The 71,765-nt window shown below is 43.4% G+C and overlaps 2 protein-coding genes across 4 annotated transcripts; one reads left to right on the top strand and one right to left on the bottom strand.

Annotated features, from left to right (window-relative positions):
• Window positions 1–14,969: 14,969 nt before the first annotated feature.
• On the bottom strand, window positions 14,970–26,836 carry POLE3 (DNA polymerase epsilon 3, accessory subunit). Its single transcript, XM_082264495.1, has 4 exons — window positions 26,747–26,836; window positions 23,678–23,763; window positions 19,263–19,381; window positions 14,970–15,370 (listed from the first exon to the last, which is right to left on the bottom strand). The coding sequence occupies exons 1-4, from the start codon at window positions 26,810–26,812 to the stop codon at window positions 15,201–15,203; spliced, it is 441 nt and encodes a 146-aa protein (XP_082120621.1). The 5' UTR covers window positions 26,813–26,836; the 3' UTR covers window positions 14,970–15,200.
• An 8,027-nt stretch (window positions 26,837–34,863) lies between these two features.
• Window positions 34,864–61,239, top strand: LOC309560661 (uncharacterized protein C9orf43 homolog). Of its 3 annotated transcripts, none has more exons than XM_082264285.1 (12): window positions 34,864–35,123; window positions 36,627–36,840; window positions 39,595–39,742; window positions 40,380–40,479; window positions 42,330–42,430; window positions 43,399–43,486; window positions 44,572–44,684; window positions 46,525–46,729; window positions 53,974–54,088; window positions 59,297–59,421; window positions 60,818–60,932; window positions 61,031–61,239. In XM_082264285.1, the coding sequence occupies exons 2-12, from the start codon at window positions 36,690–36,692 to the stop codon at window positions 61,213–61,215; spliced, it is 1,446 nt and encodes a 481-aa protein (XP_082120411.1). In that variant the 5' UTR covers window positions 34,864–35,123; window positions 36,627–36,689; the 3' UTR covers window positions 61,216–61,239. The 3 variants fall into 3 exon arrangements, with proteins under 3 accessions (XP_082120411.1, XP_082120410.1, XP_082120409.1); XM_082264284.1 differs by having other exon boundaries at window positions 42,315–42,430; window positions 59,303–59,421; XM_082264283.1 differs by having other exon boundaries at window positions 42,315–42,430.
• Window positions 61,240–71,765: the final 10,526 nt, after the last annotated feature.

The following is a 71,765-nucleotide window of genomic DNA, read 5'->3' as shown; positions in this document are numbered from 1 at the left end:
TGGACATACTTCATTATAGGTGAGTGATGTGACTAGGGATTTTTTTTTTTTGATTTAACTTCAACTTTATCTTTGGCAAAAATAGATAAAAATAAAGCAGAACAAACATTATTATGGTTTCACCTCTATTGACTTGTAGGAAGAGCTCCATATTCAGCAGGTATGTACCTCGTAGAAGCTTCAAACAACTTTCATGTGGAGATCTCAGTGCAGTTAGTGTTAGTACAGGAAGTGATGGGAAACCACTTTAGTGGGGACGCAGACAAAAACAAAATTTTCAGTAGTGTAACAAAGGATTAGACCGTCTGACAATGTTTTTATTGCTGTCCGTCCCTTCCTGTCCTGGAGATACCCCCACCCCAAATTTTTTGTATGGGCTTCACTGGGACAGAAAGTCAGGGGAAATTTTCCCAACTGGGACAAAGATTGAAGTAAAAGCCTGACAGATATTTTTCATTCTCCATTGTTCCAAAAAAACAAAACAAAAAACAAAAACATATTTGGCCAAAGTTTGGCATAAAAACTCTTTAAAGTATAACTAAAGGCATTTTTTATGTTTTGAAAAGGAGAAGGATTAGAACCCTTATCGGGATTTTATTGCAGTCTCTGTCCCTCATAGGGAGATTCACCCTCTCTGTATACCGGGATCATCATAAGTGAAAGTAAGAGAAAATCCCAAATTTAGGGTTGTCCCCAGAGAAGTAATAGAGAGCAAAGCTTTTAATGGTTACACTAGTTATGATGACATGGGGGGGGGGGGGGGGGGCAAGAGATTTCCTTAATTTGCAGGAATTTCCTCTCACTTCCTGTTTTGGCTAACAGACAGGAAGTGAAGGTAAATATCCCAATGGTACATAAATGGTAAAAGGAGAAGCAAAACAACAACTAAAAGGGGTAATAACCCTTCCTTTCTCTATCCAAGATGAAAACTTTTTTTGCCTATAGTTCTACTTTGAAGACTCGAGTGGCATGATACTCCCATGGCATCTATTCTATGCTGTCCTGGAGTCGCTGCATCCTCTGTAAATTTAATAAGAAACCCAATAAGTGAACAAGGCCCTTCTGCAAAAATTATTGAGCAATAAGAGACCGCTATAGGTGATTCAATCTGAAAAGTCTTATTTAACTTCTTAGACCCTTTAAAGCAAACTCACCCAATCTTACAAGTCACCATGCTTTCTGAGAAATCACTTTGAAAAACACTTGCCTGGCATTTCTGGCCGTGGCCATCTTGACTAAGAGCAGATGATTCATGTAGCATTTACTTTTTGGAATCCATCTGCCATTAGCTCAGGCATGCAGGCAGGAGGCTGATGAAGGAGGTGCGGCTTGCCTCCAAAACGCATCCCTATTGGCTACCATGACTATCGGACTGACAGCTCATCTACACCGGCTGAAGGCACTTTCTCTGGACATCCATCCTGGCTTTGGACACAACCACCCTTCAGGCCAATATTAGGTGCTGATATTCTGTAAATTTAAAGTTTTTTATTTTTAATTTGTTTTTTGATCACTTTTATTGCTGCCACAAGCAATGTAAACATCCCTTTGTGACAGTAATAGGCAGTGACAGGTACTCTTTATGGAGGGACCTGGGGGTCTAAAAGACGCAGAATCCCTCCACTGCCCTTAAAAGCATTCAAAACTCCAAGTTTGGCTGTTTTGAATACTGTCATTTTTTTTAAATCTGGCGCCTTTAAGGCTCCAGTAACCAGAAGTGATGTCATGACATCACTTCCGGGTTACTACATCGGAGAATCGATCAGAGCCGATTCCGGCTTTGTTCAGGTCTTCAGCCAGCTGGTTGCTCGGGCCCCCTGGTGGGATGGGAGACCCGGGCGGAAAGGCGGGAGGGGGGGGGGGGGCTGAGAGCGTCCCCTCCCGCTGCTTGTAATAACAGCTGAGCATCTGTTTAGCCACATCAGTTGATTTTACAAGGAAGCGGACCTCCAGCTCTATAAAACAGTACAGGGGTGATTTCTCTAGCTGCAGGCATCACTCCGGTACAACCCCTTAAAGCAATATCGGTCTTATCGGCAAGTTGGTGGCCGATACCAATACTTCAATAAAGTGAATATTGGCCCCCCAATAATCGGTCGATGCCTAAAGTACTCTATCCTAAAATCACCCAGAGGATGGAATTCTCTAAATTCGTAAACATATTAGGAATGTGCTGACAAGGTCCTGGAATGAAAAACAAATCACATTGAATTTTGTCTGGTTGGTTTGGTGTGAATGCCAAGATTATGGGAGTTGACGTTTAAGCAAAACATAATTCTGCTGTGCCAGGCCACCAAGCTGAGCTGCCACTCCCGATTACACTTCTTTGCTTTGTGTCCCATGCTGTAGAACAGGGATCTCTAAATTACGACCCTCCACATACAGTCAGGTCCATAAATATTGGGACATTGACACAATTCTAATCTTTTTGGCTCTATACACCACCACAATGGATTTGAAATGAAACAAACAAGATGTGCTTTAACTGCAGATTTTCAGCTTTGATTTGAGGGTATTTACATCCAAATCAGGTGAACGGTGTAGGAATTACAACAGTTTGTATATGTGCCTACCACTTTTTGAGGGACCAAAAGTAATGGGACAGATTAACAATCATGAATCAAACTTTCACTTTTTAATACTTGGTTGCAAATCCTTTGCAGTCAATTACAGCCTGAAGCCTGGAACGCATAGACATCACCAGACGCTGGGTTTCATCCCTGGTGATGCTCTGCCAGGCCTCTACTGCAACTGTCTTCAGTTCCTGCTTGTTCTTGGAGCATTTTCCATTCAGTTTTGTCTTCAGCAAGTGAAATGCATGCTCAATCGGATTCAGGTCAGGTGATTGACTTGGCCATTGCATAACATTCCACTTCTTTCCCTTAAAAAACTCTTTGGTTGCTTTCGCAGAATGCTTCGGGTCATTGTCCATCTGCACTGTGAAGCGCCGTCCAATGAGTTCTGAAGCATTTGGCTGAATATGAGCAGATAATATTGCCCGAAACACTTCAGAATTCATCCTGCTGCTTTTGTCAGCTGTCACATCATCAATAAATACAAGAGAACCAGTTCCATTGGCAGCCATATATGCCCACGCCATGACACTACCACCACCATGCTTCACTGATGAGGTGGTATGCTTTGGATCATGAGGAGTTCCTTTCCTTCTCCATACTCTTCTCTTCCCATCACTCTGGTACAAGTTGATCTTGGTCTCATCTGTCCATAGGATGTTGTTCCAGAACTGTGAAGGCTTTTTTAGATGTTGTTTGGCAAACTCTAATCTGGTCTTCCTGTTTTTGAGGCTCACCAATGGTTTACATCTTGTGGTGAACCCTCTGTATTCACTCTGGTGAAGTCTTCTCTTGATTGTTGACTTTGACACACATACACCTACCTCCTGGAGAGTGTTCTTGATCTGGCCAACTGTTGTGAAGGGTGTACTCTTCACCAGGGAAAGAATTCTTTGGTCATCCACCACAGTTGTTTTCCATGGCCTTCCAGGTCTTTTGGTGTTGCTGAGCTCACCGGTGCGTTCTTTCTTTTTAAGGATGTTCCAAATAGTTGATTTGGCCACACCTAATGTGATGGGTTTCTTTTGTTTTTTTTCAGCCTAATGATGGCTTGCTTCACTGATAGTGACATCTCTTTGGATCTCGTATTGAGAGTTGACAGCAACAGATTCCAAATGCAAATAGCACATTTGAAATAAACTCTGGACCTTTTATCTGCTCCTTGTAAATGAAATAATAAGGGAATAACACACACCTGGCCATGGAACAGCTGAACAGCCAATTGTCCCATTACTTTTGGTCCCTTAAAAAGTGGGAGGCACATATACAAACTGTTGTAATTCCTACACCTTTCACCTGATTTGGAAATAAATACCCTCAAATCAAAGCTGAAAGTCTGCAGTTAAAGCACATCTTGTTTGTTTCATTTCAAATCCATTGTGGTGGTGTATAGAGTGAAAAAGATTAGAATTGTGTCGATGTCCCAATATTTATGGACCTGACTGTATCTCATGAGGCATTGTAAAACTCTGACATTTAAACTGGGATGATGGGAATTGTAGTTCCTGAACAAATGGAGGGCCATACTTTGGAAACCCCTGCTGTAGAATGAAATTTTTGTAACTGTAAAAAGAACTGAAACTGTAATGACTGCAAAACCATTCAGCCTTAAACTATTTTACAAGAGCAACCTCCTTTTTTTTTTTTTTTTTAAAAGATCCATATTTGTCCCCTTTAACCACTTAAGCCCCGGAGGATTTGGCTGCTAAAGGACCAGGGGTTTTTTTGCGATTTTTTACTGCGTGACTTTAACGGACAATTGCGCGGTCGTGCGACGCTGTACCTAAACGAATTTGACGTCCTTTTTTTCCCACAAACAGAGCTTTCTTTTGGTGGTATTTGATCACCTGTGCGATTTTTTGATCACGCGCTATAAACAAAAAAAGAGCGTAAATTTTGCAAAAATAACAATATTTTTCACATTTTTTTATATGAAATTCCCCAAAAAAAAAAGTAAAAATCAAAATTTTTTAACATTTTTCGGCCAATTTGTTTTACGCTACCTATGTTTGGTAAAAAAAAATCGCAAAAAGCGTATTTTGATTGGTTTGCGCAAAAGTTATCGCGTTTACTAACAAAGAGAAAGATTTTTGTCATTTTTGGTGTTTTTTTTTTAACGCATAATGGCGGCGATCTGCGATTTTTTTTTCGGTACTGCGACATTGCGGCGGACAGATCGGACCCTTGACTGACATTTTTGACACTTTTGGGGTTACCAGTGACATTACTGCAGTAATCAGTGCTATACATATGCACTGTTACTGCAAAAATGACACTGGCAGGGAAGGGGTTAACTTTATTGGACAGGGAGGGGTTAAGTGTGTCCTAGGGGCGTGCTTTCTACTGTGTAGGGACATGGCTATTGGTGTAAAAGCAAAGATCAACCGTTCTACATAGTAGAACGGTCAGATCTTTACTTTTACACAGGGAGAACTGACAGGCAGCTTGTTTACACAAGCTGCTCTGTCTTTCTCCCTTCACAGGAGCGATCGTAGTGTGGCCGGCGGACATCGAGTCCGCCGGTCACACGCACTGACTTGCCTGTGAACGAGCCGCGGCGGGCGCGCGCCTCGGCGGGCGCGCGCCCGCCCGCGATAGGCTCGCAAGTCAGTGACAGGCGAGTGACGTACCGATACGTCACTCTGCCTGGCCGGGGCTGACCGCCGCAGTATATAGTCGTGCGGCGGTCGGCAACCGGTTAATTTTCACTTTATTTGAGCCCTAAACTTGGATGGAGTGGAAAGGCGTCAGAACACCTGTTTTTATTGCTATCTGTATCCCTGTATGGGAGATTCTTCCTCTCTACTTGTCCTATCATGGGTGTGCCCACGGGGTGTGCCAGGTTTGCCTGGGCACATCCTAATCACTCCCTTGCACTGGGATTTCTTCTGGCAGAACTGCTGGAACTCGTGTCCAGCATCTCTGTCAACTATACAGGAGTGGCTGTGCTGCGAGTGGGAGGTGTTTTTGTGTAAGATCCTGGCAGTGTACGGACTGCGACCGCGACATGGGCAGGCAAACAGGTAGCCAGCCGCATTTTCCCGATGCAGCCTCTAAAGTTCCGGCTGCAGGTCCCTTACAGTAGGCGGCAGCTAGAGCCTAGTCTGAGGTGAGCACTAAGCAGAAAAATGCAAAGAAAAATTAAAATTAAATGTAATAAGAAAAAAAAAAGAGGATACAAATAAATGAACCTTCGGCAAAGAGAAAAATGCTTGGTAGCCTCGGCTCAACTCCAGCCTCCAACATTAGGAGCCACAAGTGATGCTCTGACTGTGCCTAATGGAAGAGTGTGGAGCTCAAAATCCTAGGAGTGCACAATGTAGCCTGTTAGAGTGCATTATCACATGATCCCCGAGCAGGCAAAAGGACGTAATTATACGTGATTTTGATAGCACCTTCCGCAGTATAAGTACTGTGGCTGGTCGGCAAGTGGTTGAAAAATGAAAGTGTTTGTTTACGTTTTTTTTTGTATAAGGTCCCTTTCACACGATCGGGTCCGCCATGTTTCAGGCGGACCCGATCGGGCCACCCATTCTCTTCTATGGGGAGGCGGATGTGCTGGCACCCGCCTGGCATCCGATCCGACAAGATCCGCTGAAAACAGACATATGGGAATACGTTTGCCATACGTCCAGCGGGTCAAATCGGATTGGATGAAAACAGACAGGTTGTCCGTTTTCATCTGATCTCCCCATAAAGGACAAAGGGACTCTGACAGGTCTGTCTGCACCGTGAGTGGAAAGGGACCTGCCATTTGCCTGATCAGCGGGGATCAGAGATGCGTTCCCCACTGAGCAAGCAGAATCCGCCCCATGTGAAAGGGGCCTAAGAAAGTGTGTTTTATATACTGTATATATATATATATCTATATATACACAAACTCACACACGCATATGGGTTTGAGCTATGGTTTGGGGTGCACACCTACAGTGGGTACGGAAAGTATTCAGACCCCCTTAAATTTTTCACTCTTTGTTATATTGCAGCCATTTGCTAAAATCATTTAAGTTCATTCTTCTTCCTCATGAATGTACACATAGCACCCCATACTGACAGAAAAACACAGAATTGTTGACATTGTTGCAGATTTATTAAAAAAGAAAAACTGAAATATCACATGGTCCTAAGTATTCAGACCCTTTGCTCAGTATTTAGTAGAAGCCCCCTTTTGATCTAATACAGCCAGGAGTCTTTTTGGGAAAGATGCAACAAGTCTTTCACACCTGGATTTGGGGATCCTCTGCCATTCCTCCTTGCAGATCCTCTCCAGTTCTGTCAGGTTGGATGGTAAACGTTGGTGGACAGCCATTTTTAGGTCTCTCCAGAGATGCTCAATTGGGTTTAAGTCAGGGCTCTGGCTGGGCCATTCAAGAACAGTCACGGGGTTGTTATGAAGCCACTCCTTCGTTATTTTAGCTGTGTGCTTAGGGTCATTGTCTTGTTGGAAGGTAAACCTTCGGCCCAGTCTGAGGTCCAGAGCACTCTGGAGAAGGTTTTTGTCCAGGCTATCCCTGTACTTGGCCGCATTCATCTTTCCCTTGATTGCAACCAGTCGTCCTGTCCCTGCAGCTGAAAAACACCCCCACAGCATGATGCTGCCACCACCATGCTTCACTGTTGGGACTGTATTGGACAGGTGATGAGCAGTGCCTGGTTTTCTCCACACATACCGCTTAGAATTAAGGCCAAAAAGTTCTATTTTGGTCTCATCAGACCAGAGAATCTTATTTCTCACCATCTTGGAGTCCTTCAGGTGTTTTTTAGCAAACTCCATGCGGGCTTTCATGTGTCTTACACTGAGGAGAGGCTTCCGTCGGGCCACTCTGCCATAAAGCCCCGACTGGTGGAGGGCTGCAGTAATGGTTGACTTTCTACAACTTTCTCCCATCTCCTGACTGCATCTCTGGAGCTCAGCCACAGTGATCTTTGGGTTCTTCTTTACCTCTCTCACCAAGGCTCTTCTCCCCCGATAGCTCAGTTTGGCCGGACGGCCAGCTCTAGGAAGGGTTCTGGTCGTCCCAAACGTCTTCCATTTGAGGATTATGGAGGCCACTGTGCTCTTAGGAACCTTAAGTGCAGCAGAAATCTTTTTGTAACCTTGGCCAGATCTGTGCCTTGCCACAATTCTGTCTCTGAGCTCTTCAGGCAGTTCCTTTGACCTCATGATTCTCATTTGCTCTGACATGCATTGTGATCTCGAAGGTCTTATATAGACAGGTGTGTGGCTTTCCTAATCAAGTCCAATCAGTATAATCAAACACAGCTGGACTCAAATGAAGGTGTAGAACCATCTCAAGGATGATCAGAAGAAATGGAAAGCACCTGAGTTAAATATATGAGTGTCACAGCAAAGGGTCTGAATACTTAGGACCATGTGATATTTCAGTTTTTCTTTTTTAATAAATCTGCAACAATGTCAACAATTCTGTGTTTTTCTGTCAGTATGGGGTGCTATGTGTACATTCATGAGGAAGAAGAATGAACTTAAATGATTTTAGCAAATGGCTGCAATATAACAAAGAGTGAAAAATTTAAGGGGGTCTGAATACTTTCCGTACCCACTGTATGTGTCCTATTTACCATTATTAAGAGTAAAAGTGAAAGAAATCCCAAATTTTGGGTTGTCACCAGAACAGGAATAGATAGGAAATCTTATGGGGACACTAGTTCTGCTGACCCTGGTGTCAACAAGGGATTCCCTCACTTTATAGGAATTTCCTCTCACTTCCCTTTTGGACTATAGGACAGGAAGTGAAGTTAACCACTTAAGCCCCGGAAGATTTTACCCCCATTCCGACCAGGGGGTATTTTGCGATTCGGCACTGCATGACTTTAACGGACAATTGCGCGGTCGTGCGACGCTGTACCTAAACAAATTTGGCGTCCTTTTTTTCCCACAAACAGAGCTTTCTTTTGGTGGTATTTGATCACCTGTGCGATTTTTTGATCACGCGCTATAAACAAAAAATGAGCGTCAATTTTGCAAAAATAGCAATATTTTTCACATTTTTTTTTATATGAAATTCCCCCCCAAAAAAATGTAAAAATCAAAATTTTTTAACATTTTCGGCCAATTTGTTTTATGCTACCTATGTTTGGTAAAAAAAAAATCGCAAAAAGCGTATTTTGATTGGTTTGCGCAAAAGTTATCGCGTTTACTAACAAAGGGAAAGATTTTTGTCATTTTTGTTGTTTTTTTTTTAACGCGTAATGGCGGCGATCTGCAAATTTTTTTGCGGTACTGCGACATTGCGGCGGACAGATCGGACCCTTGACTGACATTTTTGACACTTTTGGGGTTACCAGTGACATTTCTACAGTAATCAGTGCTATACATATGCACTGTTACTGTAAAAATACACTGGTAGTGAAGGGGTTAACTTTATTAGAGAGGGAGGGGCTGTGTGTGTCCCTAGGGGCGTGCTTTCTACTGTGATTGGCTGTGGCTTCAGATGTATGAAGAGTGATCGACGGTTCTACATAGTAGAACCGTATGATCAGCCTTCATACACCGAGGAGAATGACAGGTGGCTTGTTTACACAAGCCGCCTGACTTTCTCCCTCTCCCCCGCCGATCGCCGAGTGACCGGCGGACATCGGGTCCGCTGGTCACACGCGCGGGGGGGGGGGGTCCGTGACCACGCGGGGGCGCGCGCTCGCTCCCTAGACCCTCACAAGCTAGTGACGTAGCCCTACGTCACTTTGCCTGTGAGGGGCTGACTGCTGACGTAGATCGGCGTTAGGCAGTCGGCAAGTGGTTAAATCCCCCCAATGGGTCACAGATGGCAAAATAAATGGAATAGGGTTTCTAACCACCCATTACACTATCCAAAAAAAAAAAGTTTTGTCATTAATTCAACTTTAAAAACGTTGGCAGAGTGCCAGAAGGGAATGGTCACATGAAGTCTGATAGTTGCTGCTGTCTCCTGCCAACTGAATGTGCATAACAGTGTCAGACAAAAAAGCCCTGTGACTGCTGTTATTCCTCCTAACTATGGGCACCTGTTATTTTATAGAAATACATACTCAAAATATCGGACAGTGGGTCTAGGCGGCCATTTTGAAAGCTAATTTTCCCACAACTGGTACTTTTTTCCTCTACTTCCTTTGTGCACTGGTGCACAGTCATGGTGGAACAGGAAGGGGGCCATCCCCAAACTGTTCCCACAAAGTTTGGAGCATGAAATTGGCCAAAATGTTTTGGTATGCTCCCTTCCCTGGAACAAAGGGGCCAAGTCCAACCCGTGAAAAACAACCCCACACCATAATCCCCTCTCCACCCAAAGATTTGGACCAGTGCCAAATCAAGGTCCATAAAGACTTGGATGAGCAAGTTTGGGATAGAGGAACTTGACTGGCCTGCACAGAGTTCTGACCTCAACCTGATAGAACACCTTTGGGATGAATTAGAGCACAGACTGCGAGCCAGGCCTTCTCATCCCCATCAGTGCCTGACCTGACAAATGCACTTCTGGAAGAATGGTAAAGCATTCTCATAGACACACTCCAAAGAAGAGTTGAAGCTGTTATAGCTGCAAAAAGTGGGCCAACTCAATATTGAACCCTACAGACTAAGACTGGGATGCCGTTAAAGTTCATGTAAAGGCAGGTGTCCCAATACTTTTGGTAATATAGTGTGTGTGGGACTGCACCCATAGGATTCATTATGTTGGTGACACCTATTGGCAGGTACCATGCTGTAGGTCTGCTGTGTCACTAATGAACTTATTTATACATTTAATGGAAACACTTTGAAAGTTTGATTCTCAGCTAATTCTCTGACGCTTGGTGACACCTACTGGTGGGTAATAGGATCATACATCTGCCATGTTACAGATGAATGGTGCAATATTGAAATGAAGGAAAGAAAGTGGATAACAAGACATTGTCCTGGATTCGCAGGTTACTCAACCAACAAAGGCAGTTTTTCCCTCCACCTAATATACAACCGAGCCTGGGAATAGGATTCAGCTAAAGTTCATTTGGAAACAATTCTCATGCCACAGTTGATCGATTATCTATCTGGAGACTTTTCGATACTCATTTATCAGTGGGGATATGTATACAACTATAGTTTCCTTCTGAGATGTGCTATGTGTCAAACCCAGCGCTGTCTTAACAATGTGATTTCCTATGCAGGGGTAGTGTGTTACTTCAATCAAATCCTAACCTCCTTGATTAATCCAAAAAACAAAAATCAAATCTTCTAAAGTACAATCTGTGCTCTACATAACGTTCAGATGAGGGCAATCAGGGGTCCTGCTCCCCTCCTCATGTGCCCTCACCCTCCGACTCTCAATATGTATTGTGCCCGTCAGTAGAAGGCAACCCTTAGAATCCTGTGCTGTATCCCCAGCAGTTCTTTGTGCGTCCTGCAAAGACAATCTCTCAGTGTTGGCCTGTAAAAAGAATAATCATAAGATATCCATAGTGTAATCCTGGAAATATAGTATAGTTTCCTTCTGGAGAGGGGTTTTTAGAGTGTGGTTCATTTAACATTTAAAATGTTTTTTTCCCTGTAACTACCCACCTTTATACAAAAAACTACGGGAAGATCTTGCTACTTGGTCTGCTAGCCCCCCGTCATGGTTCGGTAGGTTGAATTCGGTGAAAATGAACATATTGCCTAGATTGTTGTATCTGTTTCGCACTCTACCCATAATGCTTAATATGACTGATCTTAAGGATTTTCAGGGGTCGGTCATCCGGTTTATATGGGGGGACAAGAGGCCCAGAGTCAATAGACGGACTCTTTATACCCCTAAACTCAGAGGGGGACTGGGGGTCCCGGAACTGAGCAAATATTACCATGCCGCTCAGTTGGCCCAACTGGTACGCTTCCACTCCCGGGACCCTCTCCCGATCTGGATGCGCATGGAGGCGGCCCACTTGGGGGTTCCGGTCCACCACGCGCTGTGGTTAAGAGCTAGGGACAGACCGGGGGTGCTCTGTCCTGCCCTCTCCCACTCCCTGGGGGTTTGGGATAGGCTGTCGGGCAGGCACTCCTTTAAGTCCCTCCATGCTCCGCTGGCGCCCCTACTGGGCAACCCTTTGTTTCCGCCGGGTCTGACCCCGGCAATGTTTGACTGGTGGACAAACAGGGGGCTTCTCAGGTTGGAGGATTTATGCGACCACCGAGGACTATTTACCAGATCCGAACTACAGGAGAAGTATTCCCTCCCTGAGGGGGAGTACTTTCGCTACGCCCAGATCTCCCATTTCGCAGCCTCCCTTAGGCGAAAAAGCAATATCACTACCTCCACACCAATGGAGTATCTTTGCCGCACACTAGACAAGCAAAAAAGCTACATATCTACGATTTATAATATACTCCACGGGGATGACAGTAAACTGCCATACATGTTACGCTGGGAGGAGGATCTGGGAGAGTCTCTGGACAGGGCGGAATGGAGTGCTTTAGCACAGTTTAACTCTAGATCCATACTTAATACTTCTTTGATAGAAGCAAACTTTAAGGTGTTTTTGCGTTGGTACATGGTTCCGGTCAGGTTGGCAGCGGCGGTGAGCACTGCATCCCCCAATTGTTTTCGGGGATGTGGCCAGGCGGGCACGGTGCTCCACACGTGGTGGACTTGCCCGAAAGTCCGCCGATTTTGGATCCGAGTCTACAATTTTGTTTACTCCTTGACTCAAGTCAATTTGGCGAAAGACCCCCAAAATGCCCTTCTGGGTAAACCAGTGGAGGGAGCAACTAAGCCCGCTAAGCGCCTCATTGCCTTTGTGTTCACGGCCGCTAAAATAGCCATAGCCTGCTCGTGGCGCACCCCCGTGGTGCCATTTGAGCTCTTGAAAGCCAAACTGACCTGGATCATGTTAAATGAACGGATGGTGGCAATATTGAATGATAGGATGCGCATGTTTGATAAAACTTGGGACCCCTGGATAAGGTACCTGGCGGGCCCCTCCTAGGGGTGTTCGGGTGCCTTGGTAGCATTGGATGAGTTGTTGTGGGGGGGATTTCCCCCGGCGGGGCGGGCGGGGCCTGGGTGTCGACCCTCGGCCTTCTATTTTCTCCATAGCCGCTGATGTCTCTTTCTTCTCTCTCACTCTTCCATTCCTGCTGCCCTCCTCTGCAGTTTCCTCCTTTTCCCCCAGTCTGGTCCCTTTCCCTCTATCTATTTTTTCTTAATTTCTGATATTTTTCTGACGGTGCACGGACGACAGGCTGTGCCCCCCACTAGTGGAGGGCTTGCTATAGGGGTTGGGGTTCGTCCCCTCTGGAAGGGCGCAGTGAGTTCCCGTAGGGGCGCCATTGAGGGGTCGGGCCCGGACCGTCGGTCCTGTAGGGTGTAATAGCGGGGGCGCTGTCTGTCTGGGTGTCGCTATGCTTTCACACTGTTGGTTGGATGCCTAACTTAAGTTTACATTTTAGGTTACAGTCTTATTGACTACCCATTTTGCTTTTGTGTTTTTCTGCATTGGCACTAATGTATGTCTTGTTTTCTGAGATATTTACTGTATACATACGAAGTAATTGAGCCATGTTGGCTCCTAGTGCACTGTTAACGCTTTCTTTCCAAAAAAACTTCAATAAAAACATTGAAACATAAAATGTTTTTTTCCAAATTATTATTTTTTGTACAATAAAACTGATATGTTTAGTGGGAGATTACTTTGGGTAATGATGTGGTTTATGGAGTCCATGAGACAGATTGCAGGAGTTTGGAAATAATATTTAGTACAATAATAGAAATCATAAATCCACTTTAGAATCAGTAGTTAAAGATTATAAACAATGGGGTGCAGCGCCAAAACTAAAAATATAATTTAAAAAAAACTCTAAAAAAGTCTAATAATGGAATGTTCATAAAAGAAACAGAGATGATCCCCACACCAGATGCCGTGACTCTTGAAAGCACACTTCACCACTGTGTCAGGAGGAAAACCGGCTTACCAGAGGAAAATAACCCTCAAGTTATAGAGTGGTCAAAGTGGAAGCCTCTTCGGTTCTTAACCGCATCAAGACCAGATGATAAGGCTAGAAAACTATAAACTCTACTCCAGTACCAGGCTGGCGAACCCCAACAGATGATCAGGTTCACCTCAGAAGTAAAGGAACTCAGATAGTGTAGTACAGCTATGTCTAAGCTATGGCCCTCCAGCTCTTCAGGAACTACAATTCCCATCATGCCTAGTCATGTCTGTGAATGTCAGAGAGTTACAATGCCTCATTGGAATTGTAGTTCCTGAACAGCTGGAGGGCCATAGTAGTTTGCAATCCCTCTGCACGCTGACATAGATATTCCTGTACCTTCAATTTGCTTCTTGTCTTTTCCGTCTTTCCTCCTCGCTTTGTAAACATGCCCCTAGTAGTAAAATATTGCTTGTTCTGGGAATTTAGAGTAATTTAATATATCATTGCTTGGGTAAAGAAACAGCACTGGAAGGGCTAGAATACTTTGAAGGAGTCAATACTCCCTCTTGGTCCCATAGTATCTGGGGAAGAATTCAGATCAGCATCTCTTCCCTTGAGGTCTTATGACCAAACGCTTTGGCTATCGGACGTGCAAGAAACGCTGAAGGGGACCTAGAGCAGCATTTTCTCTAGAAGAGAAGTATTTCATCATGCTGGTAAGTCAAAGAGTTACAAGATTAGCCTCTTTTCTAGAGAATGATGTGATGCTTTTGCTGTGAATTGAAAAGTGCTTAATGTTCCCCTAATTGCATATATGAATCGTGCCTTGTAGGGAAATATCTTTATGTGAGCGCTCCAAATAATGGGCATGCAGCACAAAGGCCCGGACTGTTTGATCCAAAGTATTTCTTTTACCAGGTGGCAATATACAAGAAATAGCCAATCGGTGGTATCACTTAGTGGTTTTGCTGAAACAGCTAAATGGCAATGGTGTCAGGTCAACACCCTGTTAGAGGATAAATTTACCACCTTTCATAACATGTTACAACCATATTCAGGGTGTAACATGTAATGAATGCAGCGGCCCCTGTGCACCCCCCCCCAAATGCGACAGCAAACCAGAGATCTTCTCCCCCTGTCTGCTGCCACAATTCAAAAAAAGATGCAGCCGTACAGGGCTCTGACCACGTCATTTATTTAGTCTTCTGTGAACGGAAAACTACAAAGTCCGGCAGCCTTTGCAGCTGTGGGCTTCTAGTTTTCAATGAACTACCACAGCGCTGTGGTAGTTCATTGAGTCTTCTTGTCAGAATGTATCGGCTTGCTTGTACGAGGTACACTGACATATCTGCATGGCTTGTGCAATGCTTTAAAGGCTCCTGCAACAAAAAAATAAAAAATGTGCATTTATAATTTTTTTTTTTTTTTTTTTAAAGTGAACTTTTTCTTTAAAACAACAGTAAAGACTTAAAAGCTGCTAATTAGAAAAAAAAAAACTTTTCATATTTTTTTTATTAACAAGTCTAAGGAAAAAGAGACACCAATAACAAATGTTCTTCTTTGTGCAACAAATTATCTTACTGCTGTCAGATCACATTGCCAACTATGGATCGACCCTCACAACCAGGTCATTTAACAGTCTTGCAGAAAATGTTTAGGCCGGAGAACCATTGGATAGGCATGAAGACCAAACTCTCCACGCTCACGAAGTGTCACAAAACTGACACCAATGTCCTATTACAAAGGATTGCTCAGTTATCCACTTCCTCATCTTCTATCACCTCGTCCTCTTCCATCTTTTCCTCCTCATCTTCATTGTCATCTGTTCTGCTTTTGTCCTCCTCTCCATCTCCTTTCTTATCTTTGTCCTTCTTCTTCAACTCTGAAGCTTCTTTCTTTCCCTTCTGTTCCTGCCTGTAACCTGCAGAAAAGGTAGACATTGCTCATTTTTAGCTTGATGCAATTAAGGTTGTTGTAAACCCTCTTCTATACCCAGTGAAGTGAACAGCCTCAGAGATAATACACAGAGATTAAACAAATCTTTCTACATAGGTTTGACATGTATATCTGCTCTTTCCCTTTCTCCATTCATTAGAAAGAAAAATATTAGTTACACAATGTGCACGTTCTCATTCAGCAACACGTAGCGGTGGGTGTGGAGTCTTGGCATACACTGCGTGAGAGCTGTATTGGAGAAAAGGCACCCCCCTCCGCAGTGGAACAAAGAAACCTGCAGATCTGCAGTCTGAATAGACAAGCTCTCTGCTTATCTATCTCCAAGTTCCCAGCTGCTTTTATCTCGTGTGTTGGAGAGCTTGTCAGAAGTTATCAAGCTGATAATCGAGGAACGGAGCACCAGAGAGACACGACACTCAGGAACGGAGCACCAGAGAGACACGACACTCAGAGCTTTGGAAAGAGATAGGTAAACACTACAGATATATATGCCCAGGTCAGATTTCATGAATGGGGTTTACAACCACTTTAAAGTGATTGTTAGGTCTGATGTTTTTTTATTTTATTTTTTCAAATAACAAACATGTTTAACACTTACCTGCTCTGTACAGTTGGTTTTGCACAGAGCAGCCCGGATCCTCCTTTTCTCAGGTCCCTCTTTGCTGCTCCTAGCCCCTTCCTCCTGTCGAGTGCCCCCACAGCAAGCAGTGTGATATGGGGGCACCCGAGCTGCAGCTCCGTGTGTCCATTCAGACACAGCGCTGTCATTTGACCCCGCCCCCTCTCTCCCCTGATTGGCTAACTGGCTTGACAGCATCAGGAGCCAATGGCACTGCTGCTGGGTCTCAGCCAATCAGGAGGGAGAGTCCCAGGCAGCCAAGGGACTCTTTGACATCACTGGATAGAGATGAGGTGCAGGTGGGTAATTAGGGGGGCTGAGGGAGGCTGCTACACACAAAAGGCTTTTTATCTTAATGCATAGAAAGCATTAGAGCTGCACGATTCTGGATAAAATGAGAATCACAATTTTTTTGCTAAGAATAAAGATCACGATTCTCAGCGTAACATCATCTTTCACATCATATAAAAAAAACGAGATATATATATATATATATATAATATAGCGAACTTTAATGAATTTTTAAAAAAGATAAACAGTAAAGTATTTTTTCCCCAAAAAATTGCGTTCATAAGACCGTTGCACAAATACAGTGTGACATAAAATATTGCAACAACCGCCATTTTATTATCTGGGGGTCTCTGCTAAAAAAAATAAATATATAATGTTTGGAGGTTTTAAGTAATTATCTAGAAAAAAAAAATGATGATGATTTTTAACTTGTAAGCAACAAGTGTCAAACAAATGCCTGGTCTTTAAGTGGTTAAACTGTCCTCATTTGATTGAAGTTCAACCCTTTGATCTAAAATAACAAAATTATACAAATGTAAAACATGTTTATAGTTATCTCCCAGCACTGAGCAATGTTGATAAACATTTGCTGGAAGCTCTTTTTTTTGACAGCTGTGAGTAAGCAGAGAACGGCTCTGCACTCTACAAATCGTGGAAATGCCAGATTAAGATCGTGGGGGGGGGGGGGGGTGTTTGAATCAAGATCGTGATATTTTAATGGTTATTTGTGCAGCTCTAGAATGCATTAGGATAAAAAAAAAAAAAAAAAAACTTTCTGCCTTTACAACTCTTCAAGTTAAGTTACCTTACATCCTTTTCTGACACGGCCATAAATTTGGATGCATTCTGTTGCAGCATCTCCCACAAGAGGGAGCTTTGAGAGAAAAGGGGCAGTCAACATAGGCACATAACTATTTTGGTTTACAGCTTCTCAAACACATTTTAACAGGAAATATTTGGGGGCTCTCACTTCCTCCAGATGCAGAGAGTTGCGATGAGGACACAATGTGCCCCGCCATATGCTAACCTGTACCTGAGGAGTGGGAACCCTCCAAGGCCTCGAATGAAGTACCTGTGGCACATTCTGGTGTGGCATAGGTACATTGACAACATGTATGTAGAATCTTGCAGAGCTATTGGTACCAATCAACCAATCATGCAGTCAAAGACAAAATTATCCAGCAGTTGTGTTTAAATCGGTTTAATCTACGATAGATTTGTATAGTCACTATCAAGGCCCAAATAAAGTGAGGGATCCATGCTTTCGTGGAAAAAGAATATTGGATGAAAGGGTGATCAGATTACCTAATGAAAACAGATTCTACCAGAAAAATCAGGCCACTCGTTAGATACATGGAATTATAGATCTAATGCTATGCACATGCAGAGCACTCTATATTCTGCAAAGGAATATGTGATCACATTATTTTAATTGGAAAACATCTACCCCCCTACTAGCCAACATATTGGTGTACTGAAGAAACTTTACCCAAGCACAACTGGTCTGTAGTTAAAGAATTTGGAACATACTGGGTTGCTGGCGAATTTCTTATATGAACATATTGATGTTGTACATCATTTTGATACATCTGTTTTTAAAATTTGTAGCATTACACTAGATAAGCATGGATCCACGTGGGGATGATCAACACCTTAGGAAGTGAAAAGAGATGGATCTACCTTCTAAAAGCCACATAAGACGAAATGATGGGATGAATACAGTGATACTGGGTATGCCTGGGGCCACAGAAACATCACACGCCTCATTTCATACAGATTGGGGGAGGGGGGGGGGATTTAAGAGGCAGTGCAGCTTTATTCCCCTTGTGTAGTACAGTACTTAAGTAAATGTGGCATTTTCAGAGACAAACGCTTGAAAAACGATTTGAGGTCTGTGTCATGTTGGGGGACTAACTCTCAGATGTAAATGCAGGGTTCAATATAAGAAAGAAAGGAAAAAAAACAAAAAACAAACACACACACGCCTTGGTTTATTTTTATATACACGCCATGCTCAGCATAGACTTTTGCAGAAATCAGTTTGAATTAAAATGAATATTTTTATGAAACTTTGCAGTTAACATTGTAGCTGAAAAAACTGGTAAAAATACTTTGCGTGTTGGGGTTCCTACGATTTATGAGATGTGGTGCACACAAAGAGTCAGCTGGCAGGGATCCATATATTGGCTATTGTACAAATAATTTATCAGATTCTATTTTATTTTTTTTCCCCTTAAAATGTAAATGTGTTTTTGACATTTTGTTCATCCTGCTTTGCTTGTGTAGCATTGCGGGGAAAAAAAAAAAAATCCAGAAATGTAAGCAGCTAAAGTTCTATGCAGATTCAAATTTTTTACTTTACAAGTGGAGCTTGACGCCTTCTCTACCCACTTCCTAAGCCTTCCGCTACTGGCATTTTAATGCAAGAAGTGCGAGATCTGAACAGAATTTTTGGCAGCTTTTTCTCTACATCTCGTGCCTGTTTGTCTTGTAGTGACCCTGTCAGAACTAGATGACGTGCATATACAACAAACCTGCAAAAAGAAAACTCAAATACTTACCTTTCTGGCCCATTTCTTGAAACATTACCACTTAACTGCCACCATCCTCTGCAAGTATTCACACTTTTGGGTCTGTGAATAATCTGTGCCCCCCCCACCCCCCCCCCCCCCCACTGGGTTGTACAACCTGTAGTGACATACCAATTGGGAGGGAGAAACCATAGTGAGCAGAGGGGGAAACAGGCAATAGCTTGAAGAGGACAGTGAGCAGCTTTTCAATAAACAGTCCCACCAGAAAGGCAATTTATGCAGTCTATTTCTTGGTATGTTTTACATACAATAACACCTAAAGGGTCACTTTAAGCTTTTTAAAAGAACCGTTTTGTCACTGGATAAAAATAAAATGCAATTCAGGTTTGAAAATCTCAGATTAAAACAGTCTTTACCCTCTAGAGCCTCTTTAAGGGGACCCAGAAAACGCTGGAACTCCATCTCTTCCATGGCCGACATCACATCATTCACATTCAGCGTTTTCCTCTTCTGCTTCATTGCAAAATTGTTGGCGCTAAAGAAGACAATAATGTCAATGTATCACACTAACCTAGTCTCAAAATACCAACCAAATTGTTCTCTTCACTACTCCCAAGACATCCCGCTCTCTAGCTCCCTCGTCAACTCCTCCCATACTTGCCTCCAGGACTTCCCTCAAGCCTCTCCTATTCAAATGGAACTCTCTACCCCAATCTGTCTGGCCATTTCCTACTCTGTCCACTTTTAGGTGATCCCTTAAAACCCTTCTCTTCAGAGAAGCCCATGCCACCTCCACCCAACAACTGTATTTCTACTTTCTCCATCAGCTCATCTCCCACAGTTATTACCTTTTGCATCATTCTTCCTTTTAGATTGTAACTGTAACAAGCCAGGCTGTCTGATTCCTCCTGTTTAGAATTGTATTGTAACTGTACTTTCTGCCCTTATGTTGTAAAGCTCTACACAAACTGTTGGCCCTATATACAGTGGCTATAGAAAAGAAAGAATCACCCTCTTTTAAAATATTCACATTTTGTTGCTTCGGAGCCTGAAAACGAAGACACAGATTTTGTTGTATCCAGATGCATTTATAACATCCATGTGAAAAGATAGAACACAAAAAAAAAAAAAAAAAAAATTTACACAGTGCAAATGTATTTACACCCCCTTGGCATTTTTCGTGTTTTGTTGCCTCACAACCTGGAATTAATGTGGATTGTTTGAGATTTGGATCATTTAATTTACAGAACATGCCCACAACTTTTATTTTTTTCTATTGTGCAGCAAACAACAAATAGGACAAAATAACAGGAAAAAGCCAATGTGCATAACTATTCACCCCCCTAAAGTCAATACTTTGGAAAGTCACCTTTTGTGGCAATCACAGCTCCAAGTCGCTTTGGATAAGTCTCTATGAGCTTGCCACATATTACCACTGGGATTTTTGCCCATTCCTCCCTGCAAAACTGATCCAGCTCCTTCAAGTTGGATGGTATGCGCTTGTGAACAGCAATCTTTAAGTCTGACCACAGATTTTCTATTGGATTGAGGTCTGGGCTTTGACTAGGCCATTCCAACACATTTACATGTTTCCCCTTAAACCACTCAAGTGTTGCTTTAGCAGTGCGTTTGGGGTCATTGTCCTGCTGGAAGGTGAACCTCCGTCCTAGCCTCAAATCACGCACAGAGTGGTACAGGTTTTGCTCAAGAATATCCCTGTATTTAGCACCATCCATCTTTCCCTCAACTCTGACCAGTTTCCCAGTCCCGGCTGCTGAAAAACATCCCCACAGCATGATGCTGCCACCACCATGTTTCACTGTGGGGATGATGTTCTTTGGGTGATGTGTTGGGTTTGCGCCAGACATAGCGTTTTCTTTGATGGCCGAAAAGTTAAATTTTAGTCTCATCAGACCAGAGCACCTTCCTCCATACATTTTGGGATTCTCCCACATGCATTTTCGCAAAACTCAAAACGTGCCATTTTGTTTTTTGCTGAAAGTAATGGCTTTCTTCTGGCCACTCTGCCATAAAGCCCAACTCTATGGAGCGTACGCCTTATTGTCCTCCTATGTACAGATACTCCAATCTCTGCTGTGGAACACTACAGCTCCTCCAGGGTTACCTTAGGTCTCTGTGCTGCCTCTCTGGTTAATGCCCTCCTTGCCCGGTCTGTGAGTTTTGGTGGGTGGCTGTCTCTTGCCAGGTTTGCTGTTGTGCGATGTTCTTTCCATTTGGTTTTGATAGATTTGATGGTGCTCCTGGGGATCATCAAAGATTTGGATATTTTTTTATAACCTAACCCTGACTTGTACTTCTCAACAACATTGTCCCTTACTTGTTTGGAGAGTTCCTTGGTCTTCATGGCAGTGTTTGGTTAGTGGTGCCCTCTTGCTTAGGTATTGCAGCATCAGAAAAGGTGTGTATATGCAATGACAGATCATGTGACACTTAGATTGCACACAGGTGGACATCATTTCACTAATTATGTGACTTCTGAAGGTATTTGGTTGCACCAGAGCTTTTAATGGGCATCATAACAAAGGGGGTGAATACATACGCACATGCCAATTTTCTTTTTCCCATTTCTAAAAAATTGTTTTATGCATATATTTTTCTCATTTCACTTCACCAACTTCAACTATTGTGTTCTGATCCATCACATAAAATTCAGATTAACAAAACATTGAACTTAAGGCTGTAATGTAACAAAGTAGGTAAAAAGTCAAGGGAGTGAATACTTTTGCAAGGTACTGTACACACACATTATATATATATATATATATATATATATATATATATATATATATATATATATATATACACACACATACATACATACACACACACACACACACACACACACACACCATCTCATAAAAGTGAGTACTCCCCTCACATTTTTGTAAATATTTTATTATACCTTTTCGTGTGACAACACTGAAGAAATGACACTTTGCTACAATGTACAGTAGTGAGTGTACAGCTTGTATAACAGTGTCAATTTTCTATCCCCTCAAAATAACTCAACACACAGCCATTAATGTCTAAACTACTGGCAACAAAAGTGAGTACACCTCCAAGTTAAAAATGTCCAAATTGAGGCCAAAGTGTCAATATTTTGTGTGGCCACCATTATTTTCCAGCACTGCCTTAACCCACTTGGGCATGGAGTTCACCAGACCTTCACAGGTTGCCACTGGGGGTCCTCCTCTACTCCTCCATGATGACATAGAGCTGGTGGATGTTAGAGACCTTGCACTCCCCCACCTTCTGTTTGAGGATGCCCCACAGATGCTTAATAGGGTTTAGGTCTGGAGAGATGCTTGGCCAGTCCATCACTTTTACCCTCAGTTTCTTCAGGAAGGCAGTGATCGTCTTGGAGGTGTGTTTGGGGTGGTTATGTTGGAATACTGTCCTGTGGCCCAGTCTCCGAAAGGGAGGGGGATCATGCTCTGCTTCAGTAAGTCACAGTACATGTTGGCATTCATGGTTCCCTCAATGACCTGTAGCTTGGACATTCTCACTTAGGGGTATACTCACTTTTTTGCCAGCCGTTTAGACATTAATGGCTGTGTGTTGAGTTATTTTGAGGAGACAGCAAATTTACACTGTTATACAAGCTGCACACTCACTACTTTACATTGTAGCAAAGTGTAATTTCTTCTGTGTTGTCACATGAAAAGATTTAAAATATTAACAAAAATGGGAGAGGTGTACTCACTTTTGTGAGATACTGTATACATTTCAAAAACAGGATCACTGAGGTGGAAAAAGGATCACCCCTTGTAAACGCAATCAGGTGTAGCTAATCACATTAATAGTACACAAAGCCATGTGACTTTCAACTGTGATCATTTTGATTAGCTAAGCTTTCCTTGAGCATTTCAGTCCCCGATAGTGCATCTGAAGCAAACTTATCAACTATAGGTGGCAAGGCACTAGCAAAAGATCTCTGGCCAGGCACAAGTTAGGAGATGGATACAAAAATTTTTCAAAGGCTTTATCAATGCCTAGAAGGGGAGTGAAGTCTATTATTAACCTGTTCCTGCCCATGCTATAGCCATAAGGTGGCTACACGCAAGCCTAAATTGCCGGGAGGGCGTCAATTTACATCTTCCTGTGCATAAGCTGCGTGCGCGCTCCCTGTGGGGGGCACGCAGTACACTCTGCGTTTCCCACTGTAAATCCTGTATAATAATAAATTAAAGAGTACTCATAATGTATTCCCTTTATCTTCATTACTCTGAGGGCAGCCAATCAATTCACTGGAGGTATTGGTAACCTATTCTGTCACCACAACATGACTGCCTCACCTGGATCCAGACATAGATACATACTTAATCAGGCTGAAAAGACACAGAGAAAGGGAGCATTAGCATAGAGCAGATTTGACACAACCCCAGGACAGAAGAGAAGCTCCATGCTATTAAAGTGGGGTCCTTTACCCTGGCATTCCAGACCGCAGCCTTAAAATGTCAGATTTGTTTCATTCTATTTGCTAATGCGGAGGTTTTGGACAGAAATTTGCCTTTGCTGGGAGGGGTCAGGGAGCCGTGTCCTAGACAAATTAAATATGGGAACATTTCAAATTCCAACTCAAGTCACAGAAACAAATGACCTGCAGTTTGTTTACACCAAACAGAGGACTCCAATGATCTCTGATATTGCCTTGTACAGATTGTCATAGCAGACATCACTCACAGTTGTAATCACCATAGTTTGATTTGAAGCTCTGGAAGAACTACAAGAACATTGTTCCATTTTTTTCCCCTACAAGAACACAAAAGGATTCCCCCTAAAATACATAATTCACCGGGTAGATACTTACCAGGATGTTGCATAAAGGACAAAGACACTGGCTGCCCGTGAGATTGCACTGCGTGCTTCTTTAGATACATTTACTCCTTCTGGTAACTGCAAACAGAAAAAGAAACAGAAAGACCATCATCTACTTACATTGGACAAGTGTAAGGGGGCTTTAGATAGACCAGGGGTCTCAAACTGGCAGCTCCAGCTGTTGCAAAACTACAGGTCCCATCATGCCTATGGGAGTCATGCTTGTAACTGTCAGCCTTGCAATGCTTCATGGAAATTGTAGTTCTGCAACAGCTGGAGGGCCAGCAGTTTGAGACCCCTGACATAGACCCTGTCAATTTCCTCTAAACAAGGGCTCATTCACACAGGCACAGGGGCCAGCACACAAGGCAAGAGCCGTTTGTTTATGTGGCTGGAGTTGCGTACCGGCAGCTTAGGTTAGTCAAACGAGTTTACAGGTGTGCAGGGATGAGGTTCACAGCCCCAAACACAGTTAGCGTGCGTTTAGGGCCATGTGCCCATCCACCAAACGGTGGGTCTGTGCAGGAGCTGCATTTCCATTGACTAACACAGGCTGCCTGCATGCAGTATCAGACTGCTCTAGATGCATGAACAACGGCTCTTGCACCTGTGTGAATAAGCCCTAAGAAAATTCAGTTTAGGGGAAGCACTCAGTATATGATGGATATTAGAGTAAAAAGTTAATTGAAGTATCTTCTTATTTATACCACACTGCTCACATATAATCATGTAAAAATAAGTATACTACATATTTGAACAGGCAAACATTAGATCTGGATTCAGATAGTGCCTATAGATAAAGCCAATACATCTTTAGAAGTACAAAAAAAAAAAAAAAAAGCAACAATTTTCATGGGGGTGGCTTAATTTTTTTTCATATGACTATTTGGAGGGGAACAGGACTCACAATCACTGGTAAAAGTATATCTAAACCTAAAACTTCAGAGCAGCCAGGCCCTGTATAAGAATTCTTCTTTTTTTTTTTTTTTTTTTATATCAGTCTGCCTCCCAATCATCATTTTCACTGGGAGATAAAATGAGAAAAATTATTCTAATTTGTTTTTCTCCCAAGGGGGAAATTTTCCTTTTTTTCTGTTCCAGAGACAAGCCAAATGGAAAGAGGTATTCATTCACTCCCTTGTTATTGCTCACCTGGACAAAGGGGACTACCTCCCTTCAGTCTATAATGACTGCCGCTACCAGTCTCATCCACCTCACCAACCATTCAGTTTTCATTACCCCTCTCTGCCAATCCTTCTACTTGCTCGATGTATAAAATTAACCACTTAAGCCCCGGAGGATTTGGCTGCTAAACGACCAGAGGGCATTTTGCGATTCGGCACTGCGTGACTTTAACGGACAATTGCGCGGTCGTGCGACGCTGTACCGAAACGAATTTGGCGTCCTTTTTTTCCCACAAACAGAGCTTTCTTTTGGTGGTATTTGATCACCTGTGCGATTTTTTGATCACGCGCTATAAACAAAAAAAGAGCGTAAATTTTGCAAAAATAGCAATATTTTTCCCTTTTTTTTATATGAAATTCCCCCAAAAAAAAATGTAAAAATCAAAATTTTTTAATATTTTCGGCCAATTTGTTTTATGCTACCTATGTTTGGTAAAAAAAATCGCAAAAAGCGTATTTTGATTGGTTTGCGCAAAAGTTATTGCGTTTACTAACAAAGGGAAAGATTTTTGTCATTTTTGTTGTTTTTTTTTTTAACGCGTAATGGCGGCGATCTGCGATTTTTTTTGCGGTACTGCGACATTGCGGCGGACAGATCGGACCCTTGACTGACATTTTTGACACTTTTGGGGTTACCAGTGACATTTCTACAGTAATCAGTGCTATACATATGCACTGTTACTGTAAAAATGCACTGGTAGTGAAGGGGTTAACTTTATTTGAGAGGGAGGGGCTGTGTGTGTCCCTAGGGGCGTGATTCTAACTGTGATTGGCTGTGGCTTCAACTGTATGCAGAGTGATCAATGGATCTACATAGTAGATCCATGTGATCAGCTCTCATACAGAGAGGAGAATGACAGGCAGCTTGTTTACACAAGCTGCCTGACTATCTCCCTCTCCCCCGCCGATCGCAGAGTGGCCGGCGGCGATCGGGTCCGCCGGTCACGCGCGCGGGGGGGTCCGTGACCACGCGGGAGCGGGAGCGCGCCTCCGGCGGCGCGCGCTCGCTCCCTAAACCCTCACAGGCGAGCGACGTAGACCTACGTCACTTTGCCTGTGAGGGGCTGACCGCCGCCGTAGATAGTCGTGCGGCGGTCGGCAAGTGGTTAAAAATACTAAACACACAAAGCCAGCCACATCTTTGCCCCAAGCTACATCATCAATCTTGTCTCGATATATCACCCAAACCATCCTCTCTGCTCTTTCCAAAACCTCCTTTGTCACCTCCAGGACTTTTCCAGAGCCTCTCCCATCCCCTGGAGCTCTACACCCCAATCTGTCTGACTATCTTCTACTCTGTCAATTTTAAATGATCCCTGAAAACGCATCTCTTCAGGAATGATCTAGCAACTGAAGCTTTAAATGTTCCCAACAGCTCATTCCCCACAGTTATTACTATTTGTATCACTTGCCCCTCCCTGTTAGATTGTAAGCTTTCATGAGCGGTGCCTTCCTAAGCCTCTTGTATTGTAACGGTCTCCCTTTATAATGTAAAGAGCTGTGCAAACTGTTGGTGCTATATAAAATCCTGTACAACAATAATTGTCCTCTCAAACAGTTTTTCCCATGGGAAGATTTCTCCATTCTTTTTTTTCTTCCGGTGACACCCATAAAAAATGTTAGGTTTTTGCATATCAGTGTACAAAATTGAGTATTTACCTGGGCTATCCAAGCAGGGGAAATATGCAGGAATTTACCATACACAGGTTTAGGTCCTAGCCTGCAGGAGGCCCATAGATATCATTTAACAATGAGAATGAGTGGGCAACCAACAGCAGCAACCTCTACTGCTGACATGCTGGACTCAAGGGGAGTGGGATACTTCTCTGAACACTATAAAATGTATACATCCCGAAAACAAACAAAAATCTTCTTACTGCCTCTTTGATAATCCTGGTGACAACAGCATTGGGTAAATTGAGATCCTCTGGTCTCTCGGCCATCTTGACCAGCTAGAAAGAGAAACAGAAACATTAGGAATTGGAAATCCACAGACACAAAGGATATCAATTCACCTCTACAGTGAATGTGGGGGGGGGGGGTCATCTACCACCAGAGGCTGCCACTGCCGAAAAGGTTAGCTGCTTGGCTGTTAAGCTGACCATCTGTCTTCCATACTTTCAGTCATTTCCCAGACAAGTCAAAAGTGCCTCCTCGTAAGACTGCTCTTGGTTAATGACTCAACCTATCAGCAGCCAAAATGTATTCCTTTACCTTGCATGGAGCATAGGAAGGTTAGAGCCTCGGTCAGGTTATTACTGCGGTGTTCCTATTAGGGAAATCTCCAGTCGATTGTTGTCAGGACAGGAGGGAAAATCTTTTGAAAGGAGACACAGACAAAATCACATTTTCGAGGAGTGGAGGAAGGGTTTCCATTGCTGTCTGGGCCTTCTTATCCTGGGACTAAAGATAAGCTCAGGTGTGTTCAGATCTTAGTCTGAACCCACCTAGGCTACCCCTGTACAGCCATAGCAAAAAGTGGAGAATGACACAAATATTACATTTTCACAAAGTCTGCTGCCTCAGTTTTTATGATGGCAATTTGCATATACTCCAGGATGTTATGAGAAGTGATCAGATGATTTTCAATGAATTGCAAAGTCCCTCTTTGCCATTAAAATGAACTTAATCCCATTAAAAACATTTCCACTGCATTTGTGAAGAAGGCTTAAAGGCGCCCAAGAAAGTCCAGCAAGCGACAGGACCGTCTCCTACAGTTCTTTCAGCTGCGGGATCGGGGCACCACCAGAGCAGAGCTTGCTCAGGAATGGCGGCAGCATTTGTGAGGTCATCAGCACACACAGCGAGGCAAAGACTTTTAGGAGATTGGCCAGGTGTCAAGAAGGGCAGCAAAGAAGCCACTTCTCTCCAGGAAAAACATCAGGGACATACTGATATTCTGCAAAAGGTACAGGGATTGGACTGCTGAGGACTGGGGTGAAGTCATTTTCTTTGATAAATCCCCTTTTCGATTATCTGGGGCATCCGTAAAAAAACCTTGTGTGGAGAAGAAAAGGTCAGCGCTACCATCAGTCCTGTGTCATGCCAACAGTAAAGCCCCGTACACACGTACCGAATGTCGGCCGAACGATCGGCCGTCTTTTGTCTGGTGCTGTCCTGTCGGCTGAAAACTGCAAAAGACTGCACACGAATTTTGTCGGCCAACAACAGCCGACTGCAGAAGTGATGTCATGTGATGGTTAACTTTCCATGTCTTTTTTCTTTTCTGAGCATGCCCAGTCGTGCTAATCGGCTGTTTGTCGGCCGAATTCTGTACTGACTGGCGAACAATCGGCCGTTCTGGTGTTGGCCAACAAAAATTTTAATGCCTGCACGACAGATTCTGTTCGGCCGAAAATGCGCTGTCGGAAGCATCATACTAACAAGCCTACAATCGGCCGATCGGTCGTCGGCCGAATATTTACGGCCAACATTCGGTACGTGTGTACGGGGCTTAAAGCATCCTGAGACCTTTAATGTGTGGGGATGCTTCTCAGCCAAGGGAGTGGACTCACACACAATTTTGCCTAAGAACACAGCTATGAAAAAGGAATGGTACAAAAACATCCTCCAAGAGCAACGTCTCCCAACCATCCAAGAACAATTTGGTGAGGAACAATGCATTTTCCAGCATGATGGAGCACCTTGCCTTAAGGCAAAAATGATAACTAATGCCTCGTTTCCACTGAGTGGTACGATACGGTTCAGTTCAGTACGGTACGGTTCGGTACACATTGCGTTTCCACTAGGGCTGAACGATAGTCGATATGATATCGACTATCGTTCAGTGGCCGTAGGCGATATTCATATCGCCGAGGTCACGATATTTGCATAAGCAGGGGGAAGGGACTCGGAGGAGTACAGGAGGACTCGCAGACTTCCGTGTTAGGCAGGGACTCGTAGGAGAACTCACACATCCAATCCACTGCAGGCTGCAGCCCGCCCCACACGTTCAGCGAGTCTCACTCTCCGCACTAGTTTTTTCAATGGCACATTCAGGCAACCAATCACGCCGTGTGCAGCTGCACAGCTAACCAATCACGCGTGCCTGCACACCTGATTGGTTCGCTGTGCCGCTACTCACGGCGCGATTGGCTCCCTGAATGTGCCATTGAGAAAACTAGGGCGGAGAGTGAGACTCACTGAACGTGTGGGGCGGACTGCAGCCTGCACGAGCCTCCTACCACCACTGCCAGTAGCAGTATATATGGGAATTACAATAAATAATCTATATTGACATGGTGTGTATACAAAAAGGGAAAAGTAGATGTATGTATATGTAGAGGAAAATAAATTATTAATATATAAATCACCTCTGAATTATTAATAATTTATTTTCCTCTACATATACATACATACATACATCTACTTTTCCCTTTTTGTATACACACCATGTCAATATAGATTATTTATTGTATTTCACATATATACTGGCAGCGCCAATCACTTCCTCTTCCTTTTTATAATCCATTATATAACCCCTTCCAGGGTTATATTCTGAAGTGGGCTGCAGCCAACCTCCTTTATATTTCTCCATATAAAGGACGGGTCCCACAATATCGCAATATATATCGTTGGAAAAAAAATATCGCAATATATTTTTTTTCCAATATCGTGCAGGCCTAGTTTCCACTGCCAATAGTACCCTTTCATGATAGGCGTGGTGTAGCAGGAAAGCTGTGATAGAGAATTCTCTGTCAACCAAAGTTCTGCAGAGTGTAGCTCCACCCAGTTGGTACGGTACTAATGTGCTTGGTACCCCCAAAGAAAGGGTACCAAAAAAGTGGTACGGTTCGGAATTAGGGTACCATTCATAATGGAAACGGCAAAAATAGCGTACCGTACCGAAACAGAAAGCTCAGTGGAAACGAGCCATAAGTGGCTTTGGAAACAAAACTTCGACATTTTAGGTACATGGCCATGAAACTCCCCAGACCTTAATCCCTTTGAGGATATGTGGTCAATCCTCAAAAGTCAGGTAAACAAAAAAAAAAAAAAAAATACAAATTCTAAAAAAAACTCCAAGCATTTATTATGCAAGAATGGGCTGCCATCAGTCAGAATGTGGCACAGATGTTGACTGACAGCATGCCAGGGTGAATTGCAGATCTTGAAAAAGAAGGGTCAACACTGCAAATATTAACTCTTCACGTAAACTTAATGTAATTATAAATAAAAGCCTTTGACACTTATTAAAGGCTTGTAATTATATTTCAGTATACCATAGTAACATCTAACAAAAAGATCTAAAACACTGAAGCAGCAAACTTTGTAAAAATATATATTTGTGTCATTCTCAAAACTTTTGGCCACAACTGTACAGAGCCAGGTAAGCGGCCGAGACATTCTCTACCCCATATATACAAAGGGTGTGGGGAATGCCTTGACCGCTCTGAAGTAGCTCTGAACAGCGACAGTTTCCTGGCGGGATCGCTTAGCTGGGTTCGGACTAGAAACTGAACACACCTGTACTTACCCCAGTTGGCGACAACCACACTTTTAACGTTTGTTTGGTGGAAACAGAGACAGGAACTAAGGAGGAAATCTACCCAATCAGGTCACAGACAAATGGTAAAGTGGAACCTAAACATCTTACAGTGTCCCTCTTCCACAGATTTTAGGAGTTTTTATTGTATTTCTTACCATTATTTACCATTTAATTTTTTTTTTGCTTAAAAGGGAAGTATGGCCAAAGCTCTTTTGGTCATACTTCTCTTCTGGGTCACAGGAATGCACAAACTTCTGCTCCCCGGTGACTCAGAGTCAGCTTACGGCGTGCTTCTGCCAGCTATCAGCTGACATGGCAGAGCTGCTTCAGGGTCTGAAAGGATCCTGACCATATTGTTGGGATCCACCCAGCTGCAAAAATAACAGCTGGCCCCCACCTCTTAGCTGAGAGCCAAAGCAAGTTGCTTCCGCACCTTCTTCAACCCGGTGCTCCAGAGAACGCTGGAGGGAAAGACTGACAGTCATCAGTCTCTGATCCGACAAGACGGGGGAACTGAGTGATCAGCAGTCATGTGATCACTCGGTTTGCAGGCTTTCACATGTATGAACAGGCAAGACTGCAGCATCATCAGTAATGCTACAGCTGTCCCATGTCCGCTTACAGCTGATGTGGGAGAGCTGCAGCATTGCACCAATGCTGCAGGATAAAGAGGAGTATGAATGGGGTTTTTTTTTTTTATTTTTTTTATATAGCCCAAACGTCTTCTTTAATTTATCTTCTCTTCCTGGTTTCTAACCTAAGCTGGGCTCCACTGCTTCCTGGGATTTCCACGGCCCACCTATCCCTGGAGACAGCATGATAGTAAGCTGCAGAACCCCTGCACATGCCTGACGAAGGGGTCCTGTGCGACTCTCAAATGTCGCATCCCGATGTGATCCCTTTGCAATAAAAAGTTTCTTCGGACTGCTGTGCAAGATCCATGGTGTGCTGATGTGCCCACAACTGCCGCAGGGCACTACAGCTGGCGCCATTTATGTTGCCGCCGGTCTCTTTCAGGAATTTGGGGGCTGACAGAGACCAGTGGTATATGTGCATAAACACCTTCATGAAAAAGAAATGGCAATGCGAAACAGCAGGGGGCAGGAAGCCATTTGTGAGTGACTGAGTTCCGCTTAACCTACCTTCACTATCTAACACAAAGAAAACAATGAAAGCGGGGATTTGTCATTTCTAAATCCTTCTGTGAATATTTATTCTGGTCCAATACAGAGAGCGAGGCATGGACCTTTTCAAGCTTTGGAGGACGGTATATCTTCTGGTTCTGATGCTGACGGCATTATATTAATGTGACATGCTTGTACCAAGAACTCGTTTGAGTATTTTTATACCTTTTATTCAATAAAACATTTGTGGAGGATAATGCACTAGGCCGGTGCGCCCTTGTGTTTGTTTTTTTATTTTAGTGGTCCCAGACTACCCTGGTCTTGTTATTTTAGTGGTCCCAGACTACCCTGGTCTTGTAAGGGGCTGCAAAGCCGAAGCATCCAAGAGAAGCCAAGTACATACAATGCGTAATGTAGTCATCACTGGTTCTATTGCACTAGAGTTATGCATGTTTAATTATCATCCTACATTGTAAGCGCCAACACCTTTACCCATTGTTCGTAACTTAGAAGTGTATTTTTCATTTTTAAAGGGGTAACCACACATTTTGCGGGGGGGGGGGGCAACAATAGGGTTGCCAGTTGCCACCTCACCCCTTTAAACCTGAACACAATAATTACACAGGTTCTTTGGCAGAGTAACCACTTCCGGACCGCCCATCACTTGTTTACGTCGTTACTTTGACATTAAATACCAGAGTTATGGCAGCAGACAGCCCCAGAGGATTTGGCTGCTCAAAGACCAGGCCCTATTTTGCAATTGCGTGGCACTGCGTGATTTTAAAAGGACAATTGCGCGGTCGTGCGACGCTATACCCAAATGAAATTGACGCCCTTTTTTCCCACAAACAGAGCTTTCTTTTGGTGGTATTTGATCACCTGTGCGTTTTTTTTTTTTTTTTGCGCTATAAACAAAAAAAGAGCAACAATTTTGAAAAAATAACAATATTTTTCACATTTTTTTTATATGAAATTCTCAAAAAAAAAAAAAAAATGTAAAAAAAAACTTTTTTACCATTGTAGGCCAATTTGTTTTCGGCTATATATTTTTGGTAAAAAAAAACAAAAAACGCAATAAGCGTATTTTGATTGGTTTACGCAAAAGTTATTGCGTTTACTAACTACGGGAAAGATTTCTGTCATTTTTATTGTTTTTTTTTTTTAACTAGTAATGGCGGCGATCTGTGATCTTTTTTGCGGGACTGCGACATTGCGGCAGACAGATCGGACCCCTAACTGACATTTTTGACACTTTTGGGGGTACCAGTGACATTACTACAGTAATCAGTGCTATAAATATGCACTGTTACTGTAACAATGACCCTGGCAGGGAAGGGGTTAACTTTATTGGTGATCAAGGGGTTAAGTGTGTCCCTAGGGGCATGATACTGTCAGGGGGCGTGGCTAGTGAAGTAACCACAGAGACATGCGATCCTAGATAGCAGGATCGCAGAGCCTCTTTGCTTACTTTAGTGAGAATGACAGACGGCTGTGTTTACATCATCCGTCTGTCTTTTTCCCTCTCCTGCGTGAGATCGCGAGTGGCCATCGGAGCCACCGGTCACACGCGCTGGCTCCCCCAGGGAACGAGCGGGGGCGAGCCGCCGGCGGCGCACTCTCGTCCCCTACAGGTTTGTGGGCAAGCGACGTAGGTCTACTTTGTAAACCCCCCTGAAGAGAAAAAAACAACCTGCAACACACAGGCATAATGAGCTAGCATGCATCGCATACTAGCTCATTATGAAATACTTACCTTAGAATGAAAGGCGATGACCTTCCCCAGTGTTTGTTTAGGGTTTGCGGGCTCCGGTGCTGTGATTGGCTGGAGCTGCTATGATGTCATTCCTGCACATGCACGCAGGAGCCGCCGGTCATGGCACAGGCCCTGAGAAAACAGCATGGGTGGCCATTCCTTCAGAGCGCATGCGCTGATTACGTAATCGGAGCAGGATAGAGTAAATATCTGTTAAACGGTGCATGTTTAGAAGATATTTACAGTACCTATAGGTACAAAGGGAGTTTACTTTAAGGTGGTAATTAAAGGGGGAGGTCTAGCCAGGGGCGTACCGTGGGGTTGGCGAGAACGGCGCCCGCCAGGGGCGCAGACTGAGAGGGGGGTGCAAAAACATTGGCAGTGTAGAAGTGAATTACCGCCCCTCCGTGCAGCCTGCGCCCCCAGCGGTCCTCTGCCCATTGTGTGTCTGGTAGGACTCCATCCAGTGCACTGCACACAATGTCTCCCCCTCTCACTCCCTGTCACCCCCCCCCTCACTCCCTGTCACCCCCCTCTCACTCCCTGTCACCCCCCTCTCATTCCCTGTCACCTGCCCTCTCTCTCTCCCTCCCTCTCTGTCACCCCCCTCTCACTCTCCCTGCCACCCCCCTCTCACTCTCCCCTCGTCACCTGCCCACTCTCTCTCCCTGTCACCCCCCCTCTCACTCCCTATCACCTGCCCCCCCCTCTCTCTCTCTCCCTGTCACCCCCCCTTTCTCATTATGGCTCCCTGTCACCTGCCCTCTCTCTCCCTCTCTGTCACCCCCCTCTCTCCCTGTCACCTCCTCTCTTTCCCTGTTTCCCCCCTCTCTCTCTGTCACCTCTCTCACTCTTCCTGTCACCTGCCCTCTCCCTCTGTCACCTGCCCTCTCTCTCTCTCTCTGTCACCCGCTTTCTCTCATCCCCCTCTTTCTCTCTGTCACCCCCTCTCTCTGTAAACCCCCCCCCCGTCTCTCTGTCAAACTCTCTCTCCCCGGGGGCGCTGATACAGTTCCTCGCCAAGGGCGCTGGAGGCCCTAGGTACACCTCTGGGTCTAGCCCCCCCCCCCCCCATGAAAAACTTCTGGAACCCAGCGGCGTTGGCACCCCAGCAGAGGTCTCTCGGGCGCTGCCATTGCCTGCGCAAAGAGCGCTGCGAATGGGGGAAGGAGGAGGGGGCCGAACTTCTGGGGGGCCTCGCTGCAGTCAGGTCTCCTGGAAGTGTGGACGGATACCTGTCAAAAACAGGTTCCCATCCCCCCCCCCCCCCCCCCAAGGTGCCAGAAAGAGGGGGGGGTGGAAGAAAGCTGATAAGTGGAGCCTCCTTTTTTGGGTGGAACTCCGCTTTAAACTCACTTTGTCTGCGTTAGAATCAGCCCCAGAACCTGTTCAATTTATATCTGTTCAGGTTAATCCCCGGGGTCACCGACTGTCTTCTCACCCTAAAACCTACTTTATTTCTGATCACAGGGTGATAAGCAAATAATGTACTAATACACCGAGACTGTGCACCTAGGAGGCTGCGCTGTGCCTCATGCACAATCGTTAGAACAATATATCGCCGTCTATGTCATGCAGTGTGGTGTTAGGTATCAGCTAACACATCCATACCCTCCAATACGTACCGATCAGCGGGCTGCCAGCTTCCCACTTCCCGCCAGGACTCCAGACTTCTACCGTACCACGTGCTCTCCGTCTCCCGCCCCCTGGAGGCCTTCTTTGCGTTCCACCGCTCAGCACCGCCATCGTCCAGCCTTGCGTTCCACCGCTAGGCCGTCCTCTACACGTGAGCGAGCGCGGCCAATCAGCTCCCGCAGATCGTGTAGGGTGGGACGGATGCGGGGAGGGGGCGGGAAGGCGTCCTAGGTTGTCATGGCGACCTGTGCTGGGTAAGTAAGTGTATTAAAGTTTAGCCGGGGTCCTGCTATGGGGGAGACGAAGAGACCCTTCAATTCAGGGGAAGCAGAATGTGCAGCCTTTCCTCCTTCCTCCGAATTTATCGGTGGAGTGTCACTGACCTGTCCTGAGCCCACACACCCACAGTGGTGGGCAAAGTAGGGCCAAATAACAACATAAGCAACTACTATGGTCTGTGAAGTTATGCACACTCAGGAGCTGGAAAACAGCATGTGCAGACTAGGCTAGGTTTGCCGCCTCATCCCTTTAAACCTAAACACATATTAACCACTTCAGCTCTGGAAGGTTTACCCCCCCCCCCCCTTCATGACCAGGTAACTTTTTGCGATTCGGCACTGCGTTACTTTAACTCACAATTGCCCAGTCATGCGACGCTGTACCCAAATAAATTTGATGTCTTTTTTTTCCCACAAATAGAGCTTTCTTCACCTCTGTGGTTTTTATTTTTTGCGCTAAAAAAAAAAAAGACAGACAATTTGGAAAAAAAAAGAATATTTTTTACTTTCTGCTATAAAACATTCCCAATAAAAAAATGTAAAAAATCGAATTTCTTCATCAATCATGTATTCTGCTACATGTTTTTGTCAAAAAAAAATCCCAATAAGAGTATATTGATTGGTTTGCGTATCAGGTCTACAAACTATGGGATAGATTTTGTAATGACGGCGTAAGCGATATTTAGCGGGACTGCGACATTGCGGTGAACAAACCTGACACAGTGACACTTGTTGGGGACCAGTGACACCAATACAGTGATCAGTGGTAAAAAAAATGCACAGTCACTGTACTAATGACACTGACAGGAAAGGGGGTCAACATCAGGGGTGATCACAGGGTTAAATGTGTTCCCTGGGAGTGCTTACTAACTGTGGGGGAGGTGCTTTGACTGGGGGAAGACTGCTTAGCAGAAACACAGATCTCCATTTTCCCCCTCTCACAAAACGACAATCTGCCTTATTTACGTAGGCAGATTACCGTTCTGCCTCTCTCAGGAACAATTGATGGACTCGCTGATTGGCTCACACTGTGTCCAATCACCGGCGTATGTGTGCCACAGACCCGGAAAAAAAAAAGACGTAGTATTTATGCCTGGGGCGGACCTGGAAGCGGTTAATTACACAGGTTCTGTGGCTTATGAAGATGTAATTAAACTCACATTGTGCTTTATCTGCATTAAATTAGCCTCAGAACCTGTGTAATTCATATGTGTTCGGGTTTAAAGGGAAGATGTGGTAACCCCACAAATAGCTGACAGGCAGATCCTGCCCTGCCTTCCTGCTTCTGACATATAAAGCAGATCTACAGCTACAGTCTTTCTAAAGGCTACACCTTTTCTACCTTAAAGTGGGTGTAAACCTCAGACATGAAATATGAACAAAGTGTGTGCTTGTCTCTATCCTGAGCACTAAGTGAAAATGTTGATGAGGATGGATTTCATTTTACAATACTCGTGTCTCTTTATATCTGTATTTCAGGTGCCCCATGCACATGGATGGGTGGTAGTGAAGGGACGCCACCTGTCACACCCTGAGAGTGGAATGGCCACCGTATTGGAGATGGATGAGACTTTGTGCAAGGAACCAGTATGTCAGCATCCGCAGTGTTGGGTGACCTTCAGGAGGATCAAATTGGGTCACTCTCGATACCGCCCACTGGGTTCTATTACCAGGACTCCCCGAATGGATCCAGGTACTGCCTTGCTTTGAGGATCTTTAGCTTTTTCCAAGATTTTATTTTGTCATAGCTGCTTTATTAAAGTGGTTGTAAAGCCCTAATGTTTTTCACCTTACCTCAGCCCGATCCGATCCAGTGATGTGCATGAGCGCAGCGGCACCAGCTGCTGTCTCCCTTCTCATTGGACAGATTGAATGGCTCCTGCTGCTGTCTCCCTCCTCATTGGACAGATTGAATGGCTCCCGCTGCTGTCTCCCTCCTCATTGGACAGATTGAATGGCTCCCGCTGCTGTCAATTAAATCCTGTAGAAATAAGGGTGCATAAACTGCGCTAACCAATCAAGTGTATAAGCTGCTGACACAAACAACTGACAAATAGGTTGATGCAAATGGAATGAAAATAAATGATTTTCATTCAATTAAATCCTGTGACATGGGAGCAGAGGGCGGGGCCGACTCCCCTGTCTGTGTCAATGGACGCAGCATCAGGGCTCAGGATTGAGCACGCATGGATGCCCCCAGGGAAAGCGTTTTTTTGGTGGGGAAACCTGATGAAGAGGAGAGGCCTGGAGTGCCGATGGGGGACCCCAGAAGTAAGTATACTCATGTTTGTTATTTTTATTTTTTTAAAAAGGAAGGTTTACCCACCACTTTAACGTATGTATTGCAAATGGTAAATATAAGTGTTGCGCTGCCTTGGATAGCTGATAAAATATAAAGCCTTTAACCTCTTGCCGACCGCCCGCCATAGTATTAGGCTACATTTCCACTAGTGCGACGCCAAAGTCGTGCGATTTACAGTGCAACATTGCAGTGCGACTTTGATTCAACTTTTTTGATCTGACTTGACACACTCTGACTCAAAGTCGCATAAAATAGTGCAGGCACCTTTTCAAAGTTGTTGCAACTTTAAGTCGCATAGATGGGAAAGGGTGCCATTGAAATGAATAGATTTTGACTTTGCATGCGACTTGACATGTATCAAGACGCACAACAAGTTGCACTAGTGGAAATGGGGCCTTACTGCGGCAGGGCAGCTCGGCTGCGCAAAATCACGTAGTACTATGTGATTTCGTGCGCGAGGTCTCGGCGGCGCGCTGGAGCCGCGCTCCTGCTGTGTTTAGACACAGCGGGAGGCGGGCCGCGGGAGGACTGGCGGCGATTGCCACTGCCCTCCTGCAATAATCAGGGAAACTGACTGAAGACCCGCCTGCTTATGTAAACAATGCAGGCAGATCTTCTGTCAGACAGTGGCTAAGCTGAAACCGTGATCTCTCTGTGCCTGTCAAACCCCCCCACATTGAGCAAGCACTTTAGGCATACATTTAACCCCTTTGATCACCCCCAATATTAACCCCTTCCCTGCCAGTGTAATTTATACAGTAAATTACAAAGGGATTAATATTTAGCACTGATTACTGTATTAATGTCATTGGTCCCCAAAAGGTGTAAAAAATGTTAGTTAGGGGTCCGATCTGCCTGCCGCAATGTCGCATTCTCGCTAAAAATCGCTGATCGCCGCCATTACTAATAAAATATAAATAAATAAAAAAATGTATCCTGTAGTTTGTAAACGCTATAACTTTTGCACAAACCAATTAAAATACGCTTTTTGGGATTTTTTTACCAAAAATATGTAGCAGAAAACAAATTGGCCTAAACTGATAAAAAAATTACATTTTTTTAAATTTTTTATTGGGAATGTTTTACAGCAGAAAGTAAAAAATATTGCGTTTTTTTTTTTTCAAAATTGTCGCTCTTTTTTGTATATAGCGCAAGATCTAATACACGCAGAGGTGATCAAATACCACCAAAAGAAAGCTCTATTTGTGGGAAAAAAAGAACATAAATTTTATTTGGGTACAGCATTGTACGACCGCGCAATTTTCCGTTAAATTACCGCAGTGCCAAAACGCAAAAAATGGCCTGGTCGTTAAGGGGGTAAAACCTTCCGGGGCTGAACTGGTTAAGCTATAAAGTTCAAAAAGTCTTATAAAAATGTTGAGTGCTCTGTCAAAGTGTTGAAAGAATAATAGATGCATATATTCCAATATCATAACATAATTAATCATCAAATTTACATAGAGTGCAATAGTGTAAAACATCCATAAAGTGCACCGTGCAACAAATTCCAATGAATATTCTTGTGCAAAACCAATTACTGTATTAAAATCAAGCAAGTGTAAGTTCCTTAGTTCCTGTGAGTTTTTTGAGTTTTTGTAAGGGGGCTCCCCCATGGGCCAGGTAGCCTATTTCAGGTTATGTGAGACTATGATTGTATATACGGTGTTCAGTTTTATATATTTTAGGTATATATATATATATATATATATATCTCTTTTTTTTTCCTGCTTATCCTGGGACCATTTTATGGCTGTTTTGAACAATTCTGATTACAAGTACTACCTATCTGCTTGTTATCTACTAAGCATAATTTCCAATGGCATGAGGGCCCAGAAACTAGTGGAGATCACTGTAGTAAGAATGCCTACTACAGTGACTTCCAGCTTGCAGGGGGATCCTACAGGTATGGCACATGCATGCATACATACATTGGTCCAAGCTGGGCAACTGTAACTGTGTCAAAATTGCCATTTCTAAACTTCAGGTTAAAGTCCCAATTATGTTTAATAGGTACTTCCCTTTATAATATCGTTGTCACCTAGTGAGTACCCATTCATTCTCAAGCTTGGAAAATGTGATAAAAGCCGAATGTACCTCACTTTTAAAATTACCCATTCCCTTCCTGCATTCCTTATTTGTCAACAGATGGACTGCCAGTGCTAAGTGTAACCACAATGCCAAATAACCAGACCCTGCCGAATAAACAGAATGTCCAGGGTGCGCCTTCTTTTGTTACCTTGGGTAGATTGCCTTCTCCTTCTATGTACAACCTCTACAACAGTGCCATCTTCAGGTAATACTTGAGAATGCATATCACAGTTGCTGTTCAGGCTTTGCTGGCATTGGGGGCCAGATACTAAGCTTACCCCGCAAAAGAGTGTCTTGGAGAAGAACACTAATCTAAATAAAAGGGTATATATATTTTTTTTATTAAAAGGAGCTTGTGTTAACATGTTTGATTTTCCTCTATTGAAGAACAGATAGTTTGTTGTCTTGTACACAGATGCACAAATATCACTGCAAATGCCCAAATGCCAATCTATAGTTCTTTTTACATATACAGTCAGTACATGTAACCTGCTTAAAGTGAACTTGTGCTCTATTTTAAAAGTGACTCTGCAAACTTATACCCAGGTTAGTGTTCCTATTACTGACATCAAACTACCAGTAACAGGATCACTAGGGGAGCAGAATAACCACTCGCCTGCTTTTATGGCTCTGCTGGTGGGCATAGTTCTGCAACATTTTCACCAGTGAGAAAGTGGCATCATAGAAGCAGGTAAGTGTTCTGGTGTTGATTGCGAGTTGCTGAATTGCTAGTCTGACATGGGCAATACTAAGCAAATAAGAGCAATCTTGTAGATGTCCTGGTTAGACTGATATCAAAGTAACATAAATGTTGTCAACATTATTTTTATTTTTTTTCACAGCATGGACAAGATCCTCTTTCCAGGCATGAATTCCTACAGTGAAATCACATTGGCCCCCAAAAGGGTGGCCTCATTCCTCTCTACCAAGAATCCTGGGAAGGTAAATGACAATCAGTGTGTGGGTGGCATGTAGGTCTTTGAATACCAGCTTGGTAAAAGCATACTTAGCTGGTTTACATTGAGTGGGAAAATTATCATTAAACTGCTGGGTCTTTGACACTGTTTGAGAACTCAATATGGAAATCTCCTCTTATGCCCTTGGATGATCAGATTCAATAATTTCTAGATTCTCTTAAAATAAAGACCTCTATTGAGGGATGTTGGCTCCTTATATCTGCCTGGCCTTTCATTTTCTCTCTACATCTAACTACGCTAACTACCAGCCCGTGGAAGCACTTGGACGTTTAAATCTGTGTTTTTGCCCCATCAGACACTAATACATGTAATATGGCACTACCAGAGTTCCAGATATACACTATATTGTCAAAAGTATTGGGACGCCTGCCTTCGAACACACATGAACTTTAATGGCATCCCAGTCTTAATCCATAGGGTTCAATATTGAGCTAGCCCACTCTTTCCAGGTATAACAGCTTCAACTCATCTGTAACATGGCAGATGTATGATCCAGTAGGTGTCACCAGGCGTCAGAGGATTAGCTGAGAATCAAAACTTTCAAAGTGTTTCCATTAAATGTATAAATAAGTTCATCAGTGACACAGCAGACCTACAGCATGGTACCTGCCAATAGGTGTCACCGCAACATAATGAATCCTATGGATGCAGTCCCACAAACACTATATTACCAAAAGTATTGTGACACCTGCCTTTTCATGAACTTTAATGGCCTCCCAGTCTTAGTCCGTAGGGTTCAATATTTAGTTGGCCCACCCTTTGCAGCTATAACAACTTCAACTCTTCTGGGAAGGCTGTCCACAAGGTTTAGGAGTGTGTCTATGGGAATGTTTGACCATTCTTCCAGAAGTGCATTTATGAGGTCAGGCACTCCTGTTGGAGGAGAAGGCCTGGCTCGCAGTCTCTGCTCCAATTCATCCCAAAAGTGTTCTATCGGGTTGAGGTCAATGCAAGTCAGTCAAGTTCCTCCACCCCAAATTTGCTCATCCACACTTTATGGCCAAAAGTATAGTAAAGTTCTGTCAATAGGCAATTTAAAACCTTTGCTTTAAACCCTCAATCCCTCATTTTGCTCGGCAACAGAGTTAAAAATAGTACTTCTGGGTATGAAGGAATTGACTTTAAAGAACTTTTCGCCAGACCATCTATTTCAACAAAAATTTTCCTATAAGTTTATATTTTTACAGAAAAATATTGGAAGAAAACATATTGGAAAATTCATAAAAGTAAAATTTTTATTAAAGATATATAAAAAAAAAGTTTGAAACAATAGGATAAAATTTCTTCTATCATAACATCAGGCCTAACTGTGATTAATGAATATGGGCCATGCTAGCCCCAATGTAGAAGATGTAAACAGCAATGGATACTTGGGGTTTTTTTTTGTTTGTAGAGGCCCAATTCCACTTGACAACAGTAGAAGATGCCAGATGTAGCTCTACGTGTTTCGCACATTAACGCTTCCTCAGGAGTGTGATGTCTAAGGAAGTAGAAATACAATTGATAAACATGCTTATAAAAGTACCACATTATCAATTGACTAAGCAATCAAACCATAAAAACAAATTTGTATGCACAAGAAGGGTCTGATATACAAAGTAGTTTGTGTCATTCACCTTTCCCCTGCCTGTTCTCTCTCAGATAAGTGACCCCCTTCAGGTACTCCACCTGTCAGCCTGATGTGAAGTATGGGCTATATCAAATGTGTTTTTTTTTATGTTTTCTTCTATAAATGCATTAGGCTGTAAAATAATAAGGTGCACCCTCTGGGTTTTACACTTTGGTATACTTTACCCACAGTGCACTGCTTTTCAGGTGGCAACAGTGGACCCATGCTTACAAGATCTAAAGACCAAACGCACAACAATGGTTTGGGTGCCAAATTCCCAGCAGAAATTCCAGCAACAAGAAAAGAGGTATAAACTGTGTAGTCAGGCTGCAAAGTGGTTTAGTGTTCAGGGTTCACTTGTCACCAAGTAGTTTGTATGCTTTTCCAGTGTTTATATGGGCTTTCTCTGAGTACTTCGGGTTTCCTTTCACAGTCCAGAATTATTCTGGGGTTAAAATATTGGATACATAGATAATAACCATTTTAGCAGTTTACTACTCAATTAGCCTAGGTTCACACTGATGCAGTGCAATTTCAATCTGTTTTTCAGTGGAATTTCAAGGGATGTGGCAGTGTGAATTGATGAGGTTCTAATGCGACTCTAATGCAATCTGAGCGTGATTTGGACCTAGGGTTGCTACCTGTCTGCGATTTATCCGCACAGTCCGGGTTTTGAATCATGTGTCTGGGTTTCAGTCCGCCTGAAACTCGGATCCAATATTCAGACAGGAATGTGGCTTGAAACAGGGCCTGACAGGGGGGTGAGGGGGCACTATGTGCACCGCATTACTATTCTGTGTTCCAGGTCTGTTACAACCCTATAGTGCGCCACTAACGTGTTCGGGTTTGACTTGAAAAAAAAAAGTGGCATCCATATTTGGACATGATTTGGATACAGCTAAGTTTTCAGTGCTGTGTGAGGAGAACAATAACTGGAGGAGAAAATGTGCTTAAATTGGTATGACAATAGGACAGATAAGCATTCTGAAAGTGTTTCCATTGAAGTTTATTGACCTCAGAATCGCACTGCAATACACTAGACTTGCAAAGGACCCTTTTCAAAATCAGATGGCAGATGCACTGCATATACATGAATAGGCTCCTTAGAAACTCATGTTATTTCACTTGTCATACAGTTTAATGTGATCTTAACCACATTAGAAAACGCATCAGTGTGAACCAGGGCTTAGGGAAACCCTCCTAACATTTGTTTTTCTAAAAAAAAGCATAGCTTCAAAGTCAGTAATCCGGCATCACATATATTTTTCCATTTAGAGAAAAACCTTTGAAAGTTCAGATTAAAGAGCTGACATTTACAGATGTGGCTGGACAGCCGAGAAGGGAAAATCAGGACCCAGATGTGGTGAGTCAGTTGCTTGAATTTTACACAGATTGACCACTTAGGTATCCAGTACTGTCACCTGGGTATGGGGAAAGAATCCTCAACCCACCGTAAGCCCAAAGCTCCGACTTGATCACTTGTTGCATTGGGCCACCTGACCAACAGTCATTAGATCCTAGAACAATATTTTTTACAAAACGGGTATTTTAGGATCTCATTTATCTGTTATGTGGCAGGAGGGTCATGATAGAGCATGTTAATGGTTAACACAGTCAGTTCTGTATTTTGGCCCAGGCCTAGGGCGGCACTTTGAAGGGGGGCAGCAAAAAAGCCGCCCCCCTCCACCTGAGACTCTATTGGCCACTGGTTGCTAGAGCTGCCTCTCTCATTCCCCCCTCTCTCTCACCCCCCCTCTCTCTCGCTTTCATCCTCCCACTCTCTCACACCCCCCTCCTCTATCTCTTTTTCATCCTCCTCTCTCTCTCTCTTTCTCTCACCCCCCCTCTCTCTGGCCACTGGTTGCTAGAGCCCCCTCTCTCATTCCCTCCTTTCTCTCACCCCCCTCTCTTTTGCTCTCATCTCCTCTCTCTCACCCCCCCCTCTCTCTCACCCCCCCTCTCTCACCCCTCTCTCTCTCTCTCACCCCTCTCTCTCATCCCCCCTCTCGCTCTTTCATCCCCCCTCTCGCTCTCTCACTCACCCCCCTCTCTCTCATCCCCCCTCTCTCCCTCTCTCATCCCCCCTCCCTCTCTCATCCCCCCTCTCTCTCTCACTCACCCCCCCTCTCTCCCCTCTCGTGAGATCTCAGGGGTTAATGCTGGGACTTGTAGTCGTTCAATTTTGGAGGGAGCCACATCCGTTAAAAAAGGAGTGGGGCAAATTTACATAGGAGGGGGAGGGGGGGGGGAACGCCCAATTTTAGTCTTGCCCAGGGCAGCACAAAACCTAAATATACCACTAAACACAGTATAGATCTGCTTTAATGTAACTTGCTAGAGAGGTCTGTTAGATTTTAAGGTTCTGCATTTTTTTTTTACATTTTTAATAAACAACATGTGAAACTGTATGTTACATAAATCTTGAATAAACTTTTCATGTTTGGTTAGCCAAAATTTCAGAAAGTGAATAAGCCACCTACAGGCGGATGCCCTCGTAATCTGATTCTTACCAAATCTCCAATACTAACACAGGCGCATGCCAGGAAATGGATGACAGCAAGGTAGGACAATCACTATCGCTTCTATATCTGTCTAATAGTAAGGCCACTAGCATTTCATGGACACGCCAGCTTTGGAGGATCTAAATGTTTCCTGTCATTCTTATATTGCGTAGTAGCTTACCAGCTGCAATCTCATTAATGAGGTAGTAAGTGTCTCAGAATGCCTTGTCAATGCTAAATAAAATGAGGCAGCTAGCTCAAAATTCAGAGTTCCCAATGGTAACACTGAGGTTGTTTTTACTAAAGCCAAATAAACTGTGCACTTTGCAAAGTGCAGTTTCTCCAGAGCTTAGTAAATGAGCAGAAGCTCTGCTGACTTCCATCATCCAATCATGTCCAAGCAGAAATGGAAATGCTATTTTGTGTATTTTCCTTGCATGTGATTGGGTATTTTTTTCAAAATGAAGCCTTACTCATTTACTAAGCTCTGGAGCAACTGTACTTGCAGAGTGCAACTGCACTTTGCAAAGTGCACAGTTGATTTGCCTGTAGTAAATCAACCTCACTGCGCCTTGCGATGTGCAGTAATTCCAAGCATCCAATCAAAAGAAATCTCTTAGAGCAAACCCCAGGTTCACTTTCTTGCAGCACCACAAATTCATCTTTCCTTTGCATTCTGATGCTTTGTTCAGCCGTTGGAAAGAAAGCCAGAGGAAGCCATGTGAAAGCTCCAGTTCACTCTAGTTAAAGCTTGCACAAGGTTGAGAACTCTCTCCATGTCCCTCTGTGATACCACTGAGCCAATTATTAATTACTGGTGGTGTCACTTTATAATGGGAGGTGAATCACATGCTTCTCTATATTTGGATGTACAGTAAAACCTTGGTTTGAGAGTAACTTGGTTTAAGAGCGCTTTGCAAGACAAGCAAAATTTCCAAATAAATTTTGACTTGGTTTACAAGCGATGTCTTGATATACAAGTAGCCTCAAGTCACAGCTGAGTAGAAAAGAGAAGAGAGGCGCCTCTAAGTGTAGCAATATGGTTAAATTTAATGAAGGTACAAACTTTAGCAACTCAGATGGTTGATGATTGGAACAGGCACATCTAAGTATGCTAAAGCTGTCCACATAGACCCTCCTCCACACCACCATCTACGTCATCCCTTCCATGCTGCCCCTCGCTTTCAGATCGCTTTACTGCAGGGTGGTCTTCCCGGTCAGAATTACAGACTGGCAGCCGGCGGTGCAGAAGATAGTCTATGTGGACAGCTTTACACCGGATGCCTGCATACTAAGATGTGCCTGTTTTATTCATCAACCATGTGAGTTGCTAAATGTTGTACCTTCATTAAATGGAACCATATTGCTACACTTAGAGGCGCCTCTCTTCTCTTTCATACTCTGTAGCTCCTGCTGGATTTTGCTTCTAATCCCCTTGTGGAAGCGGCTATTTGTGGATGGACATTTTATGGTTATATAACCTCTCGCAATGCTATAATCTTTTTATATGGACTATAAACTGAAGGACTTATAAATAAATGGTTGTGGAACGAATCATCTGAGTTTCCATGATTTCTTATGGGGAAATTTGCTTTGATATAAGAGTGCTTTGGATTACAAGCCTGTTTCCGGAACGAATTATGCTCGCAATCCAAGGTTTTACTGTACTGGGCATTTCCCTTGCTTTCCATGGCTAAATGGAGCGGTGGGGGAATAAAAGAAAGGCATGTGCTTTTGGGAATTGGGGCATGAAAGTGGACCTGTGGTTCATATCAAAATTTGGCTTCTGAAAGGATGTTTGGCATTACTGCATATAGTGACTACTTCTTCCGCTCCCTATATATCTAATGTAGCAGTTTAGGACAAGGTTAGAGTGCCAATCTCAGCTTCTGCTTTTCAGCTCTGTAAAGGAAAACCGAGAGGAGATCAACAGAATCAAGAGGAGATCTTATGAGCATCACTCATATTCAGAATCCCTGCATGATCCTGGTCAGGATAGCCTGTTACCAGAGAACCGACGTGTGGTTTTACATGATAGCAGAAGCAAACACCGCAGCAGTTCAACCATCTCGCAGAGCAGCCCGGTATACAAGCTGGATGAGCAGGTCAGTGGTTACTACAGGCAAACTAATTGCGTTGTGTGTCAGTCTGTTCAGTCTGTTCATCCAACCTGCACTGAACATTGTGCAACATTGTGCCAGAAAAAATGTTTTTTGTTGACCTTAGCAGGCCTTTTTTTCAGCGGGAACGCGGGGGAACGCAGTTCCGGCACCTCCAGAACTGAATGTATGTAATGTATGTTGCTGGGGGTCAGTTGTTGCTGGGAGGGAGGTACTGTAGAGGAAGGGGTCTATTGATGCTGGCTACTGAGGAAACCTTTTGTTGATGGAAGGGATCTATTTTTGAAGGGGGGGGGGGTCTATAGTTGCTGGTAGGGATCTATTGTTGCTGGGGGTGAATCTTATGTTGCAGGGGGTCAATTGTTGCTGGGAGGGATGTACTGTTGAGAGAGGGGTATTTGTTGCTGGCTGCTGGAGGGTCTATTAATGTTGGCTGTTGGGAGTCTATTGCTGCTGGGGAGGATATATTGTCGTTGGAGTGTCCATTGTTGCTAGATCTATTTTACTGTCTTTCTTGTTATCATTAACAAATTCTATACAAAATACTTAGCACCACAAAATAATACTTGGGTCTGTATTCTCTAAAAGGGGCGTTATTGGGAGGTGGGGAATGGGTGGAACCAAGGAACGGTTCTTGGAGGTGGGTAAGGGGCAGAGGCGAAGGGTGACTTAAAAGAGAAGAGTTCCTGAACCTATTCTCTGAGAAAAAAAGCCCTGGATCTTAGTAACTAGATTGTGCAGTACGTCTAAGAGAAAATCTGACTGCCATCTATAATGTCATCAAATCCAGCCAAAGCCTTCTTTTTAGTTTTTCACAAGGTGGGAAAAGGTTGGAACTACTGTCAGGTCTTTATTGTCATCTGTGTTCTGGTTTGGGGGATTTGACATCACTTCCTATCTTGGGAACAAGTCAAGACATCTCTTATATATATATATATATATATATATATATATATATATATATATATATATATATATATATATATAGATATTGTGAGGGATTAGCTCGGTGGCGGGTGTGGATGACCCCTTGGGGGGTGCGTTTTCCCAGAGAGGTAGCCGACAAGTGCTTGCAAACAAACAGTGTGGTTTATTAAATGGTGTTTTCTTCACCAGGCTGTATGCAGCAAAACATCCAAAATAAAATAAAACAGAAAATAAATCCTTGCCTCTGTGGGCGGCTACCTTCTCACAACTGGAACCTGCCTAAGTGTCTGTCTCCAACCTACCGTCGGGCAGACTTCCTTGTCCTACAGCGGACACTCAATATACAGGGCAACACAGTCCTTTTGTTTCTTTCACATCAACAGTTCGTCTTCTCACCTTTGAGACGTATTCACCCTTGGTTACCGTCCCGGGCACACATCACTCCGGGGGGTCTTCTCCCAGGCCCACACATCCTGTCGGGAGGCACACGCTGACTGTCCTCCTGCTCCCAGCCCACATGGCTTCAGGACACAGCTTCTGGAGGCAGCAAACAATAGGACTTTCTCTGAACAAATTATAGAGCCTTAACTCCCTCATTCTGAACAGGTGAAGGCCTTTCAACTTCCTGCTGGCTAGCTCTGTAGCCAACACCCTAAATTAATTAATGGACTTCTCAATCAGGTGGAAATGTATCTCCTTCCTGTGACTACATTCCCAGATTTAGCTGACTTCCTGTCACATACCCCCCCCTCTTGTTTCAACCCTAGGGTTGGGACACATATTTCCAGGCACGCATGTGTCAGGCACTGCTGACTCACTGATAAGCCTCCTATTATCCTCAAGCTTCCGGATGAAACTGTTTTGTCATCTTCATTGACGGATTTCTCATAAATGCCAGACAGTTTGTCTCTCATCTCATATACACATTCTTCAACTGCATTTTTGGCATCATTTTGCTCCTTCTCGTTTCTGTCATCTTCATTGACAGCTTTCTCATAAATGTCAGACAGCTTGTCCCTCATAACCGTCTGTCCAATCCACCATGGAGGACCGTGATCCATAGGCAACTCAATTGGGCTAGTCTTAATGTCTTCAACATTCTTAAGACGCCTCTCTCTGCAATCCATAAATGTTTTCCACAAAACTTTGAGAACCTTTGCTTCACTAAGCTTTGTTCCAAGTAGGGACTCTTGACATCCCTCTGTGACTTGAGTTGCCTCTCCATACATCTGTACACAATCATTGACTTTTTGTTGTAAAAGGGAATGATCTTCCTTCTTGAGCTTTGCTTGCTCTAAGATGCTGTGCAGAGGATTTTCCAATTGAGACAACAGGCTGTCACACATTTCTTCAAAGTGACCCCTGTTCCTTTTCCCAGAGATATCAATATCATTCACCAAACATTTCATATTCATAGGCAGATCTGAAGCATTTGCACTCATCAACTTCTTAAACTTTTCGCCCTCCTGAGCGAGTCGCAGTAAAGGCCTACTATTTGATTTGATATTCAGTTTATATTTCTTGCCAAACTCTTCACAGAAGTAGTCAACCAGAACATCATCAACTTTCCTTACACCAACATAGGGGTTAAAGGCAACAACACAGTTGAACCCAGCGATCTGGGTGGTATCCATTATAGACCTCCTCTCTGCATCAGTGAAGAAGCATGGAACTGCAACACATTCTTTTACAGGTTTCTTCAATGCACTTTCTGCTGAACTATTTGACCGCTCAAGGTCACCTAGTTCTTTTTCTCTATCTGAATTCCACATGGAATGCATCTCAAGATCACGATCAAACTTCTGCCACCCGTCTTTCACCAGTTCCATTTTGGAAATATTCCCTGAAAGGCACTTATTCATTTGCTTCACGTTTTCACCAACAGCCTTAGTTTTCCCCACTAGGTTTTCAGCCTGAACTGAGAAATCATCACATTTCTTACTCAGCTCCTTTGTTTGCTGAAGTTCTAATGATACATTTTCCAATGCTTGAAGTTTTTGAAGGAACGGTTTATTCCAAAGGGGTGATTCAAGCCACATGTCATCACATTTCTGAGGCTCACTCAGGACAGACCCCAAAACACTGATCCTTTTAAAAACTGCATCAGGCACACTATCCCCTCTTTGGGACAGATCCTCTGTTGCCTGGAATTCCTCTTCCAGTTCCTGCAACGGAATCTTCATCTCTTCTACTTGCTGTTCTAAGGCTCGCTTAGACTTTTCTAGCTCCTGAACGCTTTTCACAACATCATCCTTGGAGCTGACCAATTCTTCCATTTCTGTACGCAGCTGTTTAACACTTTCTAGTTCAGCCTTACACTCTAGAGCTTCCTCCAAAAAGCGAGCCAAGAACAGGGCTTTGCTCTCGTTATCACGCACCTCCGTTTCTGCACGTGCGCGTTCTTCTGCATATTTTGCAGACACAGTCTTCTCTTCACCAAGCATCTGATCAAACTTCTTTTTCACATCTTCAACACACTGTAATGAACCAACGCTTTCTTCCATGCGTTTTTTCATATCCGCTATCTGAGCTTGCAATGTTGCGACTTGCTCTGATAGGTTTTTCTTTGCTTCCGCCTCCTCTTTTAATTGTTCCAGGAAGCCATTTTTCTCATCTTCCATTTGTTTGAGCTTTGTGCTAAAACTCAGCCTTTGACACCTCTCTTCCTGTAAGAGTTCCTGCGTGTCTTGCAGCTGCGATTCCAAGATAGAAAAATCTTCCGCAATTTCTCTAGATTTGCTGTCTGCTTGAGAAAGCTGATTTGTAACATTGTCCAACTCAACCTGCAGTCGGTTTGCCTTCTCTGACAGCTTAGCACACAATCGGTCACCTTCTGACACCTTGACTTGCGATTCCAGAAGCTGTGCCTCTACTTTTTCCCTCTTATGTTCACAATCTCCTTTTCCCTGCATAAGAGCCTTCACCTCATTGGCTAGCATCTGGGAATAAGAATGTAATTCTGCCACACAGGCTTCTTTCTCCTTTAACTGCTGCTGGACACGTTGGGCTTCCCCTTTCCAACTTTCACAGTCCGCACGCCATTCATCTACCACATTGCTCAAAGTAGTGAGCTCATACACAGTACTCAGTAATTTAGCCTCTCTTTCACTTTTCTCTTTGTCGCTGAGAGACAATGTCGCTTTCAGAGCAACATTCTGTTCCTGCGACTCCTGCAGGTCTATTTTTGTAGCTCCCAAAGACTGAAGACTTTTTTCCAGCTGATTACGCAACTCCAACATATCAGCCATACTTTGCTTCTGCAAAGTCTGAATTTCACTTTCCTTTTCCATGAGGATGGTATCTTTCTCCATTATAGTCTCTCTGCGTTTTTGCAACTCGACCAAAAGAAGAGCAGTGGATTCTTCCCACTGTGACACATGAGACTTGAGTAGTTCATTCGTTTCCTGCAAGTTTCTATGCTCCATTTTAAGCAATTCCAAGGCTTGTTCCTTTTCTTCCATTTTCCGTTGCAAGGCATCCAACTCAGCCCTGCACACATACTCGGTTTCCTCCAAACCGATGGCCTCCATTGGCTGCTGGCGTCTCTGTTTCCAGCCTGCCATGCTCTCTTGATGAGCCTTTTGTTGAGCTGCAAAGCTCCGCTGAAAATCCGCATTTGCCTGCTGTTGAGCTGCATTTGCCTGCTGTTGAGCTGTATTTGATATAATCAGTTGTTTCAACATCTCCTCCATTTTGAGCTTACTTTTCATCTGAGCACACGTTTCATCAGTGTTGCTAGGGACAACAACCTTCCTCTTTAGTAGACTCTCTTTAGGCATGGATGGGGCTGGTTCAGACGGTAACATCCCCTCCATCCATAGAATCCGGTCTCTCATTTCATCTATCTTTGCATTTTTCAGGCGTTTGGATCGCCCCATCTTCAATAACTCCACAAACAAATTTTTCACAGTCCAGCAAAAATTTTTCAGACCACTGTCTCTTTAACACATGTAGTTTTTCTCTCTCTCTTGCAAGATCTCTTTTCCTGCGCACACAGTTTGTGCAGTCACTTGCACCAGACACAACAAAGTTCATCAAAAAATTTTGAGACCGCTGTCTCTTTAAAACACTTTTTTTTTTCTGTCAGGATCTTCTCTCCTGCACACATAGATTGTGCAATCTCATGCACCAGATAAAGTTCATCAAACATTTGCACTTCCTTGCAGGGATCTTGCTGCTTCTGCCCACTGCATACCTCCACCATATGTGAGGGATTAGCTCGGTGGCGGGTGTGGATGACCCCTTGGGGGGTGCGTTTTCCCAGAGAGGTAGCCGACAAGTGCTTGCAAACAAACAGTGTGGTTTATTAAATGGTGTTTTCTTCACCAGGCTGTATGCAGCAAAACATCCAAAATAAAATAAAACAGAAAATAAATCCTTGCCTCTGTGGGCGGCTACCTTCTCACAACTGGAACCTGCCTAAGTGTCTGTCTCCAACCTACCGTCGGGCAGACTTCCTTGTCCTACAGCGGACACTCAATATACAGGGCAACACAGTCCTTTTGTTTCTTTCACATCAACAGTTCGTCTTCTCACCTTTGAGACGTATTCACCCTTGGTTACCGTCCCGGGCACACATCACTCCGGGGGGTCTTCTCCCAGGCCCACACATCCTGTCGGGAGGCACACGCTGACTGTCCTCCTGCTCCCAGCCCACATGGCTTCAGGACACAGCTTCTGGAGGCAGCAAACAATAGGACTTTCTCTGAACAAATTATAGAGCCTTAACTCCCTCATTCTGAACAGGTGAAGGCCTTTCAACTTCCTGCTGGCTAGCTCTGTAGCCAACACCCTAAATTAATTAATGGACTTCTCAATCAGGTGGAAATGTATCTCCTTCCTGTGACTACATTCCCAGATTTAGCTGACTTCCTGTCACAATATATATATATTTTTTTACAATTATATTTTTTATTATTTTTTTTCAATTTTTTTTAGGATCCCAGTTGGGGGCCTTTGAGACAGAGAAAGGAGACTAAGAACACAGCCCTCAATCTCCATTCCTGTAGTCTCGGCAGCACAGAATGAATGGACAGGAATAACTCTCTGCAAAGCTTCCTGTTCATTTAAAAACTGAAGCATTGTATTACTATGCTTCAGGTATGAATGGACAGAATCTGTAATCAGTACCGATTACTGACTCTGTCCATTCAGAAAAGGAAGGGGCCAGTAATTGACATATTTACCAGCCCTTTCCCCACTCCCCATCCTGACACATACCCCGCAGTAGCCGGGGGGAGAGGGGAAACTCTTCATGAGGGGGGTCAGGAGAGTACACAGGGGTCCAGGGGCAGCAGAAAGAAGAGTAAGCTGGATTGGAGGGGCAGCATTTAGCAGAATCAATCCCTTCCATTTTCCTCCTGCAGCTGCTGAATGCCTGTGGGAAAGGAGAAGAGGAGAAACAGGCTTTCAGTGGCTGCAGGAGGAAAGTGGAGGGTGCCGGTTCGTCTATATGCCACCTCCTCTGCCCCTCCTATCTAGGTGTACAGGGGAGCCGCACGGGCTGAAGGGCCTGGAATGCATTGGGGACCCCACACCATTTTTTTTTTTTTACATTCAGTTGTCAGTGGGGAAACGCACTGACGGCTGATAAGTCATCGGTTGGTAAGGACGCGGTGGTCGGCTTCCCAGCCTGCTCCTTAACAACCAGTTATACTTCAGACATAATTTGAATCGGTCGATCAGTTTTAGTCATTAGTTGGTAAGGACGCTGCGACCGGCTTCCCGGCCCACTCCTTAACAACCAGCTATTCTTCACACAGAATCCGAATTGGTCGATCAATTTTCGACCGATCTGAATTCAGATCATTTTGAAAATTTAGAATTTATTGGAAAAGAAATAAACCAAATTAAACTGAAAGTTTCCATTCTGCACATTTCTAACGAATTTGTAGAGCACAAAAAAACCATCATGTCATGGTCAAAGCCAAAGTAGTAACAAAGTCGCACTCATCCAAAGTCGAATCAAAAATGCATCAAGTGGCAGGGTAAAGTCCCAATGGAAGTCGCACAAGTGTGAATGGACTCTAAATAAATCAGATCTTACTGAGACTCATTTTCATACCCTGAGCAATTACTTACTTTCAGGTTATACCTGTGTGTAGACGAACCAACAAAAATGATAAAAAAAAAACAAAAACGATGGAATAAACTGATGATGGATTTGTTTTATCCACATACCGATCCTTCTAATCTATTATCTTAATATTTGACCATGCAAGGACCATGAGCAATCAGAGAGATGTGTTGCAGAACCGCAAGGCTTTTGTGCACTCTCATTATATTATGCTTTGTGTTTTTAGAACCTTGATGTTCTTGACGATTTAGGAATTGATTTGAACTGCATTAGGAACCAAACTTACCTGTGGAAGAAATATATTGGCCTAGCCGGACCCAGCAGCAGGACACAGCCACCAGGTAAATGCAGCTCACATAACTATTAATCTATCATAACTATTAAAATGGTGGTAACGTTAGACATGAAATGTGAACAAAGAATATTCCTCTATAGTGTGTACTTGTCTCTATTCAGAGCACCAAGTGTAATTTCTGTCTACTGCTTCGTTCCTCTGCTATCAGTATAAGTTACTTCTGACAAGTTTTCCTGACATCAAAAGAAAAATGGTGACAGGGGAGGGACCTCCAGCTGATTGACAGCCTAAGCTCTGTTCCTGAGGGTGGGTATTTACGCTTCTTTAACAGATGACCTTTAGGTTATACAGTGCCTTGAAAAAGTATTCATACCCCTTGACATTTTCCACATTTTGTCATGTTACAACCAAAAACGCAAATGTATTTTATTGGGATTAGATGTGATAGACCAACACAAAGTGGCACATAATTGTGAAGTGGAAGGAAAATGATAAATGGTTTTCAAATTTTTTTACAAATCTGAAAAGTGTAGCGTGCATTTGTATTCAGCCCCCTTTACTCTGATACCCTTAATTCAAATCTAGTAGAACAAATTGCCTTTAGAAGTCACCTAATTAGTAAATAGAGTCCACTTGTGTGTAATTTAATCTCTATAAATACAGCTGTTCTGTGAAGCCCTCGGGATTGTTAGAGAACCTTAGAGAACAAACAGCATCATTAAGGCTGTGGAACACACCAGACAGGTCAGGGATAAAGTCGTGGATAAGTTTAAAGCAGGGTTATGTTTTAAAAAAAACATCCCAACCTTTGAACATCTCACAGAGCACTGTTTAATCCATCATCCGAAAATGGAAAGAGTATGGCACAACTGCAAACCTACCCAAACATGGCCGTCCACCTAAATTGACAGGCCGGGCAAGGAGAGCATTAATCAGAGAAGCAGCCAAGAGGCCCATGGTAACTCTGGAGGAGCTGCAGAGATCCACAGCTCAGGTGGGAGAATCTGTGCACAGGACAACTATTAGTTGTGCACTCCACAAATCTGCCTTTTATAGAATAGTGGCAAGAAGAAAGCCATTGTTGAAAGAAAGCCATGAGTAGCCCTGTTTGCAGTTTGCGTTAAGCCATGTGGGGGACACATGGCTTCATATGGAACATATGGAAGAAGGTGCTCTGGTCAGATAAGACCAAAATTAAATTTTTTGACCCAAAAGCGAAACGCTGTGTGTGACGGAAAACCAACAATGCACATCACCCTGAACACACCATCCCCGCTGGGAAACATGGTGGTGGCAGCATCATGTTGCGGGATGCTTTTCTTTAGCAGGGACAGGGAAGCTGGTCATAGTTGATGGGAAGATGGATGGAGTCAAATACAGAGCAATCTTAGAATAAAACCTGTTAGAGTCTGCAAAAAACTTGGGACTGGGGCAGAGGTTCACCTTCCAGCAGGACAACGACTCTAAACATACAACCAGAGCTACAATGGAATGGTTTAGATCAAACATATTCATGTATTAGAATGGCACAGTCAAACTCCAGACCTAAATCCAATTGAAAATCTGTAGCAAGACTTGAAACTTGCTATTCACAGACGCTCTCCATCCAATCTGACAGAGCTTGAGCTGTTTTGCAAAGAAGAATGGACACAAATGTCACTCTCTATATGTGCAAAGCTGATAGAGACATCCCCAAATAGACTTGCAGCTGTAATTATCGTATGAGGTTACTGTAAGGAGCGTATGGATTCAGACTTTGCTATTAGAGGTCCCTGTATTAAAATAATACATGTCTGACCTAACCAAAATATGCATATAGAGAGGTGTTCTGTACAGTTGTTCAGAACTATAGAAGGTTAAATGGTCAAAACAAATATAGGGACTCCAAAATGTGTAAGTTTAAATAATAGCAAATTTATTAATGAAAAAGTATGTAATGATCATAACCGTACAGATATTTACATCTTATAGTGTACCAGTATGTACATGAGGAACAAGACATACAACATAAAACAATAGACATTAAACACAGTACCGGCCGGTGCACAATATTTCACTCACAGGGCTAATTTTTCTACTTCAAAAAAATGCTTGGAAAAATACCATTGAAAATATCTTCCTGTGATGCGTGTCTACGGACAAACGGGATATAGTTCAAAAAATTATTATATATACTTGAATAAGAGTATCTTGAAAAAATTAGGGGTTTTGGAAGGGAGGTTTAGTAGGATGGCTAGTCTCCGGTTGGCATCATTGGAAAATAATTCCGGTGGATATATGAGGGCGGTCCGGGGTTTGTGTAATTAATTATACCTCCGGTGGTAATTACCGTTGCTTCTCCTTTTAATTCCTCCCTTTTCCTTTTTAAGATGCCGGTTGGGAATTAATTTCCAGCAGTATGTAGGTAGGGTAATTGGAAATATTGTAAAGTTAGTAAGTCAGGTATGGTTTCCTTTCTTATTGTGGGTGTATAGAGGAGTGTCAGGAATGTTATTGGTAGTCAGGCATTCAGCATATCCATTGGGGACTATGCAGAGTGTTTCTTGTAAGGCGGATAAGTGTAAGCTACTCCTGTGTAACTCCTTCAATACATCGTTATATCCTTCTCCCCACTCTGTCAGCCGTATGGCTGATGCTTCACCCCTTCCTCTGATATGCTGCGGTGCTGTCTTTTACTTACCTGACCTCCACTCTATAGCCGCTCGTTCTGTTTCCTACCCTCCGCTGTTTGCTCGTGGCGGTCGCCGATCCCCGACCTCTTGCTTCCCTCTTGCTTGGTATTTTTCCAAGCATTTTTTTGAAGTAGAAAAATTAGCCCTGTGAGTGAAATATTGTGCACCGGCCGGTACTGTGTTTAATGTCTATTGTTTTATGTTGTATGTCTTGTTCCTCATGTACATACTGGTACATTATAAGATGTAAATATCTGTACGGTTATGATACGGTTATGATCATTACATACTTTTTCATTAATAAATTTGCTATTATTTAAACTTACACATTTTGGAGTCCCTATATTTGTTTTGACCATTTAACCTTCTATAGTTCTGAACAACTGTACAGAACACCTCTCTATTTGCAGCTGTAATTGCAGTGAAAGGAGGTTCTACAAAGTATTGACTCAGGGGGCTAATACAAATGCATGCCACACTTTTCACATATTTATTTGTAAAAAAAAATTTGAAAACCATTTATCATTTTCCTTCCACTTCACAATTATGTGCCACTTTGTGTTGGTCTATCACATAAAATCCCAATAAAATACATTTACGTTTTAGGTTGCAACATTAGAAAATGTGGAAAATATACAGGGGTAGGAATACTTTTTCAAGGCACTGTAAGTGACCCTATGGTGACAAAGTCACTTTAATTGGTGTCAGGTAAGTGTAGCTGTGTGATTGGGGTGGGGACCTTTATATTTAAAGGCATTACAATCCTTCCTACCTGCATCTTGTATTTTCAACTTCATAAGATGTGTGTTGATCATGTAGGGTTTTTATGTTATTTGTTGCTCTGTACAACCAGCTGATAGTGGTGTAAATCTTCACATTTCAGCATCAGCATTTTCTGTTTGTTCTCAAACATTAGGTATGCTGCATGACACTGCACAGGTTAATGTATAACCTATATCTGTAGTCTAAGAACTGACACTTCCTAGAAAGAAACTACATATTTTACAATGCATGGGTCTCTTACTTTAGCACTGGTGGAGGTGCAGTCATTAGATATGACATAGCCACAAACCGGCAGAGCAACCATAGAGATAACACCATCCTAAAAGAGATGTGTTTTTATCACATTAGCACTCCCCCATTTGTAGTACAACACAGAGGAAATGGCGATTTATGGATTGGATGCTTGCGCTACTATGAGAAAGAAATTGCCTGTCTCTTTAGTAAATAGAGAAAAGCTAGGTAAATTAATACATGGACATGGGGGGGTACGATCAGCTATGACACTACAAACTGCAGCCATAACATGTGAGCCCATCATTATATAGTAAAGCAAACAAACAAACAGGTAATATAACTACACTAATACCTAGTAAAAACTAGGAAAGTGCATAATGGCGTGTGTATAGGGCGGGACTGTACAGCGACCAGATGTGACATAATACGTTTGGCAGGAAGTGATGTCAGACGCGGAGGACGCCGTTTGGCGAGAGTGGTGTGATACCATCTTGGTTATCATATTCTGAGCACATCTGACTTTGTTTTTTGTTTTTTTTTTCCAATGGGCTTTTAAAGAATATGCTTTTGTGAGTGTATTTAGCATTTGATTTTAATAAAACAATTTTAATGGAATAATGTTATGTGGGTCACGCTTTCTTCTGAGTCTTAGCATTATATGGAGCAATACACTACTGAGGGGATTGCCTTAAAGGAACAGTGACCGTGAAGGGGATTATTTTGAAAACTTTATTTGCTGATCAGTAAAATGAGAGGCAATAATGTGTGGTGTCTCATGGGCAGTGGTAAGCACTTTTCACACCATTGTAGTTTATGTGAAGGAAGAATATTTACTGTTTCACTGAATAATTCATGAGTTTATGAAGATATCATTGACGAATATATAGAATCATTTATGAACATTTAATATCATGGATATTGGCACTTTACATGTGTTTTTTTTTTTTTTTTTTAATGATATTTGAGTATACTATTATTGTGCTACTCTTGCTTGTATTTATAACTTTTTTATTTATGGTTGCAGCAAATTATTTTTTGAATATTTATGTAAATTAGTCTCAAAGGCACGGGTATTTACAGTTTTTATTTTTTGTTTTTGAAAGTTTATAATGCCTTTAATTATTTCTTGAGCAAGTAATGATATGATGGGTTTTGGGGGCTTTAAGAAAATAGTTTCAAACAATAACACCACTAAGGTTTCAATTTATAAAGCATCTTAATGGCCACACTGTGGACATAACACTGTTTAAAAAAAAAAACAATTTAATAAGTGCTATTAAAATGAATGTACTTTCCAAAAAAAAGCCTGAAGGGTGATCTGTCATGTCTGTCAAGGTCATGTGACTGGCCTCTCCTCCTATCACGTGTTAAGCAGAGAAAACTCCATACAACACTGCAGGCTCCATGCCATGGCCTACATTTTATAGAATGGGAGGGGGGATAAAATTTAGGGCATGCTATGGCACAATACTGCAAAGTGTACAGAAAGCAGTTTGCAATATCCTCTGCCTTTAGTTAGAATATTCATGTGTATGTAGCATGACCACAGAAGGCCTCTGTCTTAGCTACAGGCTCGGTGGATTATGATGCAGAAAGTATTATACGATCACACGACTTGGACAGCAGAGACTCTCCTTCTTCAGCTGGATTTTCACAGACCTCCTGGACAGAAGTAGAACCATCTGACGTAGTAAGTATTCTGTTCATTCAATTTGAATTTACAATTGTCTGAGGCCCCTGATCTCAGCGGCTGAATGTTTTTGCTCAGGGGACCCAAGTGTTCATCTAAGGAATCTAAGGCTCTCACTTTTCTCCAGTGGGCAGCCAAAGGTCTCCTAACCATATCACTAGACTCCTTGCCAGTGAGCCCATCTTTAACCACTTAAGCCCCGGAAGATTTTACCCCCTTCCTGACCAGGGGGTATTTTGCGATTCAGCACTGCGTGATTTTAACGGACAATTGCGCGGTCGTGCGACGCTGTACCCAAACAAATTTGACGTCCTTTTTTTCCCACAAACAGAGCTTTCTTTTGGTGGTATTTGATCACCTGTGCGATTTTTTGATCATGCGCTATAAACAAAAAAAGAGCGGCAATTTTTCACATTTTTTTGTATGAAATTCCCCCCCAAAAAAATGTAAAAATCAAAATTTTTTAAAATTTTTGACCAATTTGTTTTCTGCTACCTATGTTTGGTAAAAAAAATCACAATAAGCGTATTTTGATTGGTTTGCGCAAAAGTTATTGCGTTTACTAACTAAGGGAAAGATTTTTGTCATTTTTGTTGTTTTTTTTTTTAACGCGTAATGGCGGCGATCTGTGATTTTTTTTTTTGCAGTACTGCGATATTGCGGCGGACAGGTCGGACCCTTGACTGACATTTTTGACACTTTTGGGGGTACCAGTGACATTACTACAGTAATCAGTGCTATACATATGCACTGTTACTGTAAAAATGACACTGGGAGGGAAGGGGTTAACTTTATTGGAGAGGGAGGGGTTAAGTGTGTCCCTAGGGGCGTTTTTCTAACTGTCATTGGATGTGGCTAGTGGTGTAACAGCACAGATCAACGGTCCTACATAGCAGGACCGAGTGATCAGTGCTTTTACACAGGGGAGAATGACAGGCGGCTTTGTTTACATTAGCCGCCTGCCTTTCTCCCTCTCTACCCGACGATCGTGAGTGACCGGCGGACATCGGGTCCGCCGGTCACACGCGCCGGCTTCGTCGGGTGCGAGCGGGGACGTGCCCCCGGCGGCGCGCGCTTGCCCCCTATTCGCTCCCAGGCTAGTGACGTACCGGTACGTCACTTTGCCTGGGAGGGGCTGACCGCAGCCGTATATAGTTGGGCGGCGGTCGGCAAGTGGCTACTTGCCAGTATCTTTTTTTTTTATTTAGTCAGGGTGTGCTATTACAATGTGTTTACTTCTGCCATCTGCAGAAATAGTGAGCTGCAACACAGGAACCTTTTAATGTCCCTGTGACTTCACTAGGTGACTTTGTAACAACACTTGTGCTAGATAACAGGTAACCATGTTAAAATTCTGCAGCAATCTTCCACATACTTTCCTCATTTCATCCTATAGCCTGTAGATTTGGACCCTAGAAAGATAAATGAACAAGACTTTCCAGGAGAACAGGCTGAAGAAGCAAAGTCTAATGAATTGCAAAGAGACAAGAACATCTCACAAGAACCTCCAGGTCAGTCATTATAAAGGAACAACTCAAGGTACAGTACACATTCTTTTTTAAACTCTAAGCAAAACACAGGTACATGTCTTCCTGTTTTTTTATTACAGATTTTGAAAGGGACCACCTCCCCAGGAAAGAGGAATCTCTGGAAGAAAATGAACTGCCAAAAAATCCAGAGCCCATTAGCCAAGATACAGAAGTGATGAAGGGCCAGGATTCCTCTGAGCAGAGAATTCTGTCCCCACAACCCAATACTCCCCCTCCCTCCCCAGCACAATTGGGCAAAAACTGAATTATTTATGTAAGAGAGTTCATAATAAAACTTGTGGTTATATATGTACCATGATGGTTATAATATTGGATCAGTATATTTATACACAAAGCAAAGGATAACTGTATATTTAGAACACCTTAGCTTCTTTTATGTATCCAGAAAGTGTTCATTTCCTGTCCTTTGACAGCTGTCATCAAGAGTCTACCAGTCTACATTTCCATTTCTTTGTAACGCTAATTCCAGCTTGGTTTTTTGACAAAAATATGTTTTTGCCTAACTATTGTGAGGGATTAGCTCGGTGGCGGGTGTGGATGACCCCTTTGGGGGTGCGTTTTCACAGAGAGATAGCCGATTAGAGGTTGAAAACAAGACTGATTTATTCATGCAATTTACTTAACACAATTGCAAGCATCAAAACAGCCAAAATAAAATAAAAGACAAAATAAATCCTTGCCTCTGTGGGCGGCTACCTTCTCACAGCTGGAACCTACCTAAGAAGTCTTCCCAACCTACTGTTGGGCCGACACTGCTGATCCTACAGCAGACACTCAAATGTCCATTTGTTTGCTTTTCACACAGCACAAACATTGTCCATTGAACATGTCCCTTTGTTTTCTTTCACACAGCACATGTTCATTTATAACAGGATCCTTTACTCTTCAGATTCTTCATATTGAACACAGTTCATTTAACAGGTCCCTTTACTCTTCACACTCTTCACATGGAACACTTTGCCTTCTCACCTTTGAGACGTCTTCACTCGTGGTTACCCTCCTTAGCTTCACATCGCTTTAGGGGGTCTTCTCCCATGCTCACCAGCTTGTCGGGAGGCACACATCCGACTGTCCCCCTCTCCCAGCCCACACGGCGACAGGCGGCAGCAGTCCTTCTCCCATGCCCACACGGCGTCGGGAGGTACACGTATGTCTGTCCTCCTCTTCCCAGCTCACACAGCGACAGGAGGCAGCACTCAATAGATTTTCTCTGGACAAATTATAGAGGCCTTGATCTCCTCATTCTGAACAGCTGAATGGTTTTCAACTTCCTGCTGGCTCTCTCTGCAGCCAACACCCTATAGTATCAGTGAACTTTCAAAGCAGGTGGGAATGTGTCTCCTCTCAGTGACTACATTCCCAGATTTACCTGACTTCCTGTCACATACCCCCCCCTCTTGTTTCAACCCTAGGGTTGGGACACATATTTCCAGGCACGCATGTGTCAGGCACTGCTGACTCACTGATAAGCCTCCTATTATCCTCAAGCTTCCGGATGAAACTGTTTTGTCATCTTCATTGACAGATTTCTCATAAATGCCACACAGTTTGTCTCTCATCTCATATACACATTCTTCAACTGCATTTTTGGCATCATTTTGCTCCTTCTCGTTTCTGTCATCTTCATTGACAGCTTTCTCATAAATGTCAGACAGCTTGTCCCTCATAACCGTCTGTCCAATCCACCATGGAGGTCCGTGATCCATAGGCAACTCAATTTTGCTAGTCTTAAAGTCTTCAACATTCTTAAGACGCCTCTCTCTGCAATCAACAAATGATTTCCACAACACTTTGAGAACCTCTGCTTCACTTAGCTTTGTTCCAGGAAACGTCTGTACTTTATCAACTTTCCTTCCATCATCATATGGGTCAAAGGCAACAACACAGTTGAACCCAGCGATCTGGGTGGTATCCATTATAGACCTCCTCTCTGAATCAGTGAAGAAGCATGGAACTGCAACACATTCTTTTACAGGTTTCTTCAATGCACTTTCTGCTGAACTATTTGACCGCTCAAAGTCACCTAGTTCCTTTTCTCTATCTGAATTCCACATGGAATGCATCTCAAGATCACTATCAAACTTCTGCCACCCGTCTTTCACCAGTTCCATTTTGGAAACACTCCCTGAAAGGCACTTGAACTTAATTTGCTTCACGTTTTCATCAACAGCCTTAGTTTTCTCCGCTTTAGTTTTCTCCACTAGGTTTTCAGCCTGAACTGAGAAAACATCACATTTCTTACACAGCTCCTTTGTTTGCTGAAGTTTTTGAAGGAACGGTTTATTCCACAGGGGTGATTCAAGCCACATGTCATCACATTTCTGGGGCTCACTCAGGACAGACCCCAAAACTCTGATCCTTTTAAAAACTGCATCAGGCACACTATCCCCTCTTTGGGACAGATCCTCTGTTGCCTGGAATTCCTCTTCCAGTTCCTGCAACGGAATCTTCATCTCTTCTACTTGCTGTTCTAAGACTCGCTTAGACTTTTCTAGCTCCTGAACGCTTTTCACAACATCATCCTTGGAGCGGACCAAATCTTCCATTTCTGTACATAGCTGTTGGTTAACTCTTTCTAGTTCAACTTTACACTCTAGAGCTTCCTCCAAGGAGCGAGCCAAGAACAGGGCTTTGCTCTCGTTATCACGCGCCTCCGCTTCTGCACGGTCGCGTTCTTCTGCATATTTTGCAGACACAGTCTTCTCTTCACCAAGCATCTGATCAAACTTCTTTTTCACATCTTCAACACACTGTAATGAACCAACGCTTTCTTCCATGCGTTTTTTCATATCCGCTATCTGAGCTTGCAATGTTGCGACTTGCTCTGATAGGTTTTTCTTTTCTTCCGCCTCCTCTTTTAATTGTTCCAGGAAGCCATTTTTCTCATCTTCCATTTGTTTGAGCTTTGTGCTAAAACTCAGCCTTTGACACCTCTCTTCCTGTAAGAGTTCCTGCGTGTCTTGCAGCTGCGATTCCAAGATAGAAAAATCTTCCGCAATTTCTCTAGATTTGCTGTCTGCTTGAGAAAGCTGATTTGTAACATTGTCCAGCTCAACCTGCAGTCGGTTTGCCTTCTCTGACAGCTTAGCACACAATCGGTCACCTTCTGACACCTTCACTTGCGATTCCAGAAGCTGTGCCTCTACTTTTTCCCTCTTATGTTCACAATCTCCTTTTCCCTGCATAAGAGCCTTCACCTCATTGGCTAGTTTCTGGGAATGAGACTGTAATTCTGCCACACAGGCTTCTTTCTCCTTTAACTGCTGCTGGAAACGTTGGGCTTCACCTTTCCAACTTTCACAGTCTGCACGTAATTCATCTACCACATTGCTCAAAGTGGTGAGCTCATACACAGTACTCAGTAATTTAGCCTCTCTTTCACTTTTCTCGTTGTCGCTGAGAGACAATGTCGTTTTCAGAGCGACATTCTGTTCCTGCGACTCCTGCAGGTCTATTTTTGTAACTTCCAAACACTGAAGACTTTTTTTCCAGCTGATTACGCAACTCCAACATTTCACACATGCTTTGCTTCTGCAAAGTCTGAATTTCAATTTCCTTTTCCATGAGGATGGTATCTTTCTCCATTATAGTCTCTCTGCGTTTTTGCAACTCGACCAAAAGAAGAGCAGTGGATTCTTCCCACTGTGACACATGAGACTTGAGTAGTTCATTCGTTTCCTGCAAGTTTCTATGCTCCATCTTAAGCAATTCCACGGCTTGTTCCTTTTCTTCCATTTTCCGTTGCAAGGCATCCAACTCAGCCCTGCACACATACTCGGTTTCTTCCAAACCGATGGCCTCCATTTTGAGCTTACTTTTCATCTGAGCACACTGCGTCTCCATAGCAGTTTCATCAGTGTTGCTAGGGACAACAACCTTCCTCTTTAGTAGACTCTCTTTAGGCATGGATGGGGCTGGTTCAGACGGTAACATCCCCTCCATCCATAGAATCCGGTCTCTCATTTCATCTATCTTTGCATTCTTCAGGCGTTTTGAACGCCCCATCTTCAATAACTCCACAAACAAATTTTTCACCGTCCAGCAAAAAATTTTCAGACCACTGTCTCTTTAACACATGTAGTTTCTCTCTCTTGCAAGATCTCTTTTCCTGCACACACAGTTTGTGCAGTCACTTGCACCAGACACAACAAAGTTCATCAAATAATTTTGAGACCGCTGTCTCTTTAAAACACTTTTTTTTTTTTCTGTCAGGATCTTCTCTCCTGCACACATAGATTGTGCAATCTCATGCACCAGACAAAGTTCATCAAACATTTGCACTTCCTTGCAGGGATCTCTGCTTATGCCCACTGCATACCTCCACCATATGTGAGGGATTAGCTCGGTGGCGGGTGTGGATGACCCCTTTGGGGGTGCGTTTTCACAGAGAGATAGCCGATTAGAGGTTGAAAACAAGACTGATTTATTCATGCAATTTACTTAACACAATTGCAAGCATCAAAACAGCCAAAATAAAATAAAAGACAAAATAAATCCTTGCCTCTGTGGGCGGCTACCTTCTCACAGCTGGAACCTACCTAAGAAGTCTTCCCAACCTACTGTTGGGCCGACACTGCTGATCCTACAGCAGACACTCAAATGTCCATTTGTTTGCTTTTCACACAGCACAAACATTGTCCATTGAACATGTCCCTTTGTTTTCTTTCACACAGCACATGTTCATTTATAACAGGATCCTTTACTCTTCAGATTCTTCATATTGAACACAGTTCATTTAACAGGTCCCTTTACTCTTCACACTCTTCACATGGAACACTTTGTCTTCTCACCTTTGAGACGTCTTCACTCGTGGTTACCCTCCTTAGCTTCACATCGCTTTAGGGGGTCTTCTCCCATGCTCACCAGCTTGTCGGGAGGCACACATCCGACTGTCCCCCTCTCCCAGCCCACACGGCGACAGGCGGCAGCAGTCCTTCTCCCATGCCCACACGGCGTCGGGAGGTACACGTATGTCTGTCCTCCTCTTCCCAGCTCACACAGCGACAGGAGGCAGCACTCAATAGATTTTCTCTGGACAAATTATAGAGGCCTTGATCTCCTCATTCTGAACAGCTGAATGGTTTTCAACTTCCTGCTGGCTCTCTCTGCAGCCAACACCCTATAGTATCAGTGAACTTTCAAAGCAGGTGGGAATGTGTCTCCTCTCAGTGACTACATTCCCAGATTTACCTGACTTCCTGTCACACTATGTTAAAGAAAGTTATTACTGCAAAATTTACCTGCTCCATGAGACAGAGTTTCTCTCAGTGGACTCTTCTGCCAGTGATTGCTGCCCCACATTTGGGTTGAATGACTCCCAGAATCACCCAAACCCCTTGCTGTGAGCTAAGGCTGTCAGTGACACACCCCTGGGCTTGTGCCACACCCAGTCTGGGCACACTGTGCGAAGCTGCAGAGAATAATGCCCACGTATAACAACAAGAGAGGGTTAACCAGTTAACACGAAGAAGAAGACTTGAGGGATGGAGGGTATACCAGTGGTGTATTTTGGTTTTGTGCTGCCCTAGGCAAGACTAAAATTGGGTGCCCCCCCCCTCCCCCTCCTATGTAAATTTGCCCCACTCCTTTTTTAACGGATGTGGCTCCCTCCAAAATTGAAGGACTACAAGTCCCAGCATTAACCCCTGAGATCTCACGAGAGGGTGAGAGAGGGGGGTGAGAGAGAGAGGGGGGGGTGAGTGAGAGAGGGGGGATGAGAGAGAGAGAGGGGGGATGAGAGAGGGAGGGGGGATGAGAGAGAGAGAGAGGGGGGATGAGAGAGAGGGGGGGGGGTGAGTGAGAGAGTGAGAGGGGGGATGAAAGAGTGAGAGGGGGGATGTGAGAGAGAGAGGGGGAATGAGAGAGAGAGAGAGAGAGAGAGAGTGAGAGAGAGAGAGAGGGGTGAGAGAGAGAGGGGGGGTGAGAGAGAGAGAGGGGGGAGTGTGAGAGAGAGAGAGAGGGGAGTGTGAGAAAGAGGAGATGAGAGAAAAAGTGAGGGGGGTGAGAGAAAGGAGGGAATGAGAGAGGTGGCTCTAGCAACCAGTGGCCAGAGAGAGAGGAGGGTCGAGAGAGAGGAGGATGAAAGAGAGAGAGGAGGGGGGTGTGAGAGAGTGGGGGGATGAAAGCGAGAGAGAGAGGGGGGGTGAGAGAGAGGGGGGAATGAGAGAGGCAGCTCTAGCAACCAATGGCCAATAGAGTCTCAGGTGGAGGGGGGAGGCTTTTTTGCTGCCCCCCTGCAAAGTGCCGCCCTAGGCCTGGGCCTTGTTGGCCTAGGCCAAAATACAGCACTGGGGTATACTGCAATTTAATTTATCTTTGTAGTCTTGTGAGTAAACCAGGCCATTGGATATAAAGGGTTTGATATGTTGGCAAAAAGAAATCGATTTTTGATGTGTAGGAATCACTTTCATTTAACTCTCATTTACTTTGACCTTTTATATTTACTGACAGAACGTGGTGTGTTGTGGAATAAGATAATCCAGGTACTGGGTGGGGCGGTATTTTTTTATTCTTTGTATTATTTCCCCAATACCTTTGTATCAGCGGGCAGGTCCATCGTATGTTACAGAATAATCCTTGTGTCTGACATCTTCTTCAACAGAAAGATGTAGGCTAATGATTCAAGCTATATAAGCAAGTTGACATTCTATACCATCTGAGAAGAAGTTTGTAGTTCCTTTCTGTTATTGTGTTATGAATGTAGGTAATGTATGTTAAAGTTAGTATTTTTACCTTTTGCGTCCCAGTGAATTCCCGAGAAAGTTTTCTCTCCCATTCCACCAGGAATTCTGGGGGGAAGAGAAGTCTAAAGATTGTTGTGTAATAGGGATGTACAAAGAAAAGCAAATGTTTTATACAATAATAAGCGCTCTACGGGGTAGAGGCTATCCACTGTCTGAAAGGAATTTGTTGAGGATATTAAAATATTTTTTTTTGTGTAATCTACAAAAATCTAATGGATAAATACCTATAGTGTCTTGCAAATTGTATAGGGAAGTTCCCCAAAGAGACCCTGTTATGTACTGGGGGGGGGGGAAATAATTGTTTGATCCTCTGCAGATTTTGTTAGTTTGCCCTCTTACAAAGAATTGAAGGGTCTATAATTGTTATCATAGATGTATTTTAAATGATAGAGACAGAAAATCAACCAAAAATCCAGAAAAAATCCATGATACAAATGTTATAAATTGAGTTGCAGTTCAGTGAGTAAAATAAGTATTTGATCCCCTACCAACCAACAAGAACTCTGGCTCCCACAGACTGGCTACAGTATATGCTCATGTGGTACACAGATTAGTCCTGTCGATTTAAGAAGGTTCTAATAACAACAACTTGTTATGTGTATAAAAGACACCTGTCCACAGAATCTTTCTTCTATTCAAACTAGTGATCGACCTATATCGGTTTTTCGTTGCCGATACTGATATTTTGGCCAATGCAAATCGGTATCGGCCGATATTTTCGTACATTTAAAAACTTTTATTTTTCATTATTTTTATCACTTGACAGGTACTCTTGTGGAGGGATCTGGGGTTCTAAAAGACCCCAAACTCCTCCTCTGCCAAGTTTGGCTGTTTTGAATGCTGTCATTTTACTTAATCTGGCCCAGAGTACCTGGAAGTGATGTCATGACATCACTTTAGGGTTTTTACATGGAGACCCAATCAGAGCCGAATGCGGCTTTGATCGGGTCTACGGCGGCCGCCCTGGCTGGATGCCCGGGTCTCCCGGTGGGACGGGAGACCGGGGCGAGCCGCGGAAGGCGGCGGGAGGGTGATGCCTCTAGATGCAGGTACTTTGCGAAATATCAGCAATATCGGTCACCTTGGTGGCCGATTCCGATATATTGGGGAAAGTGCAGATCGGCCCTCGATATATCGGCTTTGCCGATAATCAGTCGATCACTAATTCAAACCCACCATCATGGGCAAGACCAAAAAGCTGTCAAAGGAGATCAGGGACAAGATTGTAGACCTGCACAAGGCTGGAATGGGCTACAAGACCATTAGCAAGAAGCTTGGTGAGAAGAAGACAACTGTTGGAGCAATTTTTCGCAAATGGAAGAAATACAAAATAACCCTTAATTGCCCTCGGTCTGGCTGTTCCATGAAAGATTTTTCTTCATGGGGTAAGAGAAAAGTGAGGGATCAGCCCAGAACTACACGGGAGGTACTTTTGAATGATCTCAAGGCAGTTGAGACCTCAGTCACCAAACAAACCATTGGTAACACAATACATCACCATGGATTGAAATCCTGCAGCGCCCAAAAGGTCCCCCTCCTCAAGAAGGCACATGTACAGGTCCGTCTGAAGTTTGCCAAATGAAAATCTAAATGATTCAGAGAAGGATTGGCAGAAAATGCTGTGGCCAGAAGAGACCAAAATTGAGCTCTTTGGCATTAACTCGACTTGCCCTATTTGGAGGAAGAAAAATTATGACTATGACCCTAAGAATACCATGCCTACAGTCAAGCACGTAGCTGGAAACACTATGCTTTGGGGCTTTTTTTTCTGCTAAAGATACAGGCCGACTTTGCGGCATTGAGGGGGCAATGAACGTGACCATGTATTGTAAAATCTTGGATGGGAACCTTCTTCCCTCAGCCAGAACACTGAAGATGGGTCGTGGATGGGTCTTCGAGCATAACATCGATCCCAAAACATACTGCCAAGGCAACAAAGGAGTGGCTCAAGAAGAAGCACATTAAGGTCATGGAGTGGCCTAGCCAGTCTCCAGACCTTAATCCTTTAGAAAATGTATGGAGGGAGCTGAAACTTCGAGTTGCCAAGCAACAGCCAAGAAACCTTAAGGATTTAGAGATCTGTGAAGAAGAGTGGATCAAAATCCCTCCTGAGATGTGTGCAAACCTGGTAACCAACTACAAGAAACGTCTTACCTCTGTGCTTGCCAACAAAAATTTCTCCACCAAGTATTTAGTCATGTTTTGCATGGGGATCAAATACTTATTTTACTCACTGAACTTCAATTCAATTTATAACATTTGTATTGTGTGTTTTCTCTGGATTTTTGGTTGATAATCTGTCTCGTTATTGTTTAAAATATTATGATAAAAAAATTTAGACCCATCATTTCTTTGTAAGTGGGCAAACTTCCAAAATCTGCAGGGGATCAAATAATTATTTTCCACACTTTATTGCACGTTGGATGCTGCTGCTGCTGCTATTCAACACTTCCAGGCGTTTCAGATAGTGACTCCACCATTGGGCACTGTCTGATTCATTCCACTGGTTGCTACATGAATGTAGAACACAGCAGCCAGCAGGAGGAACCATGCCCCAGAGGAAAGGAAACACTATCTGTAGAGCTGGATTTAGAGCTGGATTTAGATCTTGGGGGGGACCCTTCAGGTTCGAGGGGCCTCTTATACACAGAGTTGGTTTACATTCTCAATGACAGTCACACATTTTTAAAGTGGTTGTAAACCCACCTTATAACTATAATAAGGCTTACCTATAGGTACTGTAAATATCTCCTAAACTTGCACCGTTTAGGAGATATTTACATTACATGCAGCCGAAGACATCATTGGCGCATGCGCTCTGAAGAAACAGCCGCCTTTGCCGTTTCTTCAGAACCCTGTGCTGTGAGCGGTGGCTCCCGCGCGCATGTGCGGGAGTGACATTATGCGGCTCTGCCCAGTAATACAGCCGGAGTCCGCAGACCCGGAAGGAAGACAGGCGAAGATGGATGCGGCCGCCAGCGGGGACAACGCGGGCTTCATTTGCAGGTGTCACATAATGTGCTAGTATGTGATGCATACTAGCACATTATGCATTTACTTTGCAGGGAAGAAAAGAAAAATCAAAAAAAAAATCGGAAGACTTTACTTCCTCTTTAAAATGCATGACATGTCATTCTGAGGTCACACATGCCCACACACCCGCAGTCATAGTGCTCTATGTGTGGTTTGCTTGAAACTTCAAAATTCATCTTTGAAAAACGATGCGATATACCAGTCCAAGGTTTTACAGATGATGACCAGCAAAATATTATTTTCCATTTAATCAAAAAGTTCGTTTTTTTTTATTATACATTTTATAGTATTTTAATATTTATGTTTTATATATATATATATATATATATATACAGTGCCTTGCAAAAGTATTCGGCCCCCTTGAACTTTGCGACCTTTTGCCACATTTCAGGCTTCAAACATAAAGATATAAAACTGTAATTTTTTGTGAAGAATCAACAACAAGTGGGACACAATCATGAAGTGGAACGAAAATTTTTGGATATTTCAAACTTTGTTAACAAATAAAAAACTGAAAAATTGGGCGTGCAAAATTATTCAGCCCCTTTATTTTCAGTGCAGCAAACTCCAGAAGTTCAGTGAGTATCTCTGAATGATCCAATGTTGACCTAAATGACTAATGATGATAAATAGAATCCACCTGTGTGTAATGAAGTCTCCGTATAAATGCACCTGCACTGTGATATTCTCAGAGGTCCGTTTAAAGAGCAGAGAGCATCATGAAGAACAAGGAACACACCAGGCAGGTCCGAGATACTGTTGTGGAGAAGTTTAAAGCCGGATTTGGATACAAAAAGATTTCCCAAGCTTTAAACATCCCAAGGAGCACTGTGCAAGCGATAATATTGAAATGGAAGGAGTATCAGACCACTGCAAATCTACGAAGACCTGGCCGTCCCTCTGAACTTTCAGCTCATACAAGGAGAAGACTGATCAGAGATGCAGCCAAGAGGCCCATGATCACTCTGGATGAACTGCAGAGATCTACAGCTGAGGTGGGAGACTCTGTCCATAGGAC

This window comes from Pelophylax lessonae (assembly GCF_965119305.1).
Source record: "Pelophylax lessonae genome assembly, chromosome: 7".
Classification (NCBI taxonomy): Eukaryota; Metazoa; Chordata; class Amphibia; order Anura; family Ranidae; genus Pelophylax; species Pelophylax lessonae.
Note: the sequence above shows the minus strand (reverse complement) of the source record. Positions and strands in the feature narration are given on the sequence as shown.

Bases quoted from the DNA above. Each gene is read 5' to 3' on its own strand.
- LOC309560661 (XM_082264283.1), top strand. From the start codon at position 36,690: ATGGCCACCGTATTGGAGATGGATGAGACTTTGTGCAAGGAACCAGTA. The intron at 54,089-59,296 runs GTAAATGCAGCT...CCTCTGTCTTAG, and splicing joins CAGCAGGACACAGCCACCAG to CTACAGGCTCGGTGGATTAT. The intron at 59,422-60,817 runs GTAAGTATTCTG...TTCATCCTATAG, and splicing joins AAGTAGAACCATCTGACGTA to CCTGTAGATTTGGACCCTAG.
- POLE3 (XM_082264495.1), bottom strand. From the start codon at position 26,812: ATGGCCGAGAGACCAGAGGATCTCAATTTACCCAATGCTGTTGTCACC. The intron at 23,764-26,746 runs GTAAGAAGATTT...TTCTGTTTGCAG, and splicing joins CCAGGATTATCAAAGAGGCA to TTACCAGAAGGAGTAAATGT. The intron at 19,382-23,677 runs GTAAGTATCTAC...TGTCTTCTTTAG, and splicing joins GTCCTTTATGCAACATCCTG to CGCCAACAATTTTGCAATGA.